The sequence below is a fragment of the Oryzias latipes genome (genome assembly GCF_053564925.1).
Source record: "Oryzias latipes strain Hd-rR chromosome 1 unlocalized genomic scaffold, Olatipes_Hd-rR_3.1 chr1_Y".
NCBI lineage: Eukaryota > Metazoa > Chordata > Actinopteri > Beloniformes > Adrianichthyidae > Oryzias > Oryzias latipes.
The window spans coordinates 3,495,648-3,552,086 of NW_027616335.1; the positions used below are offsets into that span (position 1 = coordinate 3,495,648).

The following is a 56,439-nucleotide window of genomic DNA, read 5'->3' on the forward strand; positions in this document are numbered from 1 at the left end:
TATGTAATAGAAATGTGTTTGGGGTGTGAACGGTGTGTGGTCATTAAAAATGTATTCTGATAAATGTTCTTCACAGAAAATGAGCCAAGGCCAGTGATTCTGAGTTTGAAAAATTAATTATTTGTTTCATTTTTCTTTTAATAAAAACTGAAAACGGGTCCCACAGAACCGAACACCATACACATATATATATATATATATATATATATATATATATATATATATATATATATATATATATATATATATATACCTCATTTGTTGTGGGTAATTAAGAGATAAGAGAAACAGTCAGCCTTATAAGCTCAAACTTTAATGAAAAATACATTGTTGCAGGACTTCTAACAAAGAAAAAAATTATTACAGAGAATTTTTAAAAATAATTTTTCATCATGTAGAAGTTTTAGACCTCTTTGACATGTAATTTAAATGATTTAGAAAAGCCCTATAATAATTCAATGGTAAGTAAATAACAATACATAATGACAACATGCATATGTAACAATTCAATAATAATAATAATGGATTAATAGTAAATAATAATAATAATAAAATCAAATGTAAGTCAATAGTAATAAATAATAATAATATATCAATAATAAGTCAACAGTAAGTCAGAAAGTCAACAACAGATTAGCCCCCCCAAAAAAATAAGAAGATAAAAAAATTAAATTAAATTTAATTCAGTTATTTTAACTGAGGGAAGCAAATAAGCGTCCAACTGTTTGCTTGTTAGGGCGCTTTATTCGAACATTCGTTAGACAGCCTTCCACATGTGTCTCTCGGTCTAGCCACACTTCCCGCTGCCCCCCACACCGCTGTGACGTCATAACAATGCTACCCTGTAGTTCTTTAAGGGAATTATGTTTAACCAATGGCATAACACCACATCTCCCCTTTTTGAAATAGAACAAACAATCATTAGACTATCATTGTTTAACGACCCTCACAAGGAACTCTGCATTAAGGTTGAAGAGTGTTTCTATAGAAAGTAGTTATTAAAAAAAAACACAACTACAAAACATTCTTTTTCTCCAACATCCCTGAAAATGTTTCATATTCAAACAATCTATAAGTCCAGTCTGGTTGGTTTTATAACAGCTCTCCCAGACCTGGTTCTGGGGGTAGATGTCAGTTCAGATGAGTTCTGGATCAGCGACTCTGGTGGTTGTTGTTCTGGAGCACAACCCTGAAACCCGTTGCTCTGTGTCGCTCTGGCTCTGTTCGGGTAAAGTCTTCATGGCAACAAGGTGACGTTGATTTCTCCTTACTGTCCCATGAGGTCCTTCAACCATGTATGAGCGAGGGGTTGTGTGTCTGCTCACCACAGCTCCACTTGATCCTAAATCTGGTATCCACACTTCTTGTCCTGGAACAAGTTGGTGAAGGTTCCATGTTCGATGGCGCTGATTAAACATCTGTGCATCTTTCATCCTCTTCTTGTTATCCTTTTGAGAAACAGCCTCCATGTCGGGAAGAGCAGGTTTTAGTAGAGCTGGAAATGTCAGCACTGTGGTGCGAAGCCTCCTCCCCATGAGAATCTGAGCAGGGCTGTATCCGTTCTGCAGTGGAGTAGCTCTGTATGCGAGCAGTGCAAGATAGGGATCAGCAGCTTTCTTCAGGAGTTCTTTTATGGTCTTGACTGCTCTCTCAGCCTCACCATTACTCTGAGGATGTTTGTGACTGCTGGTGATGTGATGGAATCCATACGATTGTGCAAACTCTGCAAAAACAGCTCCAGAGAATTGAGGCCCGTTGTCCGTCACCAGCTGCTGTGGAATGCCGTGGCGTGCAAAGATAGATTTTAAATGGTGAATCACGTTTGCAGACTTTGTGGTTGAAAGCAAAGCAATTTTCACAAATCTGGATGCATAATCCACTACCAGCAGGTAAGTTTTAGCTCCCAGCATGAACAAATCTGCTCCCAGTTTTTGCCACGGTCTTCCTGGGTACTGGGTTGGCAACAACGGCTCTGCAGGATTATGCCTCTCTTTACTGCAGATCCGGCAGTAGAGAACTAACTCATTTATCTGCTGGCTTAATCCAGGCCACCACACCGACTGCCGTGCACGTTCCCTGCATTTCACGACTCTTTGGTGACCTTCATGCAGTGTTGTGAGCACCCCATTTCTCAGTGAAGAAGGGATAACAACCCTGTCACCCTTAAGCAGCAGTCCATCATGTACTGAGAGTGATGCTCGTTCCGCCCAGTAGAGTCTGATTGCTGGTTCACCGTTGTAGTGAGTCGGCCATCCTTGCTCACAGAGTTGCATCACACATGCACACACACTGTCCTGTTGCAGCTCTTGTTTCAGGTGATCCAAATAGAAGGTGCTTGCTGGTAAGTTCTCCATTATCCTGTCCACATATATGTTTGTGTCCTCCAGCAACTCCTTGTCATCCGGTGTTTCATTATTCAACAGGGGAGCACGTGATAGCATGTCTGCCGTCCACAAGCTCTTTCCTGGAGTAGGAATAACGCATAAGGCACATTTTAAACCGTTGAATGCGTGGAGGAAGGGCATCCAGTTGCTGGGACCCTAACAAACTCAGGAGAGGTTTGTGGTCAGTCTCCATCTGGAAGTGCTTGCCTATGAGGAAGTTTCTGAACCTATCACAAGCCCAAGTGAGTGCTAAGGCTTCTTTTTCTATTTGTGCGTATCTCTGCTCTGTTGGCGTGAGAGAGCGTGAGATATAAGCCACAGGACCCCAATCGCTGCCCCATTTTTGGAGTAGGACGCTCCCTAGTCCATACGACGATGCATCTGCTGAGACTTTACTGTCCCGATTTGGATCATACATGGCCAACACTGGAGGTGAAGCCAAAGAGTCTTTTAAATCTTGAAATGCTTGAGCCTGGTCAATCCCCCACACCCAGTGGTTCTTTTTAGAAAGAAGATCTCTCAGGGGTTTGTCTCTTTCTGCCAGCTGAGGGATGAATTTTCCAAGCTGATTAACTGTTCCAAGAAAACTCCTCAGTTCAGAAACATTTGTTGGTTCTCTCATTTTTTTCACCGCTTCTGTCTTGCTTGGATCAGGACTAATGCCATTGGCTGAGATCACTTCCTGCTTTGACAGCTCACATTTTCCACATTCAGTGAAATGCCTGCCTCCTGCAGCCTTTTAAGCACAACATGTAGGCGAGTGTCATGTTCTTCCTGTGTTCTGCCCCAAACCAACACATCATCCAGGGCTCCAGACTAACTTTTTTCACTAGGAGCACAGTGGCCCCTAACTGAAAATTTTAGGGGCACAACCAGAAAATTTAGGGGCGCATACCGTAAATCAACATGCTAACCAAATCTACTAACACTGCGCGAAAAGAGCCAGAATCCTCAATATCTGTTGTGGATACTTTCTTAAATATCTAAAGAATCTGGACCATTTCTAATGCATATCCAGACATGCAGCATATCTGAAGATATCCGGGAAAAAGATACTGGTTGTGTCTTATTTTGGTCATATCCAAGTTTGGAATATGACCTGAAGTCAAATCTGGAAATATCTGGAGTAAAGATACTGAAGAAGGTAAATATCCTGTAGTATCTGTAGTGTATACTTATCTAAGTGTTGAGGCATTTCTGGTGCATATCCAGACATGCAGCATATCTGAAGATATCCGGGCAGAAGATACTGGTTGTGTCTTATTTTGGCCATATCCAAGTTCCGAATATGACTTGAAGTCAAATCTGGAAATATCTGGAGTAAAGATACTGAAGAAGGTAAATATCCTGTAGTGTATACTTATCTGTAGTGTATACTTATCTAAGTGTTGAGGTATTTCTGGTGCATATCCTCCGCAGTTACCATTGCCGCTGTAGGTACCATAACCGTTCGGCCTGGAACTTCCCTTCGGGGTCCTTCGACTAGTGCTGACGTCACATTATGTGATTGGCTGTGTGTTGGTCTGATGACGTGTCAGACAGTGATTGGTCTGGACAATTTACGATACTATCTATCTATTTACCAAGGCTGTGTCCCACCAAGGTGGGGTAGCCTAGACAGGGCAAACAATTTTAACTCCCTCCTTCTCTTCCCCAAACCCTCCGCCTTCAGTGTGTGCGTGTGTGTGTGCGTTGGTGTGTGTGTGTGACACTGGTCTAAGGCCTGGTCTAAGCCACACCACACTGCACCAGGGTCAGCTGCACACTCCAGTGTGGGCACCTCCACAGCAGGGCCTCAGCCAAGGCTGGTTTCCCCTTGCCGCTTCATCCCAAGACCAGAGCTCTACCACACCCATCCATTCATTCATACACAAACTCTCGCCACCCATCCCTGTCCTGAGCAGCCTCTCTCCCCTGCACCACAGTCATCCCTCTTGCATTCAGCGCTCTCCTTACACCCTCCGTCCATCCCATTCGTGGTCTTCCTCTCATTCTCACTCCACTCACATTAGATTCATATACCCTTTTCACCAAACGCTCCCTTTCCATTCTTCAACATGTCCAAACCATCCCAGTGCCTTTTGCTCTGCTCTATAGGCCAACTCTCGCATCAGACCAGTTCTCTCTCGGATAACTTCATTTCTCATACGATCCATACGCGTCACACCACACATACTCCTCAAACATCTCATCTCAACTACATTCAGCTTCCTCTTTTCCGCCACTTTCAGACTCTGTTTCAGCCCCATATAACGCTGCAGGCACCACCACACCCTCATAGAATCTCCGTTTCGCATGCTTTTCCAGTGATCTACATTCAATCCCTCTCTTCACCCCCCCCCATATCTTTCGTACTTCGTTCATTCTAAACTCTACCTCTTCCCCTATTCCACCATCCACACAGACACACGACCCCAAATACTGAAAACACTCTACCTCTTCCAACAACTCCCCATTTAATGCCACATTCAATCTACGTTCACCCTTTAACCTCGTACACCTCATCACCTTACTCTTTCCCTTATTCACCAATTTACGATACTAATATTAATAATACTAATAAATAATACTATGACGTCTGTTGTAAACGAACAGAGCTGCGAGATAGTATTCGAAAGGTGCCTTTATTATTTTTATGACTATTATTGAATTCATGTTTTCTTATAGTTCTTTTAATCTGTGCACCCATTGCTTTATTATTGACAGAACGGACCCGGAAGGGCAACATTTAGCCGTGCTGACAAAAATTTCAGCCACGGCTGAACTTAAACTGGAGTAACGAGCGGATTGTGACAATATGTCTTTATAAAAATGACAAAGAATATTGTCATACACAATTTATGGGGGAAAACTCCTTTAGGTTACAAAAGGGAACGTGAAATGAAAATACGTAGAGCCCAAGCAGATGTCAACGCTACGTAGTTTGTCCAAGTGGGGTTACCGTAGTGTGACGTTATACTCAGTCGAAAGGACCCCGAACGGAAGTTCCAGGCCGAAAGGTTATGGTACCTACACCGTATTTTGTGATTTGTGCAAAGGCGATACTGCATTAGGACATGTATTGTCTCTGGATATTATATGTATCACTTGTTTGATAAGTGCCTTGCCTAGCAATTTATGTGCACAAGATACTTCAAAAGCACATATATTTGAGAGTTTGCTCTGCACTTATATTTTCCCACAAATTTTTAAAAACAGGTGTGAAAAGTATTGACAAGTCAACCCAAGTTTGATTAAGATATACAATAACATCCTCATTGCTTCATCAAAGGTAATAAATACAATGGCACTTCGGGCATACAACAAATTTTGTCATTTTCAACAGCCAATTTCTTCCTGAGCATGTATCAAGTGGCAGGAAAGTCTTTTGTGATGTTTTGTAAAACAGTATCTCATATTATACCAAAAAAAAAAAACCATAAGAAACATTTTAAAAACCTTCTAGGATCGTTTTTGGTAAGAAATCAATGATAACTGCTGCTCTGTTTAGTGTTTTCAGGGAGTGGGCGAAGAAAGTTTACAAAAACATTCAGGTTTCCACAACTTTCATACAAACATACAGCTTTCTTAAGGCTTTCAGAGATTTAACTGAGATACATTTCAATTTGTTTGATTAACACGGGGGGGGGGGGGGTAGAAAATGAATAGATTTAGCATTTATGAATATACAATTTGCCAAATATAATAATAACATTAATTATTAGTTTTTATTTGAGTCCAATTTTTTATTATAAAACCCCAAAATTATATATTCGAATTTCAGAGTGAAGTTGGGGTGAATATGATTACTGATAAATTGTAAACACTTCTTCCAAAAAAATTCTAATTTCAGTACAATTCCAAAAAAGAAGATTAATTGCTTTTGGATGTTCTTTGCAAAAGGGACAAATCAATTTTTTAATGTATCTTAGCATGAATTGATTAGTGGGGTAAACTTTGTGAATGATTTTAAAAGAAACTTCTTTCATTTTTTATTTTATTTATCATAGATTTTTGGGTCACACTCCAGCCCTTTCTCCAAATGCTGCCGGTGTGGGTAGTTCGAAGCCGCAAATTTTTTTTTTTTTTTTTTTTTTTTTTTTATTGAACAATTGCAACATACAAAACAAGAAAATGCAACAATTATGCACATATAATGTACAATAGAATTCTGAATACAGAACAAACATGTTGCATTCTTTAAAAAATACTAATTATTAATAATAAACACAAAAGGGAATAAGAAATAAAAAGAAACAAAAAAATAAAGAGAAAAGAGAAAATGCGAGAGTAAATCTATGTCAGCAGTCCAAAAGATTTACAGATGCTAATTGTTTTTTGAGCTTTTGTATTTTTTGAAGCAGAAATTAAGTTTAAATAACGCTGCAGTTCCAGTTTGAACACAAAGAAATCCGGTTTTTTATTGGAAAATTTTCTTTTGTGTATATGAAATTTAGCGATAAATAATACCATGTTTACACAAAAGAAAGCATCACGGTCTTTAACATCAAAGCTATGAAAACCAAAAAGTATGTTTTTATAATAAAGTTGTATGTCAGCAAAAATAGAATCGGTGATAAATTTGTGAATGTTTTTCCAAAATCTGTATGTAAATTCACAAGACCAGAATAAATGAGAGCAGGTTTCAGGTTGTTTCTGGCAGAAAGTACAACTGGTGTTTATGTCAGCCTTAAATTTAGTTAAATAATGCTTTGCTGGATAAAATCTGTGTAGGAGTTTAAAAGAGATTTCTTTGACTTTATTTGTTAAGAAGTATTTTTGTGGTAAAGACCAAACTTTTTTCCAATCAATGTTAGAAGTGAAATTAGCCCAATAAAAGATAGCTGATGGAACAGAAACTAAATTATCTTGAAACAAAGCTCTGATTTTTGAGTTCAACTGTTTAACGGAAGTGAAGCAGAAATTACCCAGAGGAGATTTGAGCACATCAGGAGGATGAAGAGTCAGAGGAGGAGCGCTGTAGAAACCCCTGAATAACATGCAAAGCCCAGATGGGACGGCATCAAACACTACTGCAAATTCTTTGGGAGTTATTGGTACTTTATACTGCTTTGTGAAATCTGAGTAATTATATAATAATCCAGGTTCTTTGAATAATTGATTGAGGAAAATTATACCATTATAAAACCAATTATTTAAAAACAGAGTTTTCCTTTTATAGACAATATTACAGTTATTCCAGATAATACAACTCTGTGGAGAAAAGTTGTGTTTGTAGATCAGTTCGAAGCCGCAAAATAACACGAGGAGAACGAACAACCGTGACGTCTTACCCGAGCTCCAGTAAAGTGAAATTTGATTGGTCACGTTCTGTAACGCGACCAATCAGCTGTCAAGTTACAGCGCTCCGCGCCGCCATGACGCAGTCTGTTTGAAAACAATGGCGGCACGGAGCGTTAGGTCCGAAGATGAAGATGGGAAAAAAAAGAATAAAAGTTGACCGTAGGAGACATGGACACCCTCTAGTAAGCGAGGCCGACCGCGTCCTCACAGCGAAAAGACCTCAGAGGATCCGGGAGTGGGCGGCAGTGAACCGACCGAGCCTATTCAACTCAAAGATTTTAAGTTCAAATAACTTGTGCCTTTTAAGTAAGTCAACTTAAAAATTATTATGTAATCAGTTTCCTCAAAAATTTTGAGTTCACTGAACTTATTCGGGTTTACAGTGTATTTTTAAAATAACCTGGGGAAAATGTCGGTCCCTTTAAACCTCTGAACTTGGATTATTATTTTTAACTGTAGAGTTAATTTTCATTCAGATGATTTTATAATCGACGCGGAGAAACAAACTGGTGAGACTAGGCGAAATGACGTTGCAGATATCTGTATGCAAATTAGGTCCGCATCGCACTTTAGGGGAGGAGCAGAGCGTGTTGTTGTAATCATTTAAATTGCACCTGCTAACTTGTAATTAGCACTGATTAGCACCATGTTGCAGCAGTACGATGGGGTTTTAGGACTAGTTTACAAAAAACGTTTTGTTTTCTTTAATTACAACTTTTATCTCGTAAATTTAGGAGATAAAAGTGTTGTGGAGTGTGTGTGTGTGTGTGTGTGTGCGCGCGCATGCGTGCGTGTGTGTGTGCTGAGATGGGGGTGATTACGGAGCGGAGGTGTGTGCGTTGATACTGTGTGTTCGGAGGACGGAGCACCGTAATAAAGAGAAGGTGTGTGTGTGTGTCCCCCCCCCCCCCCCCCCCCAGAATAACTGTTTTGGAGTCGTTCTTAATCCGCACTGGAGGTGAACCCCGAGGAAGAATCGCCTTCGGCGGAGGAAATCTCCCCTGCGCTTCTGACCGCGATCGGAAAAAGAGAAAAGAAAAGAGAAAAACACCAAAGTTTTCCGTTTATCGGAGCCTAGCTTTATTTCCGGATAGCTTTAACCGAAGTGATTCTGAACCTTTTGGCGACTCAAAATCAGATTATTAGTGGAGCCGGCTTTCCGGGGTTTGGTGTCGGTAAAGCGGAGTTTTATCTGTTTAATAAGGAGCTCAGAGACACGTGTGGGTGCAGAGAACCGCTGCTATGGCAGGCCATTTTAACATTAAAAGGCTAGACTGGATGTGTGTTGCAGATATCTTTATTTGAGTTTTGCCTAGTCAAAAAGAACATTTCAGATATCCGCAACTACATTCTTCCTATCCGTAATCGTAATTTTAGATATCCTCAAAGATATTATTCCTAGGACAAATGACATCACTTTCGCCATTCATTTGTATGGGGTTTACAATTACAGATATCTACAATTCAGTTGCAGATATCCACTTCATGAATTACGGATATCTGTAACTGAATTGTAGATATCTGTAATTCAAGTTTCAGATATCTACAATTTCATTCTTACTAGTCAAAACTCAAGTTAAAGATATCTTTAATTCAAGTCAATTTAAGATATCTACATGTTCCTTTTCAGATATCTTAAATTAAGTTTTGACTAGGCGAAATGACGTTGTAGATATCTGTAACTGGAATTGTGACTAGTCAAAATGACGTTGTAGATATCTCAAACTGGAGTTAGGGATAGTCATAATTTAATTGTAGATATCTATAATCAAGTTACAGATATCTTGAAATGAAATTTGAATAGAGATATCTGAAACTTGAGATATCTGTAATGTTCATTCAGGATAGTCAAAATGTAATTACAGATATCTTGAATTAGAGTTTCGACTAGGCGAAATGACGTTGCAGATATCTGTATGCAAATTAGGTCCGCATCGCACTTTAGGGGAGGAGCAGAGCGTGTTGTAATCATTTAAATTGCACCTGCTAACTTGTAATTAGCACTGATTAGCACCATGTTGCAGCAGTACGACGGGGTTTTAGGACTAGTTTACAAAAAACGTTTTGTTTTCTTTAATTACAACTTTTATCTCGTAAATTTAGGAGATAAAAGTGTTGTGGAGTGTGTGTGTGAGTGTGTGCGCGCGCGCATGCGTGCGTGTGTGTGTGCTGAGATGGGGGTGAGTACGGAGCGGAGGTGTGTGCGTTGATACTGTGTGTTCGGAGGACGGAGCACCGTAATAAAGAGAAGGTGTGTCCCCCCCCCCCCCCCCCCCCAGAATAACTGTTTTGGAGTCGTTCTTAATCCGCACTGGAGGTTTAGGGTTCCGATCAGGAAAGTGAACCCCGAGGAAGAATCGCCTTCGGCGGAGGAAATCTCCCCTGCGCTTCTGACCGCGATCGGAAAGAGAGAAAAGAAAAGAGAAAAACACCAAAGTTTTCCGTTTATCGGAGCCTAGCTTTATTTCCGGATAGCTTTAACCGAAGTGATTCTGAACCTTTTGGCGACTCAAAATCAGATTATTAGTGGAGCCGGCTTTCCGGGGTTCGGTGTCAGTAAAGCGGAGTTTTATCTGTTTAATAAGGAGCTCAGAGACACGTGTGGGTGCAGAGAACCGCTGCAGCCTTTATTCTCCTTTTCATTCACATATCCTGAAGTTCATCTGTCACCTTATGTCATGAACCTGTCATCCGAACACCAATTCAGAAGTAAACAGTGTTACATACACCTCTCCTCCAGATGAAACGTCCCGATCCAACATAAAACAATAAAGAGGAATGAAAATAGTCTGTTATGTTAGCATTACAACGTGGAAAATGCCAAAAGTGCTCCTCCACAGACGGAAGCGTCACAGAAACGTAGAGATCTTGTCTTTAATGGAGAAAGAAAGGATTCAGGTGGACATCTGCAGGGACACTGACGGCTTCGGGCTGCAGAGATCCTGCAAACCACCCATCAATGAATAAAACATGAATAAATCATAAATCAAACTAACGAATTTCCAAACATTTAGAACGTTATCCATAAACATTCAGCTCACCTCTTCAACAAAGTTTAGTCGGTCTGCTGCTGCTGTGTGGCGTTCACCTGCTGCTCATCATGCTCACTTCCACTTAATATCGTAAATTTAATTTAGGACTTAAAATCTTTTAATTTTACTGTTTTTGGTGGCCCTAAATCTCCGTCGTAGAGCAGCCAGCGGGCGAAGCGATTTTTAATCGTCTTTTTAATGCTGCAGCCCGTGCAAGACAGGAGGAGCTAGTGATGATGACGTTTGAGATATCTTTAACTGTCATTCTGCCTAGGCAAAACTGAATTACAGATATCTACAATTGTCATTTAAGATGTGTGACGAGTTGAATGTCGTTTTCAATGACGTCATTGCAGATATCTGTAATTCAGTTTTGACTAGGCAAAACTGAATTATAGATATCTCTATCGGTCGTTTCGACTAGTCACAATTACGTTACAGATATCTTGAATTACAATTCCAACTATCCAAAATGTAATTACGACTAGTCAGAAATACGTTGCTGATATCTACAATGTTCATTCCGGATAGTCAAACTTAGCCTTTTGATGTTAAAATGGCCTGCCATAGTTGGCCTCCTGCGTCGCCATCACGCGCTGCCGCTCGATGATCAGGATGCACTTCTCGCACTTGCAGTCTTTGAAGCGGCACTACCGTTTGTGTCCCGCCGTGGTTCCGGCACCGCGCGCACTTGGGGGTCCGCTGCAGCGGGGCGCGCGGCTGCGATACCGGGGCCCCCATGTAGATGTACGGAGAGCCGTAGCCGTTCATGGCGGGGCGCAGAGTCGGAGGCGCGGCGGAGGTGTTAGTCTGCGCGGGGGGAGTGTCCGCCTGTCCCGCCTTTCACGGCGCATGCATCACGCAGACACGCTCCTGTGGGCGCGAGTAACCAACTGCTGTCACGCGCGTCAGAAAACACCAGGGAGACTAAACGCGCGCGAAGGTCCTGCGGAGCCCGTCTGCGGGGCTATTAAGCTTTTAATTGGGGGGGTGGGGGGAGGGTCAAGGTGAGCACCGGCTCTGCAGTCTGAACATGTCCGACACCAACGTGGGAGTAAGAGTCTGAACCACCGCGGTCCATCCACGCTCTGAGCTCATCGTCCCTCATCCCTCCCACCTCATTTCCTGCCATCAGAACCTGGAGAAACGGGTCAGGAACATCTGAAGAAATGTTCAGAAATGTTCTTCAGCGCCGTTTCTGCTATTTTCTAGTGACATCCGACCCCCCCCCAAAGCTCTGTATGTGTGTGGGTGTGTGTGTGTGTGTGTGGGGGGGGGGGGGGGGTCTGACATCTGCCAGAGCACATTAGCTGCTGATTGGGGGCTGAGCTCCTTTCAGAAATTGATTTAGCCCACCCTGGAGAGGCGGCACTCTCAGCAAAAACATTTTATTTTGGAAAATGGAGGAAATTAAGTTTAAGTTTATTTAAAATCAAACATTATTGTTTGAAACAAACATAATTTGAATATTAAAAGTTATTTATTTTAGATTTTGGCAGATCATGGTTTGTGTCAGAAATGGACCAAGAGACACATTTATGCAAATCATCATTTTCATAAACATGTTTTTATTTTCTATCATAATTACATTTCACTATTTCCCACCTATAAACTGTTATCATGATTGTAACCCCAAATTTAATGTTAAAGATTAGTTTGAAAAATTAATTTTAATGAGAAGGAGCAAAACTGATCTGAGGGGTTTTTGCCCCCCCCCCCACCGAGGTGAGGGAGGAGAGGGGCTGCAAACAGAGTGAAAACATTTTTCTTTTGTTGGTAAATGTTCATTTCAGCAGAAAATGCCACATTTCCATCAGCTTTCTGCGGCCTTCACAGGTGTGACACACCTGAGGGGAGTTTTCACCGACTTCCTGTCTGCGATGAGCCGCTGCCGCGCTGATTCATGGAGGCCGCAGAGGCTCAAGGAAAGCAGGCTGGGGACGCTTTCTCCTCTGCAGCCGGTCGCCCCCGACAACCGTGATAAAACGGCCTTCCTGAACTAAACTCGTAAAGCACGGGGCGAAAAAAGTCAATCTTCTGTCAAATCCAATTAAGTCATTATCTGACTCATTGTACCTTTAATTGAAAACAGAAGTGACAGTAAATTTCTGTGTTATATCAGGATCAATCGAAATGGCCGCAGCATCTCTTCTCAGGAGGTGATTTATAACGCCTGGGCTTATAGGTAACTCCACATTCTTCTCTCTAAAACTACTGGTGGACGAAATTAAGAGTGAGTACGTTTCACAAAAAAACAAGATGGTCACGTTATTGATTACAACAGAAGGGGTAGAATCCAATCAATGATTCAGCTGAGCAGAGAAAAGAAAACAAGTAATTTTTCCCGGGAAGGGAGCGTCCTCCCTCCATCACTACCAACCTTTATTTCCCTAAAACTTGTAGCGACATAAACCTTGCCGCCATTTCTGCAAACACAGCAGTTAAAGCGCACTTTCACACGCGCCGCAGAGACTCACAAGTTGGTTGGACACAAAAACGTTGAGGGGGAAATGATCTGAGCACCGACTTCTCCAGGAAACGTGGATACGTTAGTTTAAAGGAGCCTGAAAGAAGAGACTCCGCCTCTTCTCCAGAAAGTTGTAAAGAATCACCTCCAGCGCTGTCCTGCAGGTTTTACATTTACAATCCACATGCAAATGTGGTGGAATGAAGGGCACCATAAAGACGCGGCTCATCACGGCGCAGGAGAGCGTGATTCATGTGGGCACGGCGCTAACCTCCACCTGCACGTCTGCGTCCGTGTAGAGAACACCCTGACCATGTCAAACGCCGGACCTGGAGGATGCAGGACGTCTGCTGAGGAGAAGGAAGGTGGATTGCAGCGGGGTCAAAGAGGCTGTAAGGGGCCGGGCCGTATCCCCGTGGAGACCCTCAGGAGTTTCTGGTGCTTGAAGAACCGAGAACTGAGATGTTCAGAAAGCTGAAGACGGCTGAGGTCAGAGGTGACTGTCTCAGAGCAGCAGCATGGCTGCACGGCAAAAACGGCCATCAGACATTGCAAAACCTCTTCAGATTCACACTGTGGCTGTTTACTTCTCCTCCCTTTGGACAGTCTGAAGTGAGCCCTACCAGGGTTCCTCTGCAGGAGAACAGAGAGCCTCGTTCTCAGAGCTCTCCTGTTGGGTTAAGGTGAACTTTCCCACCGGCAGAACCGGGAGGAGATGACCTCCTGCAAACAGTTCTGCCTCTCTGGGGGTTTCATGTGCAGCATCCAGATCAGAGACCAAAAAACCCGAAGACCCGAGAGGAAGACGGTAAGTTCACTCCGCCTCCTTCTGAAGCACAGCTGGAGGCAGCAGATGAAGATGCTGAGGTTCTCTGAGGGACCAGGATGGATTAGGACTGAATCGATCAGACGAACAGATCAGAGATGTTCTGGAGATCAGAGACGGGATGGAGACGTTTGAGAGGAGGAGCAGTGATGATGATGGTAAAAAGATGAAGAGGCTACCAGGAATGATGAAGAGGAGGTTGATGGATGCAGAGATGGAGGCGGATGATTCACTGACGCGACCCAAATCAAAAGAAGGTCCACTTAGAACGTCTAGTATGTGTTTGAGATCATAAGACACCAATAAGACAAAGACTATCTCATTTTTTATTCTTGATTTTTCACTTTCATCTCTAGAAAATGAACTTTGTTTTTTAACAGTTTATAAAGAAAAGAGTTTTAAATTCAGCTTTTTGATCATTGTGACCAACATCTACTGATTCTAAAGAAGTTTTCATTTGTCTGAATTTTCTGTCTACTTGTTCCAAAATAGGATTGAATTTTACTTGAACTAAAAATAGACATAAAATGTGGTTCCAAAGTCAGAAACCTGCAGCAGACGTCATCCATCCAACGCCTCGCAGCTTCTCCTCATTTGGTTTCACTGCTCATGGAGTCGGCCGGGAAGACGGGCGGCTGGCCGCCGCTCTCAAACTCTGCCTTGACGCCGTCGTTCACTAGTGAGCTGATGGAGCGGTAGGTCAGGGTGGAGTCATGGGTGGAGGTGAGGCTGCTGGGGAAGAAGGCTGCAGACACAAAGTCCAAATCAGAGGAGTTTCTACCAAAGTATGAAGAGAAAACTGTGACCACGGCTGTCCGGATTCACTGAACATCTTCAATTGTTGTTTAAAAAGTACAAAAAGTTGTTGTGCGTTGTGTTAATTACACATTTTCATCTGCATATCCACACAACAATCAGTAAATCGGTGACCATGAAGGCATCACAGCATCTGAACCAAACTCCCACATGTAGAAGTTCCTAAAAGCTGCTGCTTGAAACATCAGCAAACCGAGCAAACATGCTTTGGCTCAAAAGCTGAACACTTCAATGTAGTTGTGCAAAAATTAACAGATTTAATTTCACTGTATTTTAATTCATTTTATGAAACAGCTTCATTGTGATGTGATAAATGCACACATGTCCATTTATGACTAGAAGGAATTATGATGCACAGAAGAAAGCATCTGTTTCTTTTGTGTTCTTCAACTTGAGAATTTATATTTTTAATTCACACGTTAATATTTAAATTAATAAATAAAATAAATAATTCCTCACTTATGAAGGTTGCATATTATTCAGTAAAGTACTGCAAGACCTCCCATGAAAAGCCTGGTTCTGACCGCAGAATGTGGCATTTTTCTGATGGAGGACATAAAAAGAAAATTAACACTAAAACTGAACTTCTGAGTACTTCTTTTTCAAATAGCTGTAACGCAGGAACAGAGAAAAATGCCTTTAAAAAAGATTGTAGGTCTGACGTAGAAGCTACAATCAACGGGCCAAAGTCTCCAAGCTCCGCCCCTTTCTGATCATCCACCTGCAGATCAACAGATCATAAACGTCTTTGTTTTCCTGATCTGAGCTGGAATCTGGATCAGAACTGGACGGATGGATGGATCCATTTTTGATGCCCCGCGAATGTTGGGTTGGGGGTGTGAGGGGCTGTACGCTAGCAGGAGGGCGTGTAAACAGAAAACTCTCGCTCTCTTAATCAGAACTAACCACTAGGAAGGCTTTGAAAATAGCTTACAATAGGCCTGACGATATGCGTAAAACTCGCGATATGCGGTATTAGTGATCAATATTGTGATAACGATAACAAAACAACCAAAAACATAATTTCTCTTTCACTGCAATAGTAAGAGTCAGCCCTCTACATCTAACATAAAAGGGCTCCATCTGATTGGACAACAATGTGAAGGCGTCCATCTGATTGGTCAAATAAATAAATGGATTTATTTGATTAGTTATATACTTCAAGCTACAGTGAGATTGTTTTAGCACATTTAACATAACCATTTATTGCAATTTTTGCCAACTTTTGCGATATGCGTATTACACAGCTTGATATCAATCGATAAATTTGCAATCTATTGTGACGGTCTACAGTAGAAGATGTTCAGAGTGGAACTTGAACCTTTTTACCTCAAATCCAAATTTGCACATTTATGACTATAAACTGATATTTGTTCTCACAGGACCATAACTCAACATTTGAACTTCATTGTGAGGCAAAAGGGTGAAAAAATGGATTTCGCTTTGCAAAGTCAACCATTGGTAAGAAGCGTCAGGGCAACTCTACCACTTCTTTCTCAGATACTCTTCAAAGTCATCAATATGATGAATTCCTGTGGGGCAGACTTGTTGTACTCATAAATTAATGTGCGTTCTTCCTGCTGGAAGGGGGGGGGGTACACAGAAAGAACACAGCAGAGTCTAATCATAAGATCCACAAAATACATCTTCTTCTCTGTCATAAAGATGACTGCACTGCCACAACATTGGATTTACAGCTAATTAAATCTCTCAGCAGGAGGAGACGGGAGCTTCCATCAGCATTGTGTCTTCCTGGGTCAACACCAGCAGTAACGGCACTTTAGCACAGCTGTTGGGTTAACCGGGTTTATCAGATGGTTGGGAGAATATTTGGATGGTTGAATGGTAAAATAGATGAAAACATGCCTGGTTAAGTGGGTGGAAAAACTTAAAGAATGATGGGATGGATGAATAAACAGATGAATGATTGGATAGTTGATTGGATGGAAACATAGATTCATAGTTGGATGTATAGCTGAATGGATGAATTCATGTTTTGATGGATGGATACATGATTAAAAAATATTGTATGAGTTTTTGGATGGTTGAACGTATGATTGGATGGATGAATGGTTAAATGGATACATAGACAGATTAATAGGTTGGTAGTTGTTTAAATGAATCGATACATGGTTGGATGGATGGTTGGATGAATACATGTTGGATAAATAGTCATATCAAATGTATGACTGGAGGTATGATGGATAATACATCTGTTGATAGTTGGATGAATGATTGGATGGATGAATTGGTCGATAGACTTCTTGGTTCTTTTGTTATCAGACACATGTTGTGTTTTGACATACCTGACATGTTTCGACGGACGTCTTCCGTTTTTTTCAGAGTCAGACTTTATTGCACTAAATGGGTTATTGGTTGGATGAATTGATTGGATGGATGAATGATTGGATGGATGAATTGGTTGATGGTTGGATGGATAATTGGATGAATGATTGGGTTAATGGTTGGTTGGATGAATGGTTGGTTGAATGGATTATTGAATGGATGTATAATGAAAACAGACCTTTTCTATCTGAGAAGTTTTTTTGGTGTTTGAATAACAGATTTTCCGAATATTCACTGAAATAATCCTGTGAAAAATAGTTAGAAACTGCCTTTAACTTTTATTACACTAATGGTTTAAACTTAATTCACTGAGCATGTATTGTCATCTCAAAATTATATTACATTTGAAGAAAGCACAGCCAAACTATTGTTCTAACAGTTTATTCTCATCCTCCCTCTTTTTCTGTGACCGTGTGATCTGCTGAGCAGGCCTCAGACTTATCTTCACTTTAGCCTTGGAGCTTCTCTCCAGCAGTAACCTGTGGGCATGATTTTCACACGAGGTCCATCGGACGATCTTCTGAATATGCAAATGCAGCCCATCCCTGAGCTCGTTGGTTCGGACTTTGAATGCACCATGCTCATCTGTCTGTCCCCTTCGTGTTTTTGCGAAGTAAAACCTCCACAAAAGCTAAGTTTTGTGTCTGAGTCATTATTCATTATTTCTGTGTGTAAGAAACTGACGGGGTTACGAACTAAAATTGAATACAGTCCTTTCTAGAGAATCCAGTTTCTTCACAAATCCAGATTATAAATCCCATTTGAGGTAAATCTGAATAAAAAACGATTTGTTCGTTCACCAACACGAGGACGCCTCTCCTATGACGAGTCTTTCGTCCTACAGATGACACGGGTCCACCGCAGTCATGTGACAAACCTTTCCAATGTATCTGCACCTTAAAGGCCTTCCTCCCCGCCTCCTCTGAAGGGGTGGGACAGTAATTTCTCTCCTCATTAACTTCCTGATTGGTTTTGGACTAGGGTTTTTAACCCGTCTGCAGTTTGTCACCAGTTCTAGACTGACAGCTCAATCGTTAATACTAATGTTAGCTAAGAGCTCGGAGCCCGTCTTTTCACCGCTCTGCATGTCCAGCAGTAACAGCCAGTGGGGGGGCTGTGAATTAGCACGCTCACTGTTAATTCACCGCCTGTTCATCAGCAGGAAATCTACGATGTAATTAAAGGCTGAGATTCTGAGCGGCCACCTTCAATCAGAACCTCTGTCCAACACGTGTTCTGCCTCTGACGGATCTGCTGTTTCTATCGGCGCCTTGTGTTCTCGTTAGTGGCATGGCACCTGTGGACGTTTATGCCAGAGCATCAGCAGGGATTCCTTCCAAAACGTCTGTTTCAAACCACCTGCTGATCCGAATATCTGATGATGACTTCATTTTCATAGAAGAGTTCTTCAGAACCTGTGAGCCGGTCTCCGTGACCCAAACCTTGCAGATCCAAAGCCTTGGCTTTCTGGATTTCTGCACTGAAGTAAAGCAAAATGCAGACGCAAGAACCCAATAGTGAAACCTCTCAGCAGTAAATGTCTTTACGTCGTAGAGACAATAAAATAAAAATCGTTTCTGTATCCATGGACCACGCTGGCTTCTCTACCCTCATCTGAGCTGGAACCTTCATTTTCTAAACATTCGTCTGAGCTGCTAAATGGCAAAGTTCTTCTGTTCTGGTTGCAAAAATATGTCAAGAACAGGAAAAAAAACGTTTCCTGATGTTTTTTTCTTTGACATTGACCATAAAGTGAGACATTTTTGGGTGAACCTCCTGAATGTTTGCATCTCCGTTTGAAATGAGGTGAGCAGTGTCTAGAGCTGTTTTTTTCCCACCTCAGTGACCACAGACTCGTGAATCCAGCTCCTCGTTGAATCAAAGACAGAATGCAGAACGACAAAGCGATGTGGTTTCTGCGGCGGCTCTGATTGGCTGATTGATCACCTGATTGAAAAGCAGTCACATGACAGCAGCACAGAGTGGCGTGCTTTGAATTCTTCTTTCAAAGAGTCTCTTCATTACGAGCTCTGTTCTCGGGCCTCAGCCATCAGCAGAAATAATGAAGGCTGAATCCTCTGTGCAGGCAGGGGGGGGGGGGGTCATGCATCACCATGTTGTTAACAGGCTGCAGAAGAAAACAACAATGTATGTTCTGTTTGACCTCATGAATCAATCCTACAAATGATTTCTGTTCCCGGTGGTCATCCTTGGTACTGCACAGAAACGAGCTGAACTTCCATCAAGCAGGATGGCTTTTCTTTGTTAAGGCTCCAACAAGCGGCCGGTGTCCGACATGTTGGAGCCAGACGTCAGCAGTAAGCTGTGATTGGTCTGAGTTTCTATGGCAACCACTCTGGCCAATCAAGAATAAACTTGTTGGAAGACCACACCTCTACCACTTGAAAGTGTGCTGTTTTGAATGTTGGACGTTGGGTCAGCAGGCTCCACCTACTTTTATTGAGACGTCTGATTGGTCAGTTTATAACTTGAAAGACTGTTTAAAAAAAAAGAGGATCTTTAAAAAAAAAAGATCCAGAACTGTTCTTGTGACCAACACAAGAACCAAGTAACAGCTGCTTGTTTCTCTGTAGACGTCTTTGGGATTTTGGTTTCCTGTTTGAAACACCAGGTGAGCGGGGCATCTTTGCTAAATGCGTGTTTCCTAAAAGAAGACTGTGAAGAATAGTTAGAAACTGCCTTTAACTTTTATTACACTAATGGTTTAAACTTGATTCACCATGTATTGTCATCTCAAAATTATATTACATTTGAAGACAGCACAGCCAAGCTATTTTTCTCACAGTTTATTCTCATACTCTTGGAGCCTGGAGTTGGTAATTCACCCTGATCCAGGGGATAAGCTCTGTGTGTGTGTGTGTGTGGGGGGGGGGGGGTCATGCTCGCAGATAACGCTTAAGTAAACACCCGCCGCTCAGTTATCCTCCAACAGCAGTTATCCTGCTAACAGTGACCCAACTCTGTTTTTATCTTTTCATGTTATTCCCACAAAGAAATTACAAAAACAAATTACTTAAACGTGTTTTATTTCCATTGAAAGGGAAACAAAAGAAAACTTTTTGCCCCTTTTACTTATGCAACATCTGTTTTCTGAGCTTATAAGTGTTTTATAATGTTCAGTCCTCGCAAACATCAACCCTCAAAACAGAATTTTATTCCATTTCTGAGTATCCAACTAAAAATCTGCTCTCTGAGCACCAACCCCTACCATTCCACCAGAACCAGTGGGTTCTGACGAGCTGACGTAGATCAGTGAGGACCCGCCCCTTCAAGGAGGAATCTGAGCAGCCAGTTCCGCCCCCAGACCGACACCCACTCTCTCCGATTGGCTAAAAGCTTTTCTTTGCTATGAATAGGGATGGGTACCGTGCCCCGGTATTGAACCAGCCCCAGGGCCACATTCTTCAAGACCGCAGTATTGTTAAGATCTGACCTAAACGGTTCTGCTATCGGTACTGGAGAAGTTACTTTTTCTTTTTTGTGTCCCACAAGCGTTATCTGCCATATTTAACTCACCAAGTCAGTTAATTTTGCGTTAATTAATGATGATATTAATTTCGGTATTCTCGTTGAAGCGGAGAGCTCTGTCTGTCTATTTGTGTGCAAGGGGGGCGGGGCTGTTGTTCAGACAGCACGCGCCGCGCGCACACACACACAAGACAAGGCAGCGCACACACAGTCAGTGGCGATCTCGTAGGGGACACGTGAGCGCCCTAGAAAAAGAACACCTGTTTCTGCGTAAAAATTAATGAAGTTTGCATCAAGGAGCCCCTACCATCCTGTCACCTTGCTGCTACGATGACCGTATGTTGCGCTGTTTGTGTAGAACACGCTGGAGCGGCGTGTTCTACAGAAAACAAACAGGTAGAGAGGCAGGGCTTAGATTCACCGCTTATGATTCCAGACCTGTGACAAACTATCAGCTGCTTCCTAATACTTAATAATGATTAATGACTAATGATAATTGTCATCCGTAAAATTAATATAATTTATTGGGTTTACTGGATTTAAACAAAAATAAATAAATAGAAAGGAGTCTGCATCAAAGGGAATTTGTTTCCATCATCTCACTAACTCACTAACTCCTAACTCTGGTGTTTGACAGACAGAAAAGTCTATTCAAGGTTGTGGAAAATGGACAAAATATCAAAGGAAACATCACGCTCATAAAGAATAAAAATAATTAGATTAAATAATTAAAATGAATATCCTGTATGGAACATTCTCATGTATAAAGTAAAATTTTTTGTTAAAAAAACAGTGTTGTTGCATAATGAGGAAATAAAACACTTTATGTTCTTAATTTGTTATTTATTTATTTTTCGTCCTCAAAAAGTATCGATAAGAGTACCGTTAAAATACCGGATCGATAAGCAGTATCGATAAGAGTAGTAGTACCGTTAAAACCTTAACGATACCCATCCCTAGCTATGAACAATATAAACGTCCATCTTTGAAAAAGTTGTAGTTGTACATGTTGTTTGTTTTCATGGGAGAAAGGCAGACACGCTGCAGATGCCCACTCCAGGATGACATCATGAAATGGGCGGAACCCACAAAGAGTGAAAGGCGGAGCCTCAGATATCGAGTCATCTTACTTCCGGATTAGAAAAACCGCTCAGGAAAATAATTCATATTCAATAAAAAGTTTTTTTACTTTGTGTGCCAAAGGTAATGTATTTTCATATACATTTTTTTATTCTGTATAATTAGTCTGTTTTACAATATTTTACTGAATCTGAGAATTTTCATCTTTAATAAAAGATTATGGGTTTCTAGAGTTACTTCCTAGAATGTCAAATGAAAATTTAACTTATGTATAGTTTATTTGTTTTTTCCAATCAACAATCAATGAGGGACAGAATACAAACCATGCATTGTTATCTAAAGACCATTAAAATGTAAACAACTTAACACTATAGTTTAGGTTTAAATAAATAACCATGTTACAAAAATCATCAAAAATGTAACTTTTGTCTGAATAGTTATCTATTTATAGGAATAAGATGCAGTTATTAAAAATGTGAAATTTTCAGATTTTAACTTCAATATAAATTTAACAATAATTTTGGCTTTGACACCAATGTTCTAGAGAGGAATCAGCATATATCCGCGCCACAATAAGGCTGAGTCAGCATTGATGCATTTTCAACCTATTTATGAATGTAACAGCACAAGGAGCTTGAGCCCCCACCTCAGCGGGCTGCTCCTGGTGGTAACACATTAGAAAAGTAAAATTTCTACATCTAAACTATAAGAATTTTCCTAGTTACCAGTCCAAATATCGATCAAAAATAGCTTTCAAAAGCCAACTAACCTATTTAATTAACTTTTAAAAGCTATAAAAAGTTATTTGTAGAATGAACTGAATGAGACCAAGCTACGATGCCTTAAAACCTTGAGTAAAGAGCATGTGTCGGTAACGCTTTCTTTTACAGTACAGTACTTACAGTGTACTTAAGTGGTATTTACATGGTACTTATTGTGTAACTACTGGGTGCTTACATGGTACTTTTTATGGAATGTACTGGGTACTTACAGTGTGTTTACATGGTACCTTCTATGGGACTTTACTGGGTACTTACATGGTACTTTTTGTGTCTACTCTGTACTGACATGGTACTTACTGTATATTTATATGGTACTATTTGGTTCATACCTATGTGGTACATACTGGGTATTTATAATATTCTTACTGGGTATTTACATGTTGTGCAAAGGTGTCTTTTATGGTACTTACCACATGTAAGAACAAGGTAAGTACAAATAAAGTACCTTGACCTTTAGGTCTGCACTCGCTGCATGTTTCATGGTATTTACCATGAATTTACCACAGAAACTACCCCTTAAGTACACTGTAACTGTACTGTAAAAGAAAGTCAGCCCTATTTCCACTCAACTACATGGTACTTTCAGTAGTAAAGGCTGGGTATGTACACGTATTACCTTCCTGTGCAGTGTACATACACACTTGGTCTTCTGACCTCACCAAATGAGACAATGCTTACCTGTTGGTAATGGTAAAGTAACTACATTGTAAAAAAATATACTGGCCTGATTACTTCTTGTAACATGAGGCAAGTTTAAAGAGACACAAGACAGCAGTGAAAACAACAATCTTTAATATGATACGTGTCTGCAGCATACAAAGTGTCATCACAATGAAATAGGTTTTAAGTACAAAACAGTACAAAGGAGCATTCCAAAGAACACATTATTGGCCTGAGGGTCGTGCTTTTTGTCCATCAAAATTCTTTCAGCAGAGTTTGGTAACGGTGCAGGACTTCTTCAGGGTTTGTAACTGCAAGAAAATTCACAATATGAGCTCAAATGAACAAAAAGCACAACGACTTTGATGAAATACAAAATATATTTTACTTATTTAATCATTTCTGTAATGAGTTTGATAAATCTCTATGATTTTTTTTATCGCTTTGACTGTAATGCTTGAAATTAATCAGTTATCCTCATTTATAAACATGATAATAAATTATTCACAACTTTATATTTTATTTACATAAACAAGAACAACAAAAAAGAAATCAAAGAAGAAAAAAATCAAAATTGCCATAAAAAAATCTAATTTGTTTAGACAAAGAATAACAAAAGTAATGTTTTAATTGGCAATTGCTGTGTGTATTTCTTCTTTATAACAGTGATGAAAGTCAGGCAAGGAAAAAATCCCTGAACTTTTCTTTGAGCGATATGGCGGGCACAGAGCGAAATTTTGGAAAAATACGTGGTCTTAGATGCATTCTGGTGCATTCTGGCAGCTAGCTATTCACTTCTTTATCAAGAAACTAAGACTAATTGGAGCATCATGATTTGTCATTCAAACCCCTAGTTTGACTCTCCATTAAGGACTTGCTGGTCCTAAAAAAGAATTTGGAAAATTGCTCAAAGTAACACAATCCTACAATCTACGCTTTTCCTTAAAGCTGCAAAACATACAATTGCTAAAATATAGTAACATCAAAGCCCCAAATGGCAAAAAGAACACCAATAACTATGATATTCTATGAAAATAACTCAGTTATTTATACATTATTTCTGCTTTAGAAATGACTGATGTACAACATCAACTTGCACTGTTTTCTCAAACTATAATTACATCAAAATATGGGATCTGCTTTAAACTATAATTCTATATATACATATACATCAATTCTTTAACACCAATACTAAGTAATCTGGGAAATATCAAAACAAACATACAAACTAAACTAAACATTGTAAACATTATTTTTTTAAGGGAGTGCGGGTCCAAACCATCAAATACTTATAATTAATGTTAACTATACTGAACTAAATCATGGTAATTAGGAAATACAAATAAATTAGATAGAGAAATGTATTCAAAATAAAAACTGAAACTCAAAACTAAAATTGAAATTATTTCAAAATGTGGTTTTGAGATTATTTTACACAAAAAAGTATTTGACCTACACTACCTTAAAAATCTTTTTTTTTTTTTTCCAGCCAAGACCACTTCAATTTGTTTTTTATCGTCTTCTCACAACTGAGGTCGTGACCACGCTCAATAATGACGATGCCTGCCATTATTTTAACACAAATTTGATCGCAAACTCTTCAGATGTGTTTGTGAAAGTTTAGCGTGGGTCCGCCAGTTTTGGTCTCTGGGGAAGCAAGTCACGCTGACCACGTGGTGCAGACAGAGCCAATCAGACCCGTCGACGCATCCGAAAGCAACTAAAACGTCCCGTCATTGGTCAATTAGGCCGGGAAGACGAAAGATGGCCACGACCATAGAGGAAGCGATCTGCGGAGAAATATAGAAAATAAAGCTAAAATTAGCTGATTTCAGACCATTTTCTAATCCGGAAAGCGATTTGTCCGTAGAGATCAGGTCTTTATTTCCCGGAAAGTACGTTCGGTTTGCTCAAAAACCCGGATTTCCGGGAATTCCCGGAAGACTTTCATCACTGTTATAAGTATTATTCCTACCTACAATTTGCATTAGCATGAAAAACATGGCAGTGTAAAAGAAAAGGAAAAAAGAAATAAATAGGCAATTTCAAATTCAACACAGTTATTCACAAAAATATGTTTTAATTTTCAAACAGTTACATTCACTGTTGGGTGGTATTGTTGTCTCTATCATATTTGAAAATAAATAAATAAATAAAAATAAAATAAAAACGGCAAAAGAAAAGAAAATGGGGAAAAGGCAGTTAAACTATTTAGTAATGTAAATAATATGTCCACTTGGTGGATTTAACTTACTTTAGCTTACTTTCCTGTGGATTCACGGATTCGTCAGGGATGTCTTCTTCACCATAGCTGATCTAAAGCAGTAAAAAGATGGAAGTACGTCATCATTATTTTAAATAATCGCCTTTCTTTGATTTTCCCAGAAAGACGTGCGCTCACTCAAACGACCACAGAACAACAGACTTTATCATTTAGGCTACGTGCTTGTTTTACAGGTGCCTCTCTCCTGGTAAGTAACAACAATGTTTGTAGATTTTCATTACAAACTTTGAAAATGTATACATGAAATAACTGAAATTATTGCAGTAAGGTAGACATGCTCTTACGTCACGTTTAAACACAGAGATAGTGGCTTGAAATCACGAGGTTAGCTTCTTTATAAAGTTTGATCAGTTTAAATATTTGCATGTAATTTATCCAATATTTTTAAAAAAACAAAAACACTGGCTTACCTGCCAGATGAAGAGAAATTCAAACTGTTGCGCGCGCCTCGAGGCTCTCCGGATTAATCTGCACGTTCACTTTGGGGGTAATTGTGCTGCATTCAAGTGCGCTGGGAATTTGCAACTTTACTTGCCCCGACCTACTTAACAAAAACACACACTCGGGGTGTTTTTAGTATTAAAAGTAAATATTTAGCCTTGTTGTTTTACATATTTTCCTGACATTATATAGTATATATTAAAACAAGTTCATTTTTAGAACAATATTTAAAAAAAGTTAAGTTTTGAATAATTTATTATCATGTTTTTAAATGAGGATACTTGATTAATTTCAAGCATTACAGTCAAAGCGATAAAAAAATTCATAGAGATTTATCAAACTCATTACAGAAATGATTAAATAAGTAAAATTTATTTTGTTTTTCATCAAAGTCGTTATGCTTTTTATGTTCACTTGAGCTCATATTGTGAATTTTCTTGCAGTTACAAACCCTGAAGAAGTCCTGCACCGTTACCAAACTCTGCTGAAAGAATTTTGATGGACAAAAAGCACGACCCTCAGGCCAATAATGTGTTTTTTAGAATTCTCCTTTGTACTGTTTTGTACTTAAAACCTATTTCATTGTGATGACACTTTGTATGTTGCAGACACGTATCATATTAAAGATTGTTGTTTTCACTGCTGTCTTGTGTCTCTTTAAACTTGCCTCATGTTACAAGAAGTAATCAGGCCAGAATATGTTTTTAGAATGTAGTTACTTTACCCTTACCAACAAGTTAGCATTGTCTCATTTGGTGAGGTCAGAAGACCAAGTGTGTATATACACTGCACAGGAAGGTAATACGTGTACATACCCAGCATTTACTACTGAAAGTACCATGTAATAGAGTGGAAATAGGGCTGACTTTCTTTTACAGTTACAGTTTCATTGTACTTAAGGGGTAAGTACCAAGTAATATTCAAGTGAACATACCAGGTATTTAGTAATGAAAGTACCATGTAGTTGAGTGGAAATAGGGCTGACTTTCTTTTACAGTACAGTTACAGTGTACTTAAGGGGTAGTTTCTGTGGTAAATTCATGGTAAATACCATGAAACATGCAGCGAGTGCAGACCTAAAGGTCAAGGTACTTTATTTGTACTTACCTTGTTCTTACATGTGGTAAGTACCATAAAAGACACCTTTGCACAACATGTAAATACCCAGTAAGAATATCACTAATACCCAGTATGTAACACATAGGTATGAACCAAATACAGTGATGAAAGTCTTCCGGGAATTCCCGGAAATCCGGGTTTTTGAGCAAACCGAACGTACTTTCCGGGAAATAAAGACCTGATCTCTACGGACAAATCGCTTTCCGGATTAGAAAATGGTCTGAAATCAGCTAATTTTAGCTTTATTTTCTATATTACTCCGCAGATCGCTTCCTCTATGGTCGTGGCCATCTTTCGTCTTCCCGGCCTAATTGACCAATGACGGGACGTTTTAGTTGCTTTCGGATGCGTCGACGGGTCTGATTGGCTCTGTCTGCACCACGTGGTCAGCGTGACTTGCTTCCCTAGAGACCAAAACTGGCGGACCCACGCTAAACTTTCACAAACACATCTGAAGAGTTTGCGATAAAATTTGTGTTAAAATAACGGCAGGCATCGTCATTATTGAGCCTGGTCACGACCTCAGTTGTGAGAAGACGATAAAAAACAAATTGAAGTGGTCTTGGCTGGAAAAAAAAAAAAGATTTTTAAGGTAGTGTAGGTCAAATACTTTTTTGTGTAAAATAATCTCAAAACCACATTTTGAAATAATTTCAATTTTAGTTTTGAGTTTCAGTTTTTATTTTGAATACATTTCTTTATCTAATTTATTTGTATTTCCTAATTACCATGATTTAGTTCAGTATAGTTAACATTAATTATAAGTATTTGATGGTTTGGACCCGCACTCCCTTAAAAAATAATGTTTACAATGTTTAGTTTAGTTTGTATGTTTGTTTTGATATTTCCCAGATTACTTAGTATTGGTGTTAAAGAATTGATGTATTATGTTAAAGAATTATAGTTTAAAGCAGATCCCATATTTTGATGTAATTATAGTTTGAGAAAACAGTGCAAGTGGATGTTGTACATCAGTCATTTCTAAAGCAGAAATAATGTATAAATAACTGAGGTATTTTCATAGAATATCATAGTTACTGGTGTTCTTTTTGCCATTTGGGGCTTTGATGTTACTATATTTTAGCAATTGTATGTTTTGCAGCTTTAAGGAAAAGCGTAGATTGTAGGATTGTGTTACTTTGAGCAATTTTCCAAATTCTTTTTTAGGACCAGCAAGTCCTTAATGGAGAGTCAAACTAGGGGTTTGAATGACAAATCATGATGCTCCAATTAGTCTTAGTTTCTTGATAAAGAAGTGAATAACTAGCTGCCAGAATGCACCAGAATGCATCTAAGACCACGTATTTTTCCAAAATTTCGCTCTGTGCCCGCCATATCGCTCAAAGAAAAGTTCAGGGATTTTTTCCTTGCCTGACTTTCATCACTGCAAATAGTACCATATAGATATACAGTAAGTACCATGTAAGTACAGAGTAGACACAAAAAGTACCGTGTAAGTACCCAGTAAAGTCCCATAGAAGGTACCATGTAAACACACTGTAAGTAACCAGTAAATTCCATAAAAAGTACCATGTAAGTACCCTGAAAGTACCCAGTAGTTACACAATAAGTACCATGTAAATACCACTTAAGTACACTGTAAGTACTGTACTGTAAAAGAAAGCGTTACCCATGTGTCTTCTAAACGGATCCTATTGTTCAATGATAATATTAGGGAAATCTTTTTTTTAATGGTAAATCTTGTCTTTATGTTAAAAATGTTTTATTTTGAGAACAGAAAACGTTGAATTCCTCTGGAGTTTCTGCAGCAGAACCAGAACACAGATCAGATGAGGTTCAGAAAAATAAAAAAAAACATCCCACCTATCATAGAAATAGACTTTGAAAAGAAAACTGAATGAGGTGGATGCTCATCATCAAAGCGGAGCAGCAGCAGGACTTAATGGTCCAGAGAACACAGTCAAAAAGCAGACAGGCCGGCGTAAAAGAGCACCGAGAAGAAGAGGGGGAAGCTCAGCTGATCTTCACCCTGAATAATCCTAGCTCTGACGCTGAACCACAGACGGAAACACAACCACTACAACGACAGCCACGAAAACCGCAGGACTCCTGCAGAAGATCTGAGAGTTTTCCCTCTACAGCACATGTGTCAAACTCAAGGCCCGCGGGCTAAATGTGGCCCTCCATGTCATTTTATGTGGCTCGCAAGAGCATTAAAGTTTTTAATTTCTTAAAATAAAAAGTACAAATTGGTGTGTATTTATTAATATCTAGGGGGAATCAGACTTGAAATATGAGACTGGGCAACTATACATTAGGACTTAAACACTGTCCAGTGTCCATATAATCTAACCTGACAGAATCAATTTAAAAAGGATTTATGCCAGAGTAACAAGCATTATATGCTTTCTATGCAACTGCAATTGTCAATTTAAAAAGTAATAAATAAATAAATAATGAGTTATTTAGGAGTAGGTACGTTTATTTTTCATTACCTTTAGTTACATGTATAAGTTATATCTGGCCCTTTGAGGACAACCACTATGCGGATGTAGCCCTCAGTGAAAATGAGTTTGACACCCTTGCTCTACAGCATTTGAATGCTTTAGGCCTTTAGGTGTCAACTAATGAGAAATGATACTTTGGAATGTGAACAGAAAAACATGACACTCTTTGGTTGTGGGTAAACGGTGAATGAAATTCACACTGCACCCTTAGGACCAGCTCAGGCTGGTTTCTTCAAAAGAAACAGATGTGGAAGCTCATCTGAACTCTGCTTTGGACCCAACAAGAGAATTCTGGTCCTTCTGAGATCAAGAACCTTCTGGAGCTCCAGACAGATGAGGAGCAGTAAGGAGGTGAAGCTCCTCGATGATTTCAACCATTACATGATAGCAGGAGATTTTTCTTTCAGCTTTTGACTTGGTGGTCAGAGTCAGAAACAATCAGCTGCTGTAACCAAACTCCCACCTTCCACAAACCACGAAGAAGCAAAGGCCGCAGTTCCACAAACAACCACTGGAGGCAGGCTGCAAGGTGGAGCAATTATCCAGAGACTCCTTTGTTAAAAAGTCAGATTTTACATCCAAAAATGAATGTATTTATGGATTCAAACTTCAAATAAATGGAAACCTGTTCATTAGAAATGCTTTTTGTCCACGGCCCCAGGTCCATTTTAGAGTTCCCTGTTGCTCTGCAGCATCATCAGAATCAGATGTTTCATTCTGGTTGTAACGGAAAATGGTTTAAGGTCAAAACACGACGTGAGAGCAGAGGAAACGCGTCTGAAACCTGTGTTGGATTTAAATACTTAACTTGAAGCAGCATTTATGTGAAATCCAAGCCAGTAAAAAAATATAGTCTTTGAAATGATGAATGTGGATCAATTCTGACCAAACATGTAAACGAAACTGAATAACTGTCAAATAAAAGCTCAATTAGCTTCAGGTGCTGCACAGTCTTGTGCTTCTTAAACAGTTTTACTTTATGTTGATTCCGTTTGGATGAATATTTGGTGAAACAACAGAAAATAAACTCATTTAAGCCTAAAGGACCTTTTATAAATAAAAACATTTAAACATAAACCAAAATTGCTAAAACATTTTAAAAACATGTACTAAAGTATGCCAACATTTCTCAGGTTTATGTACAAGGATAAAAAAATATGAATATTTCTAAATTCAGACAGTTGTTGTTTCTATTTATTTCCAAAAGTAAAAATGAAAAAAAAAAGGGCCAAATCAGAGCAGAAAACACTTCAACCTTAATCTGGATTGTTTCTGACTGATTGTAGTTTCTGACTCTCGCCGAGGACAGACGTGTTTTCCTCTCGCTCCTCCTGTGTCTGCACTTCCCAAGTGTGTGTCCTGTCTACCCCTGAGCTGATTTTTTCCAGCCTTGTCCAACTGCTGCTTTTTTGCACTCTGGAAATGGATCTGATCAACTGGTCTATGAATTCGATCGACAAAGTTTTTTCTACTTTAAGGAAAGGTAAAGCGGACCCTTCCTGCCCAGACGGCAGACGGCACCCATGCGGTTGGATACACCATCGATCCATGGGGCAAATGGAGGCTGGTGTGCCTGGCCCAGCTGTCTGTGGAAGACGTCGAGGACATGTACCTATATGTACCACTTAAGTAGATTGCTTGAGACCCCTGAACTTGTGCGGAAGATGGAAGCCACCTTGGAGCGAGTCTCTGCTCGGTTCGAGGGAAGACGGGCTAAATTCACCAAATATGCCTTAAAAAAGCAGGGCCAGTCAAGGACTCAGTCAGCAGAACAAACAACCTGCTGGCGCCCAAAAAGTATGTAATCTTATCGAATTCCCCAAAGGAACTGTGGACAACCGTCCTTGGCTCTACAAAAACAAAGCCGCCTCTACAGAGTGGACTACAGCAGCTGTTCACAGGATGGATAACTGCAACTCACCCCCCTGCTTGACCTCGGCTCTCCTACTCCTCCCTACCCTCCTAAGCCTCGTGTTTGTGTTTTGTCTGCATAATGTGCTATTTATGTTAAACGGTGTAGTTTTTTTCTTGTATCTACACATTGTATGCAGTGTAGAGATACAACTTTTTTTTGTCACAAATCCCCCGCCCCATCGTGGACCATCTGCACGCTACACCCCCTCAAGGCGCGCATCACACGAAGCAGCATGTCTTATGTCGTATGTCAGTGTAAAAGCTGTACATGTGACAATACAAGCTATTCATTCATTCCCTGACAGGTTTACAGCACCAGAAGCTGCAGCATCTTTCCAATGACGGAGTGAAAACCTGCTTTGGCTGACGGGGGCCGCGAGCTGAGCTCTGACTGTAAACCTGGTGGCTACGCCTGAGCTACAACTAATTTAAAGCTACATCAAACACCAACATCAGCAAACGGCGGTCAATAAAAGCTCCTGCATCATCAGGAATAAAGCTGTTCTGGGTTGTTTGCTTAGTTAATTCCTCCGTTCATACTGCAGCCTCATTTCCCAAACGAAGAGCCTCTCTGGAAGCTGTTAAACGCTTATTATTGGTTTGTAATTGTGCTGCTTGGAGCGCAGGCCCGACACGAGCTGACAGACGGCGCCAAGCTTGGAGGTCAAAGGCTAATTAAGCAGAGAGGAACCTTTGCTCCGGTATTGTTAACCGATCTCAACGAGGACGACTGCCGGGGAGGCGGGACGCTTAATCTCCATTTCTGTGCCCCATCATCCCTCAAAATGGGCTGTCAGTCCATCTCTGCTGTCAGTCCATCTCTCTCTCTTCCTGACGTGATCCATGGAAGAGTTATAGATATGCAATAATAATGAGCCGGGGGGGGGGGGGGGGGGGGGGCGATCAATACCTGCTATCATTACATTTAAACTACAGATTCATTCACGCTGACGGGTTAAGAAGAATGCCAAAGTAAAGGACACAGGAAAGGGGAAATATATGGTTGTAGAAAGCAGGAAGCCTGGCCGCGTCGCTGAAGCTGCCAAACGTGTTTAAGCAAGACACCGATCCGTTCAGAGAGCCGCCAATGTGCCGTCCGCCGTCGCTCCACACGTGGAGACGCAGACACAGACTGAGCGGCTTTCTCGTGAGATGACAGGACCTTTAGTCGCTGAATTTATCCACAAAAGACATCATTTCAAAATGTTTCATGCTCTAGTTTATGAACATTAAATGATGGAGTTTAGTCTGAAGAAAGAAAAATAATCATTTACGTCATTAGAAATAAAACTGTACTGTATGGATGTACTGTACGTTATCCATCTATGTCACCTATAAAATATGAACTCAAATAACTAATAACATATTGATATGTTTTAGATCAAAAATAAATATACATGACTATAAAATGTTTTTATAGTCATGTACTATATAGTACTCCCATCTGGACGGACTGTCAGCAGCTCCATCACCTATTTTTTTCTTCACCTTTCTGTCTTAAAAGCGAAGGTTGGAATCGACCCAGTGGCGGGGGCCTTTAGGCGGTATTTAGCCCGTCTGCAAACGCCGGGGGCCACGGAGCACTTAGGAGCCCGCGAGAGCGACCTGACAGGAAACGGTGTAATCACAGAGCAGACGGAGATGCGCTCATCCGAGGACGCGCTTTAGTCAGGATGAAGAGGAGCCAGAGCATCACAGCAGGTCATGGGGGGATGGTGAGCAGGTGTCTTCAGATGGGATCAGGACTGAAGACACCTGCCTGCTCAAAGAGGCAGGGTCCGCCTTGTCCAACCTGTCAGTGCCTTGTCCAGCCTGTTTTAGAGCACGTTTAGTGCTCATGGGGGGGCAGTTTGAGGATGAATAAGTTTTCTTCAAAAGTTGAAGTTTTGAGGGTGAAGTTTATCTTCATCCTCTTTATCTGCAGCTGCTTTAAACCATTAGAATGAGATCAGAACCAGATTAAGAAAACTATGCAAAACTATATTTAATGAATCATATTTGAATAAAGTGTCTTTGCTTCTGTTAGTTTTAGTTTTAATTGAAGCATTTCATTGTTTCTGGGATGAGTTTGATAAAGCTGTGATTTTTTTCTGGTATCGTCTACAAATAATGCTTAAAATAAACCAATTAATCAATCAATATAGAGTTTCCCCTTAACCCATAACCGTCTAGATGGAAGATAAAAAACCTGATGCCAACTTCAGCCTCCTCTGACCCTTCAGGATAAATAGAAAAAAGACCGTCAGTATGTCAGAGCTGACATTGGACCATCCGTGAGGCGGGCTGCTGTTCCACCTCTGCTTCCTACAGAGGATGAGTCAGCCTTTCCTCCATAATCTTTGGGGTGACGGCCGCCACGCCGGCAGGGATCGGTTCAGTGACAGTTCAGTACTGCAGAGCTTTCCGTCTGAAAGCTCTATCGCCTCATTTCTATGCTCTCTCCTAATTCAGATCACATCTTTGGATGAAAACCTGTGTTTTCTTACATTTCATATCTATGGAGTAAAAGCTGGGAGGATCGTTTCCAGGATGATTTTATCAGTTTCCCACATTATTAGGGAAGAATTTTGGAGTAATCTTCCTAGAGTCACTTCATTTCATTGAGTTTTTTCTTTTTTTTTAAAGCTTGAAACCTGACACTGCATTTACAGTTTTTGCTGTTCTATATAAAGCACAGCTCAGCAGAAGAAGATCCCAGTCAGAGCTACATTCAAAGTACTGCATGTGCAATAAAGTCAGAATAAAAAAGTATAATTAAAGTTTACATGAAATTTTACGACACTCCAGCCTAATGCTGTCCTCCCCTGGAGGCAGCGTGGAGAAAGTCGGGCTAAAACTTTATGGAGTTCGAGTGCCGCTTACAGGTAGGGCTGGGCGATATGGCCTAAAAATAAATCTCTGATTTTATTTTTTTTAATTCGATTTCCGATTTTTCCCCGATTTCTTTTTCTTTCCCCCACCCTACTTAACGAAAGCAATAAGTACAAACGGCAGACAACTTAAAGCAAATGTTGCTTTTATTTAATCAAACCCAAGACAAATGTATCGCCCATTTCTGGTATAATAAATAAATGAACACACTCTTGGAATCAAAGTTAAATATATCTTAATATATCTTACTCCCTGGTGTTTAAATAATTTTGTCCTGTTTTTTGTCTAATTTTGATATTCTAAACCTGTTTTCACTTGTCCAAAATAAAAAGGTTACTTCTTTACTTAAAGTCCCAGCTGTGTTTTAAGTCACACTTTGTAGTCTAGACTAAAAGGAGACAAACATTCAACTTGACAGAAGCACCATTTTCTCAAGGATTAACAATACAGCTCATATCTGGGGTCTAAGGTTTTAATTAAATTAAGAAACCCTCTTCTTCTCCACGGAGAAAATGATGAAGCAGCAGGAGTCACGGTCAACCCCACCCCCCACCCCCCGCGGCTGCCTCCTCCGAAAACAAAATCATACGGCGGCTGCATCGCAAATGAATCTACCGGTACAAGTAATAATTACAATGCAGTAATCTTTACTAACAAATAACAGTAACAAATAACTAGCTAACTAATAACTAACTATACAGGCGTAGTAGAAGGAGTATGTCTGTCAAGGCGTGTGCATGTTTAAGAGGACTGAGCACGTGCCATGCGAGCGCGCGTGAGAGCCTTTGACTTTGATGGGCTTTAGGCAGCGTGGGGGGGGGGGGGGGGTCTCTTCCTCCAAGTCTGTGGCAGTAAACCCAGACCAGTTCCAAACAACAGATGATTTTATTCCTTTCTTGGGAACAAACTTCCCACTGTCACTGGTGGCCATGCTGTCGCTAGCTGCTTCGTGTGTCGATTGTCGCGTGTCGCCATGTGAAACTAACGTTACGGAAGCTCTGGGGAGCCAAAAATGCGCCACATAAAAACTCAATTTAGTTATTTTTGAAATCGCCCGTAACAAAAAATTCGAATTAATTCATTTGATCGATTTATCGCCCAGGCCTACTTACAGGCGGCTGCGTCGTCGTTGTCCTCCAGGCTGAAGTACGGCGGCACCGGCGAGCCCAGGCCCTGGGGCAGGTAGGTGGTCCCGGGGTAGAAGGAGTGCATGCGGTACTGAGAGGGCATGCTGTGGCCGGACAGGCGGCCGTCGGAGGGGGGCATCTGCTTCAGACAGAGAACACAACCACTTAGCATACAAGGAGGCTAAAACTGTATCCAGGATGTTTCTCTGAGTAAAACTTCTTAGGAATGACAGATTTATCCTGATTTAACCAAACCCCACACCTGCAGAGAAAAGGTGGCAGCATCCGCTAGAATCGGAGAATGGAACATGAGGGCCAGCAGGCCCCACCTACTTTGATTCAGGCGTCTGATTGGTCAGTTTATAACTCAAACTACAGAAAAAATATCATGAAAAAATAAGGATCATCATCCAGAACGGTTCTTCTGACCAATAGAACGACTGACGAACAGCTGTTTGTTCCTCTGCAGAAGTTTATGAGATTTTGGCTTCTTGAAGCCACTTCCTGTTTGGAACGCATAGGGGGAGGAGTCACTCAGTCCAGTTCTCATGTACAGTCAATGATTGAAATGGTCATTTTCATGTTAACACATGAACAGCTTAAACAAACAGATCTAACCACAGACTCCTGATTTCCTCCAAACTGAGCCGAGTCTGTCTCTCTGCAGCCCCCCTCCCTCAGTGAAACTCAAACACAAGCCATCTGCTCGGCAGCAAAAGTTTTCAATTTCATTTTTATGCAATTTGATTTCTGTCAGACGGTAATCCGTCACCTGTATAGTCCACCCCATCAGCTCTGCGACAGCTTTATAAATTGTTATTATGCGACACTCGGCTGCAGCGTTAAGGCCCGTACACACCGGGACGAATATTTGCCAGGCGTTATTCGCCAGCGTTATTCGCCACTTTTTTGTGTTCACACCCAGGCGATTTTCGCTGACGATGAGCCGAGCAAACATGCAATTTCCTTCCCTGACATTAGATGGCGCTTAATGTAAAACAGAAATACTCCTGTACACAAGGTGGCGCTGCGCAACTTTACGCTTCTTAAACTCGCTTTTCACTCAGAAGAAGAGAGCAAGTATTTACGCGCTTGTCAGAATAATACAAAGGAAACATGAATATTTCAAGCATCAGTAGCTCCAACTGGTACTTGGTTCGGGGATATTTTAGAATGTCCGTCATTATTTCGTCGCGGCAGTGTAGACGCTACTTGGCATCTACCTTCTTCGCTGGTATATGTGATCAGAAAGGCAGTTTGACGTTTGAGCGCCCCCAAGTTGTGTTTTACTGTAACTTCAGAAGCTCCAGACACGTGTGCTAAAGCGCCATTCTCATTGGTCGTATATTTTCCACGCGGCGCGTTAAACCAAAAAAATGAACCCGAGGCGTTTTTTTTAAAATGATGCTTTGACGCGTGGCGTTTTTCGCGTCGGTGTACACACTCATATTGGTGCCCTTTGTTTAGTCACGAGGCGTTAAACGTCGGCGAATATCGCGGGCGAAATTCGTTCCGGTGTGTACAGGCCTTTAGGGTGTGAAAAATACTACAGAGATGGAGTCCGACGCTGCCAGAACCATTCCACACGAAAGCACAGCCATGAAAACACAGAAAACACATTATTTTCCTGCTAACAAAGCGGCCAGAGAAGCTGCTGAAGCTGCACACGTTTGTCTTCTAAAGAACTAAAAAGATGTTTCGAGTCAGAGACGCCTTTATCTCCAGCTTTAAGAAAACCGCAGATGTAAACCCCTCTTTTTGATGAAAACAGGTTTATTCCTGTGTTTAGTCCCTGGAAGGAGGGGCTCCTTACCGCCTCGCCAGGGCCCGGCTCCTTATCTGACACCATCTCCTGTCTGGAAGCTTCAGCGCCATCATGCCATCATCCTCCACCTGCATGACAGCCAAGCGCTGAGTGCAGAGCGCAGCAGGCAGATGGCATTCCACCGATAAGCAGCACTTTTTTATGGAGGGATGCAGCCACAGCTACAGATCCCAGACCAATAACAACTGCTGACGCTGGATTTCATCACAGATCATCTCCAGGAAACCGCCACTCTCTGTAGAAAGCCGGTCTCTTAGCAGAAAAGCTGCTTAAGGAAGCTCTGAGGTGCTGACCCCAAAACGGGACGTTACGAACCGGGGGGGGGGGGGGGGGGGGGGGGGGGGGCAGGCAACAATCAAAAAGAGGCAGACGCAGAACGCCAAGGACGCAGTGGAACAAGCTGGGGGGGGGGGGGGGGTTAGAACTGGGGGGGGGGGGGGGGTTAGAACTGTCAGAGTTCACATGTGAGAGGGGGTTCAAACTCTGTTCAATCTGCAGAAAGACACAAGAAACCCAAAGGTGACATGCAGATTCTACGTGAGGCGCTTTATTCTGAAACTCCTTTCTCCTTCATGACTTCCTGTTCTGATGTGTTTCACCACCAGAACCAAAACATAACAAAACCCATAAATGTATGAATGACCCCAGAACTGGGTTGAAGAAAGAACCCAAGTGTGACGTCGTCTGGTTCCAAGACGGCGAGAAAAACCAACGTGTGAGGAGGTCAGACGTTACTTTGATGATTGTTCATTGTTCAGCATCAAAAGGCTGATTTGAGGTCAAATCTGACTCTATTTTAAAAAGATTCATTTCTTTCATGCTGTTTTAGAACCAGTTTTCTAAAATATTTAAATATATGAGAATTACAGATCTCCTAGTAGATTCATAAAGATTTGAAAACTTCATATCAATGGACTGATGTTTAAAAATAAAAAGAAAAAAATCATCTACATATGCAAAGATGAAAGGAATCTTTAAAATCTGAGATGAATTCAGACTGATGCTGGAATCATTTGTGATTCTGAATCAATGCAAGTTCAGAATAAATGCTAACAAAATGATCAAACAAAGGTGGTTTTAGAAAATAATCAGTTCATTACTACAGAGTTTTAGGGCGGCGAGCTGATGTGGATCCGTGACGTTTCCTCCGAACATAGAGCCTCCGCCGATACAAAAACCTCTTTTTTAGAAACTAACTTTTTTTTTTTAGTAAACCTTCTTTTTTAAAATAAAAAGAACGTTTTAAAAAGTATTTTTAAAAAGGTACCTTATTAAAACTAAAGAGCAAACAAAAAAATGGTCTGGCCTGTTCTGAAAAGATGTTATAAATGTTGAACAATCTTGCTTTCTGACTCTCGCCGAGGACAGACGTGTTTTCCTCTCGCTCCTCCTGTGTCTGCACTTCCCAAGTCTTTTGTCCTGTCTACCCTCTGAGCTGCTTTTTTCCAGCCTTGTCCAACTGCTGCTTTTTTGCACTCTGAAAATGGATCTGATCAGCTGGTCTCTGAATTCGATCGACAAAGTTCTTTCCACCCTAAGGAACGGGAAAGCGGACCCTTCCTGCCCAGACGGCACCCATGCAGCGGACCATCAATCCATGGGGCAAGTGGAGGCTGGTGTACCTAGCCCAGCTATCTGTGGACAACGTCAAGGATGTGTACCTACACTACCTAATTGAATTCCTCTTAATTGGAACCGGTGGATTTCTTATTTATCGGGCGGTCTGGGGGTGGAAGATGGACAGGCACGATCTGTCAAGGCTCCTGGGAAGGATCCTCCGTGGAGGAGAGACTCAGACTGAGAAACTTTCACAAGCGGATCAAAAGCTCTGTGCTTGTCTTGCCCACTTAAGTAGATTGCTTGAGACCCCTGAACTTGTGCGGAAGATGGAAGCCAACTTGGAGCGAGTTTCTGTTTGGATCGAGGGAAGACTGGGCTAAATTCATCCACTTCTCATCTGAAATAAATTCTCCCTCAAAAGCGCAGAGCCAATCAAGGACTCACCCTGCAGAACAAACAACCTGCTGGCGCCCAAAAGTTTTCTAACCTAATCGGACTCCCCGAAGGAGCTGCGGACGAGCGTCCTTGGCTTTACCAAAACAAGCCGCTTCTACAGAGTGGACTAACAGCAGCTGTTGACTGGGCTGATAACTGCAACTCACCCCCTGCTTGACCTCGGATCTCCTACCAACCACCTCCCTCCTCTGTGTACTGTCTGGAGGATGTGCTTGGCTCGCGTAGCTCTACTTGAAGGACAGATTTATGCCCCCCCCCTTCTTCCCCACCCTCCTGAGCCTCATGTATTGTGTTTTTGTCTGAATACATGCTATTTGTGTTATATGGTGTAGTTTTTTTCTTGTTTCTACACATTGTACGCAGTGTTTAGATATGACTTTTTTTGTCACTAAAGACCCCCCCCCCTCCTGTGGACCATCTGCACTCTACCCAAGGTTTGCGCCAACGTCGTGGCCCACTTATGAGCCGACGTGAAGGCAGCAACACAACCTAAGTCAACTTCGAAATGTGTGTGTATCCCTGTCGTATGTCTGCCTGTTCAAGTTGTACTGGAAACCTAATTTCCCTCTGGGATCAATAAAGTACTTCTGATTGTGATTCTGACTATAAAAACCACAAAAAAAACAGACTTAAAACATGAGAATAACTCCTCTTTTTTCCTTCCTTTCTGTCAAACCAGGCCATGGCCATTCTGAACAGGATTGTTCTGGTTGAACTATTTTTACAGGCCCAGAATTCATTCTACATCACTGAAAACATGCGAAAGGATGAAGCTCACTTAATTTCGTTTTAAAATCAGAAAGCAGAAAAGCAAACCCTGCCTGAGGCACACACCGGTAGACGGTACCTGGTACTGCTGGTAGTTGTGCAGGTTTCCATAATAGGAGGAATATCTGGAAGGCTGGTAGAAGTTGTAGTAGGAGGTTTCCAGCAGGCAGTCAGACGCTTCCTCGCCGTAAACACGGGCCGCAGCCGATGGGCTGGACGATGAAGCAGAGTAGCTCCCTGAAAACCAAACAGCTGATGAACGCGGCTGTTTGAGAAGCCAATTGCAATTTTTAGATCCACCAAAACATGAGAAGAATATTTTCCATCTTTGTTTTTCATTTTAGGTTAAAAACAAAATCGGACTCTATTAATAATTAACCAACATTCAGGTCAGCATCCAAGTCAAACCTGAGATTTATGGAAGCGATTCTGTAGCATAAATAAAAAGAAAAGTCAATACCAGAAATGCTTTTTCATTTTCAAAATGAAGCTGCATTTTTTGACTCAAAATTAAAATGAAAAGCAATCCACCAAAATGCTTTTTCATTTCCTTCCTCAACACAGCTTATTCTGTCACTTAATTAAAATGATAATGAAAATAGTATTTGACATTTCGTTTTCAAAATGTTCTTTGGTAAATGTGTAGCATAATTCATTTAGAAATGTCTAATTTGACAATTAAAATGGATTAATAGAAATGTTTTTTTAATTTTCAAAATGAAGCTGCATCAAATGACTCAAAATTAAAATGAAAAAGCAATATTTCAAAATGCTTTTTCATTTTATACATAAAATCTCTTATTGTATCTCATTTATTTCTGTTCTTTTTTCAGTTTGACACATCAATGTTTTCCCCTTTTGTCTGTCCTCTTTTTGTCTCTAGTGCTTTAAACTAATTCATCCCCATTCCAAGCAGGTCAAATATGTTTTCAGAATGAACCGAGTGAAAAGCTGTACCTGCGGCAGACAGAGGATTGGGGCTGGGGGGGATGGCTAGCGTGCCGGATCGTCCCTCCACGGAGAAGAGACAGTCGGCTCCGGCTTCATTCTTCACCACCACTTCAGGGCCTGACGAGGCCTCTGGACTACAAATCCCAAGCTCCTCCTCTTGAGCCTGCTGCCTCCTATCGGCGACCTGAGCAGAGACACATCTGTACAAATGAGGTTCGGTTTGATGCAGCATTTTGACACATTTAAGGACAGTGGGACAAAATAGTTCTATCACAAAATAAATACCATTGTTTTAGTTTTTCTGGTTTACCTGTTACTTGAATGAGACGTAAATCCACCTCTCTGTTGCAATAACATATTACTAATATTTATTCTCTAGCAAAATTTAAATCAAATTTTACTTTAAACAAATATGTCATTTTCATTTTCATTTACACAATGCTCAAACTGAAGAAGACAATGCTCTTCAAGACAACAGAAACTCGTTTTTGCTTTAAGTTTGTGAATGACGCTTAAACGAACCACTTTAGTTTAATTTCAAATTCTATGATAAAAGAGTCTAACCAGAAAAGGAGAATTTTACTATGAAAACCCCTTTAGTATCATTGAAATAAAACTGTTTCCCGTTTAATTTGAAACAATAAATCGGCCCAAATTCTGGCATCTTTGCAGTCAGCAGATGTTTAAAATAAATCAACAATTACTTGTTTAAACAAAAAAAAATTCTACCAAAAAATGAAAACTATCATAGCATAAATAATTTATCATTTAGTTTTGACTTTTGCTACTTTTTGGGTGAACTCACATGGTTGTCGTTTTGTCTCAAATATAAATATATTTGAAATGTCAGAAAAACGCAAACAGGTGGATAAATGTTTGTGAATCAGAGTTTGGACAAAGTTGGCGGGAAGGCAGCTCACCTGCGCCGCCATGACTCTCTGGCGGACCATGATCTGCTCGCATTTGAAGCACTGGCAGTCTTTCCAGCGGCAGAAGCGCTTGTGGCCTTTCAGCGGGGTCTTCAAGCCGTGGTTCCGGCAGCGGGAGCACTTGGGCACCCGGGGACCCGGCCTGCACTGCTTCTCCTTGCTCATGTCAGCCCGGGGAGCTCAGCAGATTTGGCCGCGGAGGGGGTCGGGTCAGTCGGCGTCACTTGTATAGGATCTGGTGGGTGGGATGGAGTCTTCCTCCCCCCTCACAGACATTTAAAAAAATGTAAAATATCAGACAAAAACATCCAAATCCAGTTGTCTGAAGGTAAAAATGCTCTGCAGAAACTTTCACTGTTTTGCTGTTGTTTTAGAGTAACTGAGAAGTAATCCACTTCAATTTTTTTTTATAAATTAAAATGTCCAAAAAGAAGACAAACAAAATCGGTGGAAAATCTTACAGAAAGCAATAAAACACCCAAGAAATAGTGACTCTCTAATGTGAAAAACATTAGCTGGTGGCATGTCTATGAAGACTCTCATTCATCCAGGTTGGTTCCATTGTAGTAGGTTTAGGGGCTGTCATCTGGACTTGTTTTTTTTTTTTTTAAGTTAGAAGACGTTTCACCTCCTATCCAAGAGGCTTTGTCAATTCTGAAAAAGCTGTTCGAAGAACATCAAGTTCACCAGGGAAGACACAAAGGACAACACCCTAGCCCTTCTAAGACTGTGCTGTGATCATTGGAGAGGACAGACAGCTCGAGGTTGAAGTGTACAGGAAGCCTACGCACACAGATCAGTACCTGTTATTTGACTCCAACCACCCTTTACAGCACAAACTAGGCGTTATCAGGACATTACAACACAGAGCCCAGGAGGTGCCCACAAGCTCTGACGGAAAGATGAAAGAAGAGCAACATATCCGCCAAGCCCTCCGAACCTGTGGATATCCCAAGTGGGCCTTCACCAGATCCCAACATACAGGAAAACAAGACAAGAAGTAACAAGAGCCGAAACGGAACAGTATTTCAATTCCCTATATTGCAGGCCTGTCTGAAAAACTAAAAAGGATTTTCAAACAACATAACATCCCAGTTCATCTCAAACCAGTTAATACTCTCAGACAAAAACTGGTTCATCCAAAGGACAAAATTCCCAGCTACAAACAGAGTAATGTTGTGTACTCTATCCACTGCAAAGAGAACTGCAATGAACAGTATATAGGAGAAACCAAACAACCTCTACACAAGCGGCTCTACCAACATCTCAGAGCCAACCCAAGTGGACCTGAGTCTGCAGTGCATCTCCACCTGAAGGCCACAAACCACTCGTTCGAGGATAGTGAAGTCCGAATTCTAGCCAGAGAGAAAGGATGGTTTGAGCGAGGAGTGAAAGAAGCCATCTTTGTCAAGAAGGATAAACCTTCTCTTAATAAGAATGGTGGTCTCAGATTTATTCTTCCATCCATCTACGGCAGTGTTTTGAAACCTAAACAACCCAAACCAGTTCCACCTGAGTCAAAGAAAGGGTCGTTAACAGCAGAAAGAGATGACCAGTTTGGAGAGGGAGTCACTGGCTCCCCAACCCCCAGCTGAGGACAAAGGACTCTTAACGACCCGAAAGCAGTTAGGCTAAGTTGACAATACCATCCAGTTTCAGGTCTGACTCCTCCCCCATGAGCACATATATACCAGCTCTTCGACCAGCTTTTTCAGAATTGACAAAGCCTCTTGGATAAGGGATGACAAGTCTTCTAACTTTAAAAAGAAAACAAGTCCAGATGACAGCCCCTAAACCTACTACATTAGCTGGTAGCTCCTCCCACATGCGGCATGTTGCCTTCATGGGACTCCAGTTCATAGAAGTTTTGTGGAATGTGTTGAGGCGCATACTCCTCCTAGCATGGAGGAGTGTGTATTGCGCCGTCACATTTGGTGACGCATCTTCGATCGATGTAGTCAGGGTGCTGCTGCTCATGTCTGAGTAAAGGAGTAGCCAATCACAAAAGTGTCTCCGCCTTGTCTGGTTTGACTGACAGACAGACTTAGTCTCCTGAAAAAGCTCTTCATGACATAAATAAGTCATTGTGAAAAACAGCAACACGAAATAAAAACAAAGCTACTTTGGAAAATATTGATTTTGAAATCCAAGGTTCTGAAAAAAGACGTAGAATTATAATAATATTCCACATGAATAAAATAAATATTTTAAAATGCTGTTTTAAAATAATGAACAGGTTTTTCAAGCAAAATGAAATATATTGAATAATATAATGGCTAATTTAAAATCTGTGTGCATGTTTTTTGCAATTTCGTGATCTTTTTATATATTTATAAGAGATTTGTTGGTTGATTGTGTATTTGCATGAGTTCATATTTATTTATTTAATTAAATATTTATTTATTTAATTATGAACAGTATAGTACTCCATATATTTCTGCATTACCTTTTAACCAGTACAGTGAGTTCCCTCATTTATTATGGAGTCCTATACTTTTCATAATTAAATAAATAAATATTTAATCAATTAAATATGGCCTCATGCAAATACACAATCAACTAATAAATCTCTCATAAATATATAAAAAAATCATGAAATTGTGAAAAACCTGTACACTGATTTTAAATTAGCCATTATATTGTTCAATATATTTCATTTTGCTTTAAAAATCTGCTCATTATTTTAAAACAGCATTTTAAAATATTAATTTTTAATCATGTGGAATATTATTATAATTATGTCTTTTTTCAGAAGCTCGGATTTCAAAATCAATATTTTCCAAAGTAGCTTTTTTTATTTAATGTTGCTGTTTTTCACAATGACTGATTTATTTCATGAAAAGCTTTTTCAGGAGAATGAGTCTATCTGTCAATCAGTGAAAGTGGGTGGGATCTAAACGCTCATTGGCTCATCCATGGGAATCGACTCATATTCCTCGATACCCGCTCAGCGGTGTGCCAGTCAGAGAGTTGACATATTTCAGCGATATCTGCTCGGCTTTGCTTATATTAGAGGATCAAATAGAGTCAAACTATCTGTCTGCTGCAGAAGATGCAAACATGAACAACTCTGTTTTTGTAGTTTGAGGGTTTGTGTGGACCAAACCACAGAGGAGCTCCAGTGGTCCACATCTTGGTGTCCCCCATTGAAACACTCCTCATTCTCATGCCATTTACTCAGAGCTCACATTGTGCCTTATGTTGGCTCGCAGGAGGCGAGCTGACGGACCGACAGAGTTAGACCAGGCAGCTGTGCAAAGCGGAACAAGCCAGCTCGTGCCTCCTGTACCTTATGATATTTTTCTATTTTCAATGAGACAATGATTATGATCAGGTCCTCTGGATTTATTTTTCCCCCTCGGGGAAAATGTTGAACCTCTCCTGCAATGACGTTTCTGACCGTGGTCGGAAAATGCAGCGGAGATCCGGGATTGATTGAACAATTCTGCACCCAGGGCTTACTCCAAGAATCAGGCTCTGTACTTTGGAGGAAACATTTTTTTGCTATTACTTGTCCGGGGAACAGGGCAACAGACCCTTAACTTGCGCTCACACACACTCGCGCTGCCTGGGCGCTCTGATTTACACATGATTTAAGACGCAGTTTTACTGCAGGACCTGAAGCAGAGACTCTCTGGGATGATCTCATGAACTCAAACATGGAAACATTAGCCGCGTTTACATGGGCAAAAGTAATCGGAATGAACGCCTGATCGGAAAGAAAATGTGTCATGTAAACGCGCCGTTCGGAAAACTCTGCCCCCGATCAGACTTATTCGGATCAGAATTTCTTTCCGATCGAGATAGGTGGGTTATACCGATTGTTTATCTGATCGTGGAGCATGTAAACGGTCATTCCGATCGTGTGTCACTGCTGCTCTGGGTTACGTCATGCATAGACGGTGTTTCGCTGAGAGAAAGCTTTGGAGTTCATATGGGACCGACTGAATGCTCTGCAGACGCCCTGTGAAAAGCGCCGCTCCGCTCTCGCCCCACTGGATCTCCCCTCCCTTTCACCCCTCACGGGGGAGATTCGGAGGAGGAGCACTTCGTGCCCCCCGACGCTCACTCGGACCACTGGCACCCGAGTGAGCAGAGCAGCTGGATTAATAATTTTGTATGGGGGGGGTGTATGCTTTGTTACGTGTGCGTTATGTTGTTTTGTTATGTGTGGGAGAATTCAGACTGTGAGCCGTCCCGCCGCTCTGGGTTAGCGGCTGCAGGACTCAGGAGGAACCGTGTTCGAACAGAGCTCGGGCCGCTAGCTCACAGAGTGGCTTTGGGGCGGTCTGTGTGAACTTTTCAGAGCAGAAATAAATGTCGCTCAGTCCTTAGAAACTGTTTAAACAACGTGGATTTGTCTTTCCAGTTGTGTCCCGACAAAATAAAGGCTGCTGTTATTCTCACACATTTACGTGCAGCCAAGATGCAGATTGCTGCGTTTCTCGCACGGTCCTGGATTCTGTGTCCATCAAGGCTAATGATAGTAGCCCGTGTTAGCCTGTCCTAAGCTTTCTTCCAGCTTAATTCTTCCAAAAAAAAGCACTGACCACACAGTTTAAATATAAGAATGAGCGAACAGGCACTTCATAATATTTATAACATTAATAAAAGCACGTTTGGAAGATCGTCTCGTATTACGGAGCTGCTTCACATGCTGTATGTCTGTGGCAGCGGTTTGTTTACAACGGGACCTATTTCCGCATCCGGGTGATTTTACACTACTGCGCATGCCCAAATAATTCATTCCGACCGAAAGTGTGAGCCATGGGAACGATTGTTCTAATCGGAAAAAGGTTTTCTGATCTCAATGTGCACGGGTACATTTTAACCCGACCATTGATCCGATCAAGATATTCTGCCCATGTAACCGCGGCTAATGTTATCATGTGAAACAGAATAAATAAACCTGATCTTTTAACACTCCATGTGCATTGTGCATCCATGCATTTTTACTGAGATAAGCACAGGCAACCTCTCCATGTGGCTACCAGGCTAAAAACATTAGCTGGTTACCCATCCCACACGCGGCATGTTCCCTTCATGGAACTCCAGTTCATAGAAGTTTTGTGGAACTCCAACAACCACCCAGCCTAAGCAGGCCACTACTAGATGTTCATGAGAAGATGAAAATTACCGAACTGACCACAAAATCACCTGAATTATGCACACTCACCCAAAGCAACTTTTATCCGCAAATTTAGAACAAAAGATTCCCAATTTCTGGTAACGCTGTGGGTGTGTTGAGGTGCATACTCCCCCTAGTGTTGAAGGGTGTGCATTGCGCCGTCACATTTGCTGAAGCATCTTCGATCGATGTATTTAGGGTGCTGCTGCTCATGTCTGAGTAAAGGAGTGGCCAATTGTGTCTCCGCCTTGTCTGATTTTACTGACAGACAGACTCATTCTCCTGAAAAAGCTCTTCATGAAATAAATACGCCATTGTGAAAAACAGCAACATGAAATAAAAACAAAGACACTTTGGAAAATATTGATTTTGAAATCCAAGGTTCTGAAAAAAGACGTAGAATTATAATAATATTCCACATGAATAAAATGAACATTTTAAAATGCTGTTTTAAAATAATGAACAGGTTTTTTAAAGCAAAATGAAATATATTGAATAATATAATGGCTAATTTTAAATCAGTGTGCAGGTTTTTCACAATTTCAGGATCTTTTTATATATTTATAAGAGATTTATTGGTTGATTGTGTATTTGCATGAGGTCATATTTATTTATTAAATTAAATATTTATTTATTTATTTAATTATGAACAGTATAGGACTCCATAACTTATGGCAGGAGTTATGTTATAAAAATGATCCATGATCGGTGAAATCCATGGAGAATTATTACCCGTTTTATGGCAGTAAAACTCCTCACTGTCTAAATAAACTTTTCTCTATGGAGAAAAGTAAATATATAAAAAATAGTAAATATATAAAAAGATGGTGAAAAACCTGCACACAGATTTTAAATTAGCCATTACATTATTCAATATATTTCATTGTGCTTTAAAAACCTCTTCATTATTTAAAAACAGCATTTTAAAGTATTCATTTTATTTATGTGGAATATTATTATAATCTTACGTCTTCTTTTAGAACCTTGCATTTCAAAATCAATATTTTCCAAAGTAGCTTTGTTTTATTTCATGTTGCTGTTTTTCACAATGGCGTATTTATTTAATGAAGAGCCTAATAATAATAATAATAATAATAATAATACCGTCTTTTCAGCTCGCTGGCGTAAACTATGATGTAAACGCGCATGCAAAAAGTCAGTGACGGCTAGCGAGACCGCACTTCCGCAGATGTCGGCTCACTTGACCGCGGTCATTTGCGCATCTTCTATGGAGTGATATTTCTGGCACCACGTTGCACAAAAAACTTTCTAAGTTGAACACAAAACTTTCTACGTTTTTTGCTCAAAAATAGCTTTTTTTGCTTTCAAAAACTGCTTTTTTTGCTGTCAAAAACTTTTTTTTGCTTTCAAAAACGTTTTTGTGTTTGCAAAACAGATTTTTTTGCGTGCTTTGTGTCAAATCTCGCTTTTGTCCTATCTTTGATTTTGCTGACTACTTTGAGTGAGACTTAGCGATGCCACTGGCATCGCTCAAAGCTGTGAAACAGCTGCTGATTGGACCGTATTCTAACCAATCACCTTGCCATATGAATCTAACTGCCGAGGCTCAGAGGCTGAACCAGCTCTTTTTACCCTCATTTTTGGATTTTTGGATGAAGACGTATTTATTTTTTTATACATTTTTAACAATAATTCATACTTTCTTTTTATGGCTGAGGATCTCCTGAAACTGTAAAGTTTATCTGCTGACATTAAATCAACAGGTCTGTGTGATCTGTGAATCCTGCAGAGCAAATTATTAGTGTAAAGTGTGATTTTCTTTAAGGTCTGTTTGTTAAAAACAAAACAATAAAAGATTCAAAGCACATATTATTTAATGCTGCACATGTGTTTGGGATCAGATGAACAGCAATAATAAGAAAAAGAATGATGGCTCACCACAGTAAACTCAATGTATATAACAAGAAGAGGCATTTTTTTACCTTTATTATCATTTATGTTTTAGAACTTGTGAGCGTTTGTCCAAAGTTAAAAAAAATATTAGTCATAAAAAATGCTATTTTCTCTTAATATTTCAACAATTTTTGACTAAAATAAAACAATAGTTCAGATACAAATGTTAAAAAGTGTTGCTTCCCTGCTGGACGGAGTCAGAGTTTGGACATGTTTTTTTCTGCTGCAGACATTTTAAATCACGTTGGTCTCTACACTGACATGAATAAATACTAAACTCTGTTTGATTTTAGCTGCTTTGCTGCTCCTGGGTTTTACTCTGAGAGAAACGGGTCAGAATGTTTGAAAATGGCAGAACCCCGTACGAACAGAACCGACACAAAGTCCAAAGTCCATGTCTGCCTCGGAGTACTGTCAAACCTTTAATCATCTCATGTATGCTGATGACCTTGTCATTTTTAGCCCCTACAGTGCTGGGTTACAAACACTTTTAAAAGTTTGTTCTGACTATGGCAGAGATTTTGATATAAAATACAATCCCTCTAAAAGCAAAGTAATGATTGTAAGGACCAAAGACGACAGAAATGTAAACTTTCCTGTTTTTAAGCTTTGTGGAACGACTCTGGAACAGACCTCATCTATCAAATATCTTAGACATTTCATTAATGATGATTGGAGGGATGATAGAGACATTCAGAGACAGTACTGTAAACTCTATGCTCAGGCAAACATGCTGATGAGAAAATTCAGTGCATGTTCTCTTCAAGTGAAGTGTTCGCTGTTCAGAGCTTACTGCACTCCTCTGTATACAGCTCCTCTTTGGTGGAACTATGGACGTGGGACATTCCGCAAATTCTTAGTGGCCTATGATGATGCTTTTAGGCTTCTGCTACAGGTGCCCAGGTGGTACAGAGCCAGTCAGCTGTTTGTGGATGCTCACATCCCCACCTGTGAAGCTCTACTGCGTAAGCTTACATACAGCCTCATGGAACGCCTGGACAAATCTAAGAACTCAATTATCATGTCTCTGACTGATCCCAAAAGAAGCTCATGCCGCTACACTTCTGCCTTAAGGAAACACTGGATAGAGCGATTATACTCATTTTAATTTATATCTTTTTACTTTTTATTATGTATACTGCAGTGACGTGCGGTGAGGTTAATGGCTGGTGAGGCACTGACGTCATCAGTCAGATTTACAAACATATGAACCATACTGAGTAACTTATTCACCATTTAATTGACAACAGTTAACGTGTTTTGTTTAAAATATCATTTCAACGTGTTTTTTTTCATATACAAACTGCAGCATAGAAAAAAGCACAAACGTTATTATCCTCTTACCTTTACTTGTAAATAAAGTCCATACGCCGCTCCTTCTGAAGAAAATGACTTGCCGCTTGCTATCACTTCTTCTAGTATTTTTTAGCGTCATAATCTCAGGGCTCACCGGCGCCCCCTAACATGAGGCACGAGAATGTCTGGCCTCACCCAGCGGCTTTTTTGCCGGCGTTTAGCGCTCAGCACAAGAAACACGTCCCTCACATACAGTTATTTATAAAAACAAACACTGTACATCATATACATCTGCTAAATTATATAAACTCAGCTCATACAGTACAAGTGATTGAACCGACATACAGAGAGACAGCAGTACCGTCTGACTGCATAGGTATTGCGCAATCCAAGGTGAGGCTCAGCGGGCTGGTGCCTCATCGCACGTCACTTAGTATCTGAATGGCAAATGTGGAAATTCAGCTATTTTAAAAAGAAAAAACACCCAAAAATGGTACATTTAAATGGAAAATGACTGCAATGCACAAATTACTGATTAAATATAATAATTGAATTTATTTTTTCTCTTTTCTTCCCATAATGACAGGTGAGGCACAGCCTCACCTGCCTCTCCTGACTGCACGTCACTGGTATACTGTATTTGTATCTTTTTTCTATGGACCACATCTGAGTCGGAAATAAAAGTGTGAATATGAGACAGACACACTTAATTGGTTAGAATCTGGACCAATCAGCAGCTGTTTGATGGCAGCTTGGTCACGTCAAACCGAAACTTAACTCAGCAAAGATAGAAAAAAGTGAGATGACACACAACGCTTGCGATTTTCTTTTTGGCGATGCCAGTGGCAGTCATATCACGCTAAGTCGCGCTCAAAGCAGTCAGCAAAATCAAAGAGAAGACAAAAGCGAGATTTGACACAACGCACGCATAAAAAAATGTGTTTGCAAACAAAACGTTTTTGAAAGCAAAAACATTTTTTAAAAGCAAAAAAAAAAAAAAAATTTAAGAGCAAAAAACTTAGAAAGTTTTGTCTTCTAAAAACTTCTACAAATTAACTTCTACATATTATTGTAACAAAAAACATAACATGAGAAATGAACTAACTACAACATTGACAGTTTGAAAGGTAATAAAAGGTATTTACCGGTTCAGAATTCGTCTGACTTTCCGGTCAAAAGGAATACCTTCCAGTAAGTTGCAGAATTTCGTTAAATCCTCCAACGGTGAAGCCAGACGCTGTGCGTCAATTTACCGGATAACAGTCTTTCAGAAGTATATACTTACTTGGCTCCGACTCCCCCGCCCCCTTTTGTGTCGTCATTAGCTGGAATCAGCCACACCAATGTGTTAAATCGCTAGCCATGGCAATTCCAGATCGGCAGGGGTCGCTATACTTCTCAAAAACTTCCAAGGCAAAATTGTTTCCCATATAGCAGATGAACACGGTCACTGGCTGATCATCATAATAGATATTGATAATTTGAAATTCATCTTGATTAACATATATGGCTACAATAACATCAAAGAGAATAAAAATTTATTGGAGCAAATTTCATCACAGTTGGACCAACTCAGATTAGCATATTCATCTAATAATATCATTGTGGGAGGGGACTTGAATCTAGTGCAATATGACTAGTTGGACAGATTTCCCTCTAATTTTGATTCTAGTAACCCTAATGGAACATTTAACAATTTCTGCGACGGTCAAGGCTTAACTGACACATGGAGACACCTTAATCCAGGTATAATTCAGTTCACATGGTTCAATTCCAATTATAAGTTAAAATCAAGAATTGATCATTGGTTAATTTCAAATCACTTGTTATGTCACGAAGTTAAATGTAACATATCAGCAGCACCGCTAACAGACCATTGTAGCGTAATATTGTACATTAAACCCAAAAACAGTATAAAGTACTTGAATAAGTACTGGAAATTCAACTCCAGCCTTATTAAAAATATTGATTATTGCCAAGAAATTAAATCACTGATTTCAGAAATAGAGACATCTGAAGAACTTGATTCCCCAGTCAGAAAATGGGAATACCTTAAATACAGAATTCGTAAACTCTCAATTTCATTTAGTAAAAAGTTAAAATCAAATCGTGATAAAAAAGAGCTGGAAATAATAAAACAGCTGAATGATCTTTGTTGTAAACCTAACCCGTCTGAGGTTGATAGACAACAGATATTAAACCTACAATCTAAATTAGATGAGCTTTATACTCAGAGAGCCCGAGGAGCATACATCAGATCAAGAGCAAGATGGATAGAAGAGGGCGAAAAAAATTCAGCATATTTTTGCAGCCTGGAGAAGAGAAGGCAAAAAAGGAACAGCCTAAAGTCACTTCTAGTGAATGATATAGAAATTACTGATGAAAAGGCTATATCCTCAGAAATTTACAGATTTTATAGCCACCTTTACAGCTCTAAATTTTCAAGGACAGACTGTGACAACTTTATAAAAGAGATTACGCAACACATCCCCAAAATAGACGACAATTTTAAACAAACATGCGATAAACAACTTTTAATCTCTGAGCTTGATGCCGTCATTAGTCGACTCTCTCTCAATAAATCTCCTGGTTCAGATGGGTTCACAGGCGACTTTTATAGACACTTTTGGGAAGATATCAGAAATTTACTGCATCAAGTCTTTTTGGAAATCTTTGAAACTTGCACACTTCCAACCACAATGAAATGTGGGATTATAGTTTCTATCCCAAAACCTGACAAGGATCCTAGACTTACAACAGAAGACCTATCACCTTAAGAAATTCAGACTACAAATTATTAACGTACATTTTCGCTTCTCGTCTCCAGACGGGACTTTCAGAACTTATTGCGGAAACACAATCTGGTTTTCTGAAGGGCCGTTCAATTCATAATAATATAAGACTGGTTATGGACATCATTGAATACCGACACCTTATAAAAGATAATGGTTTTAATCTCTTTCTGGATTTTTACAAGGCCTTTGATTCAGTGGAGCATCCGTTTATAATGACAGCACTGGAAAATTTTGGTTTTGGTACTAAATTTAGAAACCTGATCTATGGTCTATATCAGAATATCAATAGCTGTGTTATCCTTCCTAATGGCACCACCCCAAGTTTCAGAGTTGATGTAGGAATCCCTCAAGGTTGTCCCATCTCTCCATATCTGTTCTTATTAGCCACTGAAATGTTGGATATAAATATATATATAAGAATTATATATATTAAGAATTGTAGTGAAATCAAAAAGTTAAATGTCTTGGGCACAGAGATCATTATTAGCCAGTTAGCAGACGACACAACACTGTTTTTAAAAGATGAGCATCAAATTAAAGCAGCTATTGAAAAAGTCAAACACTTTTCCAAAGCATCAGGGTTAAACTTAAACTTAAAGAAATGTGAACTGTTGGCTATTCATGACACACCCTTAAAAGAAATCAATCATATCCCCATTAAATCAGAAATTAAATACTTGGGCATCTATATCAACAAAGACCAAAAAATAAGCCAATCAAGGAATGTGGGTGAAAAACTTGATGAATGTAAGACGAGGTTGAATATGTGGCTCCAAAGAGACATATCGCTGCTGGGTCGGATCTATCTGACAAAGATGGAGGGTTTGTCTAGATGTATTTATCCATCTTACTCTAATGCCATCCCATACAAAATGATAAAATCCATCAACCAAATGACGTTTAACTTTATTTGGAGAAACAAGCCTCATTACATGAAAAAAAACTATATGGTCAAAGAATTTAAGGATGGAGGTCTCAAAGTTATTGATTTTGACTGTCTTAACGGACCCCTGAAAATAAACTGGTTGAAATCGTGGATCAAACACAACCAGTCCTTCTGGTTTTGTGTCCCAAATTATTTATTTAACAAATTAGGCGGGTTAAAGTTGGTGCTTATTAGTGATTTTGACATTAATAAACTCCCTATAGCATTATCAGAGTTCCACAAACAAATTCTGCTATACTGGAAAATCTTGTATGTGCATAATTTCTCGCCACACTCAAATATCATTTGGAACAACAGATACATCCTCCACAGAAACAAATCTTTGTTTTATGCTGAATGGTTTGACAGAGGAGTCTGGTCGGTGTCTGATCTGATGGATACGGAGGGAAATTTATTAGATTATGAGCAATTTTGTTTAAGACATAACTTTAATCCTCCTATTTCAGAATTTTTAAAAGTATGCAATTCTCTTCCTCGAGAATATGTATTTCTAACAAGGAACACAATGACACATTTAAGGATAAAACCACAGTTAGCCACTTTGTCAATTGATGGATGCCCTCTCATGGACAGAAAATGTAATAACTCATTTATCAGAAATTGGTTCATTGAAAGGTTTTTTCCTGGTCGACAGAACAAAAATAATATACTGCAGAAATTTGAACAAAATGTTATTACTAAATTAAGAACCGATTCATGAAACTTCCTATTCCCCCAAAAGTTAAAGAAACACACTTCAAAATTATGAATGATATTTATCCTTCCAAAGAACTACTTAGATTACGTTTCAACATTGATGACAACAGCTGTTCCTTCTGCCAAACTGCTGTTGAAGACATCGACCACATATTTTTCCTGTGTGATGCTGTATGTGTTTTCAGAAAACCAGTGTTTTGGTTGGATGTTTACAAATGGTTAAGACATAAATTTCCATTCATCATGTACTTCTTTTCCAAAGAAGTCATAATCTTTGGCCTGTCACTACACAACAATGTAAATAATGTATGTATCAATACTGTGTTCATTTTAGCCAAGTTTTTTATACACAAAAATAGGTTACAGAAATGCCACCCCAGCTTTAACTTCTTTAATAATGAGGTCAATATTGTTATACTTACAATCCATAAAGTTAATCGACTCACCTAAAGCCATAACAAAAATTGTTGTTTTCTTATGTTATACTTTTCCCTGATTTCTCTATGATTATGAACATAAATAGGTTTATGTTTGCATACTGATAAGAATTTTTTTCTTTTTGCTTCCTTTCCAATTATAGTATTCTCTTTTGTATTCGCCATATTTTGTAAGTTTTATGTAAATGTTCTGGTATTGTTTTGTATTGTGTTCTATAAATAAAAAAAATTAAAAAAATAATAAAAATAAAAAAAATTAAAAAATCCATCACCTAGTGCTGTAAAAAAAAAGAAATAAATAAAAAAAAAGATCCGTGCGTAACTTTGGCTTCGTGTGTGCGTAACAAGGGATTCGTGCGTGTTTTTTAAAGATGTGTGTGTGTAAGTAGTTTCAAGCTGTTGTAATCTTAATTTGTGCATACGTAAATTGCATTTTGTATTTTTTTTCATTTTATATTTTTTCAACTTATACACAAAACGTATTATGTGAGTAACAAATCACGCACAAATCCAAATGTATGCACAAATCCTCATTTACGCATGCACAAAGCAAGAATATGCATACACAAATCCTAATTTACGCACAAATCATGAATTACGCACCCACAAATCCGACTGAGTCTAATTTCTCTCCATATCGGTGTCAGTAAAGCGGAGTTTCATATATAAAATAAGGAGCTCAGAGACACATTTGGGTGTAGAAGATCGCTGCAGCCTTTATTTTCCTTTTCATTCACATATCCTGAAGTTCATCTGTCACCTTACGACATGAACCTGTCATCCGAACACCAATGCAGTTTTACATACGCCCCCTCCTCCAGATGAAATGTCCCGTTATAACATATAACAATAAAGAGGATTGAAAATGGTCTGTTATATTAGCATTTGAACGTTGAAAATGCCAGAAAGTATGGGGCGCCGAATGTAAAAATTAACCTCATGAAATTTATGTCTCAGTTTCACCACATTTAGACATTTCCTTCCATATGTGCTGCATTTATATCACATAAATGACAATCTGGGACCACCAGATGCAATAAGTTACAGGGACCACATGGGGGCACTCTCACATGGTTCCATGAGCCAGGGGGTTGAGTCAGGAAGTGCATCCGCTCTCCAACTGAAGCCCAATCACAAGAGTGAATTCTGGTGTGATTGATGGTGACAAACCCCTGAAGGAAGACGCTGAAAGAAAACCCAGTAAACAGTAAACTGTTGAGTTTTGGCACACCGGCTTGGTTTGGTCTCATTGGTTTTCTTTGTTGGTTGTGGCGTAAATGAGCAAAAGCTGAAGTGATCTGCCTTGCATTCATCTAACCACAGCTGAAAGCAGCTCTTGGAATCGTGGA

The 56,439-nt window shown here is 40.1% G+C and overlaps 1 protein-coding gene and 2 long non-coding RNA genes across 5 annotated transcripts; 1 reads left to right on the plus strand and 2 right to left on the minus strand.

Moving 5' to 3' along the window:
- Positions 1 to 12,085: 12,085 nt before the first annotated feature.
- Positions 12,086 to 51,515, minus strand: LOC101155006 (doublesex- and mab-3-related transcription factor 1Y). Of its 3 annotated transcripts, none has more exons than XM_078943253.1 (6): positions 51,362 to 51,515; positions 41,870 to 42,143; positions 40,956 to 41,133; positions 40,078 to 40,235; positions 35,375 to 35,528; positions 12,086 to 14,737 (listed from the first exon to the last, which is right to left on the minus strand). In XM_078943253.1, the coding sequence occupies exons 2-6, from the start codon at positions 42,041 to 42,043 to the stop codon at positions 14,583 to 14,585; spliced, it is 819 nt and encodes a 272-aa protein (XP_078799379.1). In that variant the 5' UTR covers positions 42,044 to 42,143; positions 51,362 to 51,515; the 3' UTR covers positions 12,086 to 14,582.
- LOC144990219 (uncharacterized) lies at positions 24,623 to 26,258 on the minus strand. The gene is made up of 2 exons (XR_013654228.1): positions 25,860 to 26,258; positions 24,623 to 25,481 (listed from the first exon to the last, which is right to left on the minus strand). It is a non-coding gene; the product is annotated as an uncharacterized LOC144990219 (long non-coding RNA).
- Positions 25,489 to 26,529, plus strand: LOC144990218 (uncharacterized). The gene is made up of 2 exons (XR_013654227.1): positions 25,489 to 25,636; positions 26,334 to 26,529. It is a non-coding gene; the product is annotated as an uncharacterized LOC144990218 (long non-coding RNA).
- Positions 51,516 to 56,439: the final 4,924 nt, after the last annotated feature.

Excerpts from the sequence above, each read along its gene's own strand:
- LOC101155006 (XM_078943252.1), bottom strand. The coding sequence starts at position 42,043 with ATGAGCAAGGAGAAGCAGTGCAGGCCGGGTCCCCGGGTGCCCAAGTGC. Across the intron at positions 41,134-41,869 it reads AGAGAGTCATGGCGGCGCAG|GTCGCCGATAGGAGGCAGCA; the intron begins GTGAGCTGCCTT and ends GTCTCTGCTCAG. Across the intron at positions 14,738-35,374 it reads CAACGACGACGCAGCCGCCT|CCTTCTTCCCCAGCAGCCTC; the intron begins GTAAGTAGGCCT and ends TTGTGTCTGCAG.